General features: G+C 37.9%; 1 protein-coding gene and 1 pseudogene across 2 annotated transcripts; both read right to left on the reverse strand.

The window, feature by feature from the left end:
• Positions 1-4231: 4231 nt before the first annotated feature.
• LOC103220995 (F-box/LRR-repeat protein 12-like) lies at positions 4232-11657 on the reverse strand (annotated as a pseudogene).
• Positions 11658-23533: 11876 nt separating this feature from the next.
• On the reverse strand, positions 23534-44039 carry C1D (C1D nuclear receptor corepressor). 2 transcript variants are annotated; one of them, XM_007970413.3, is made up of 6 exons: positions 43959-44017; positions 33836-33912; positions 28189-28335; positions 27354-27420; positions 27000-27055; positions 23534-24388 (listed from the first exon to the last, which is right to left on the reverse strand). In XM_007970413.3, the coding sequence occupies exons 3-6, from the start codon at positions 28324-28326 to the stop codon at positions 24224-24226; spliced, it is 426 nt and encodes a 141-aa protein (XP_007968604.3). In that variant the 5' UTR covers positions 28327-28335; positions 33836-33912; positions 43959-44017; the 3' UTR covers positions 23534-24223. The 2 variants fall into 2 exon arrangements, with proteins under 2 accessions (XP_007968604.3, XP_007968605.3); XM_007970414.3 differs by lacking the exon at positions 33836-33912 and having other exon boundaries at positions 43959-44039.
• Between the last annotated feature and the right edge of the window lie 28050 nt (positions 44040-72089).

Genomic DNA, 72089 nt, shown 5'->3' on the forward strand with positions numbered 1-72089 from the left:
ATTCTCTTCTTTTCTAATATATTAGGCCATAAATCCCCTTCTTAGGATTACTTTAGTTGCATGCTATCATTTTTGATATGTCACAGTTTCACTGAGTTCAAAATATTTTATATTGTTCACTGTGATTTCTTCTTTGTCTCATGGATTCTTCAGAACTATAATCCTTAATTTCCAAATACATGGGGGATTTTGTAGTAATGCTTCTCTAATTAATTATCTAGGTACCTTTCAAGTTTGTATTATGATCAGAGGATGTATTCTGTTTAATTTCAAATATTTGAAATTTGCTTTAAGACCCATATTCAATTTTTTAAAAAATTTTCCATGTGTGTTTGAAAAGAATTCTACAGGTGTTCACTGCAGTATTCTATATGACATGTAAGTCAAGTTTACTAATAGTGTTATTCAAAATTTCCATACCTTGACAATTGTTTTTCTGCTTGTTCTGTCAATTACTGAGAGATCTCCAACCATTTGTTATTCTATTACTTTTAGTTTCTCTCAATTTTTACTATATATATTTTGAGACTAGGTTATTACATGCAAAATTAAGATTACTTCCTAGTGCATCAAACACTATCATCTTTTACTTTCAACTTTTCTGTATCCTTGTTTTCGATATTGCTATGGCTTGAATATGGTTTGTCCTCAACAAAACTCATGTTGAAATTTGAACTCAAATGTGGCAGTGTTGGTAGGTGGGGCCTACTGGGAGGTATTAAGTTACAGGGGTAGATTCCTCATGAATAGATTAATGTCCTCCAACGGTGGTGAGTTCTTACCGTCTCAGTAATGAATAAGTTCCTGAGAGAGCAGGTTGCTAGGGTCTGCCTTCCTCGGTTTCTCTCTCTCTTGCTTTTCTTGCTTTCCCTCTCACTGTGTGATCTCTTTGCATGTGCCTGCTTCCTTTCCGCTTTCTGCCATGACTTGAAGCAGCCTGAGCCACTCAGCAGATGCAGCTGCTCAATCTTGAACCTTCCAACCATCAGAATCATGAGCCAAACAAACCTCTTTTCTTTATAAATTGCCCAGCTACAAGTATTCTGTTATACAACACTAAATGGATTAAGACAGATGTGTTTCTTGAAAATACCATCTATTTGGGTTTAAATTATTACACAATTGACAATTTTAGTTCATTTATATTTGATGTGATGACTGATTCTTTTAGATTTAATGTAATGACTGATTATTTTAAATTTTAAGTCTGGAATCTTACTCAACAATTTTCGCTCAACCTACCTGTTCCATGGTTCTTTTTCTCTTCTTTTCCACTTTCCAAATTCAATTGAAAAATTCTATTATTCTAGCTTTTCTTCTATTCATTTAGAAGTTTTGTGTCCTTCTAGTTGTGTCTTTTTTTTTTTTTTTTTTTTTTTGAGACGGAGTCTCGCTCTGTCGCCCAGGCTGGAGTGCAGTGGCGCGATCTTGGCTCACTGCAAGCTCCGCCTCCCGGGTTGACGCCATTCTCCTGCCTCAGCCTCCCGAGTAGCTGGGACTACAGGCGCCCGCCACTGCGCCTGGCTAATTTTTCGTATTTTTTTAGTAGAGACGGGGTTTCACCGTGTTAGCCAGATGGTCTCGATCTCCTGACCTTGTGATCCGCCCGTCTCGGCCTCCCAAAGTGCTGGGATTACAGGCGTGAGCCACCACGCCCGGCCTCTAGTTGTGTCTTTTGATAGCAATATGCATCCTTTGGCTTAACAAAATTTAATACTAATTTCTGCTTTTACCCTGATAGATAAGACTTTAGAATACTTTAACTCCATATATCTGCCCTTAAAAATGTACATGGCTTTTTAATATATTTTATACATTTTTATTTGTTTATTAAAGCCCCACAAGATATTATTATTACTATTGTATTCAATTAATATTTATTTAAATTGGCCGGGCGCGGTGGCTCAAGCCTGTAATCCCAGCACTTTGGGAGGCCGAGACGGGCGGATCACGAGGTCAGGAGATCGAGACCATCCTGGCTAACATGGTGAAACCCCGTCTCTACTAAAAATACAAAAAAATAAGCCGGGCGAGGTGGCGGGCGCCTATAGTCCCAGCTGCTCGGGAGGCTGAGGCAGGAGAATTGCGCGAACCCGGGAGGCGGAGCTTGCAGTGAGCAGAGAGCGGGCCACTGCACTCCAGCCTGGGTGACAGAGCGAGACTCCGTCTCAAAAAAAAAAAAAAAAATATATTTATTTAAATTTACCTATATGTTTTCCTTTTTTTTCTTTTGATCTTCATTCCTCTCTTTATCTCCAAACCTTCATCTGGGTATTCTTTATTTTTAATTTACATGGGTACATAATAGGTATATATGTTTATGGGGTATGTGAGATATTTTGATACAGACGTACAATGTGTAATAATCACATTATGATAAATGAGGTATTCATCACTTCAAGCATGTATCATTTCTTTGTGTTACAAACATTCCAATTATACTCTTTTAGTTATTTTTAAATGTACAATAAATTATCGTTGACTGCAGTCACTCTGTTGTGGTAACAAATGCTAGATCGTATTCATTCTATCTAACTATATTTTTATACCCATTATCCCCCCTACACTTCTTCCCACCCCCTACACTTCTCCCAGCCTCTGCTAACAATCATTCCACTCTCTATCTCCATGAATTCAATTGTTTTAATTTTTAGCTCCCACCAATGAGTGAGAACATGCAAAGTTTGTCCTTCTGTGCCGGGCTTATTTCACTTAATCTCCTCCAGTTCCATCCACGTTGTTACAAACGACAGGGTCTCATTCTTTTTTATGGCTGAACAGTACTCCACTGTGTACAAGTATTGCATTTTCTTTATGCATTCATCTGTTGATAGACACTTAGGTTGCTTCCAAATCTTGGCTATTGTGAACAGTGCTGCAACATGGGAGTGTAGATATCTCTTTGACATACTGATTTCCTTTCTTTTGGGTATATGCCTAACATTGGGAGTGCTGGATCATATGGTAGTTCTATTTTTAGTTTTTTGAGGAACCTCCATACTGTTCTCCATAGTGGCTGTACCAATTTACATTCCCACCAACAGTGTACAAGGGTTCCCTTTTCTCTACATCCTCAGCAGTATTTGTTATTCCGTCTTTTCGTTAAAAACCATATTAACAGGGGTGAGATATCTCTTTGTAGTTTTGATTTGCATTTCTCTGATGATCAGTGCTGTTGAGCACCTTTTCACATGCCTGTTTGCCATTTGTATGTCTGCTTTTGAGAAATATCTATTCAGATCTTTTGCCAATTTTTAAATCAGGTTATCGGATTTTTTCTTATTGGGTTGAGCTCCTTATGTATTCTGGTTATTCATCCCTTGTCAGATGGATGCTTTGCAAATATTTTCTCCCATTCTGTTAGTTGTCTCTTTGCTTTGTTGATTGTTTCCTTTGCTGTGTGGAAGCTTTTTAACTTGATGTGATCCCACTTATCCATTTCTTCTCTGGTTGCCTGTGCTTGTGGAAATATTTGCCCAGACCAGTGTCCTGGAGAATTTTCTCCATGTTTTCTTTTAGTAGTTTCATGATTTTAGGTCTTAGATTTAAGTCTTTAATACATTTTTATTTGATTTTTATATATGGTGAGAGAGAGTGGTCTGATTTCATTCTTCTGCATATGGATATACAGTTTTCCCAGCACCATTTATCGAAGACACTGTCCTTTCTCCAATACATGTTCTTGGCACCTTTGTTGAAAATGAGTTCACTGTAGATGTATGGATTTATTTCCGGGATCTCTATTCTGTTCCATTGGTGTATGAGTCTGGTTTTTTAATGATCTTTTTCCTTAATAGCAAAATAATATATGTCTTGAAAAACATGGAAAATGCAGGATAGAAAATACAATTGAGAAGCTTTATGAGCATTTTGATCATCAAACTGCAAGTCACAGTTGCCCTGTCTCTTGCAGATGACCCTCATCCATCGCCCTGTTCCTGAGGACAACCCTGAAGATGAGTCTTCATTGAGCGCCTTCTGGAGGTTGGGAGCTTTTAGAGCAAGGCTTTGCAATGTAGCAGGAGGTAGCTGTGGTCTTACTTGTTTCCACTTGTAGGAATTAGGCTTCCAAGAGGCTAACTCATGACCAATGCCACACAGCTGGTAAACAATGATTCCAATGGTCTGGGGGTCCCTAGGCCTCCTTCTGTCTACTTGGGGCTTTCAGTTCCCTCAAGCCTGATTATCTGCCCTCTTCAAAGTGCTGCTCAGAGGGTCTGGGGCTCAACAATAAAAGGTGGGATGGGTCCCAGGGATAGATGAGGTGGTCACACCCACCAGTCCATGGACTCTTTGGGACAAGCCCTGACGATGACCCTACAGTGAAGCAGACCCTTACCCAGGGTCCTCTTGGCCTCCTGACTCTCCCATCCCAGCCACTGCAGCTCAAGGACTCTGAACTTGGACACGGTGAGGCAGGAGGAGAGAATTTCCGTGGAGAAGGGCATTTCCAGGGTGATGAGGAGACCCTGCCGGCACAGACTCTCCAAGAGCTGACATTCCCTACAGGACAGCCAGGCCAGGGGCAGAGAGGCCCCTTAAGATCAGCCTGATCTTGCGCATGTCTCAGGGGTAGCAGCTGATGGCCAGCAGGGTGCTGTCGTAGAGAGGGTACAGCCCAGCACCTCAAGCCCCTGCAGGTAGCTGAGTGCCTGCGGGCTGGCGTCCAGCCACTGCTCCCTTACGCGGTAGGTGCAGCCCCATCAGAGAGCGCAGGGCCTGGAAGCCTGACAGGCTCTGCTGGTGCTCGTCGCTGAAGGCAGGGACGCAGTTCAGCATGATGCATTCAAGCAGGGGCAGCACGGTGGGATTCGGCTGCCTGAGGAGCTAGATCATGGAGATCTCGCAGCTGTGCAACTCCAGGGTTCTCAGGGCGCTGGGCAGGCTGGTGATGGGCACTGTGCTCAGGTCGGCTGCGTGCAGGAAGAGGAGCTTCAGGTTGGGGCACTTCTGGCCCAGAGCTCTCATCAGGAGAGGAGACAACTAGGGGGCCTGGAGCCAGAGAACAGGTAGCCGCCCATCTGCAGGGAATGGAGCCAGGATGCCATGTACCTGCCAAGCAGGTGCCACATGACTTTAAATTGCACCGTGTAGAGCCTAAGGTCGACGTGTCGCCACAGCCACCGTCGTCCACCAGCCTCTTCCAGCGGTGACAGACCCTGAGGAAAGGGATCTGTGGTGAGAACGACCCAGGCCCCCGGCGGGACCCGCATCTCCAGGTACCAGGTGCGCCCTCCGCCCGGCCTTCTCCGCCCCCACCCCGCCCCGTCCCCCGAAGGCGGGGACGGGGCTGCACCTGGAGACGCGGATCTGGTCCCAGACCGGGAGGTGAGAAAAGATCTCTGGAGCTGTGTCTGTGTTGATGCCACTACTGTGCCCTTTGGGTTACACTAGATCAGTATAATATGAAGTCAGATAATGTGATTCCTCCAGTGTTGTTCTTTTTCTCAGGATAGCTTTGGCTATTCTGGGTCTTTTGTGGTTTCATATACATTTTAGGATTTTTTTTTTTTTTTCTATTTCTGTGAAGAATGTCATCGGTATTTTGATAGGGACCACATTGAATCTGTAGATTACTTTGTAGCTTGGACATTTTTTAAATACTGCTTCTTCCAATCCATGAACATGGAATACACTTCCTTTTTTTGTGTCCTCTTCAAGGACCTCTTCAGGTCCTCTTCAACCCTGTCCTCATCAGGGTTTCATAGGTTTCATTGTAGACATCTTTTACTTCTTTGGTTAAGTTTATTCCTAGTTATTTCATTTTTATTTGTAGCTATTGTAAATGGGATTACTTTCTTGATTTTGTTTTCAGACTGTTTGTTGTCAGCATATAGAAATGCTACTGGTTTTTTGTACGTTGATTTTTGTATCCTGCAACTTTACTGAATTTATTTATTAGTTCTAATAGTTTTGGGATGTATTTTTTTAGTTTTTTCAAATATAAGATCATATCGTCTGCCAACAGGAATAATTTCACTTCTTCCTTTCAAGATTGGATTCCCTTTATTTTTTTCTCTTGTCTGATTGCTCTAGCTAGGACTTCCAGTACTATGTTGAATAACAGTGGTGAAAATGGGCATCCTTGTCTTGTTCCAGATCTTAGAGGAAAGGCTTTCGGTTTTTGCTGTGCAATATAGCCATTTGGGTGTTCTTTACACAGAAGGAAAATCTTCTATCTAGAATAATTTTCCTTCTTTCTAAAGAATAACCTTTAGAATTTTCATTTGTGTGAGTCTGCTAATGACAAATTTTCTAAAGTTAGTGCTTGCTTGAAAGATCTTTACTCTCGTTAAAGGAAAATATTTTCACTAGGCTTAGAATTTAAGGTTGGCAATTTTCTTTTTTAGCACTTCAAAATATGATCCCATTGTCTTCTGGTTTCCACCATTCCTGTCAATTGTGAATTAAATTGTTGCTTCTTCAAAGGCAATCTTTTTTTTAACCTGGCATTTTATTTTTAAACTTTGGTTTTTGGTAATATTGTCATGATATACCTAAATGATTTTATTTATATTTATCTTATTTTGGATTTATAGGGCTTCTTGTGGCTTGATGAATTTCGTTAGTTATGGGAAATTCTTATCTCTAATTTATTCAGATTTTGCTTCCACCCCATCCCCTTTCTCCTCTTTTTATGTAATTATAACTACTTATAAGGTAGAGCTTTTCACTTCATCCTCATGGTTTTCACCCCATTCTCATTTTCCATCCTTTTTGTACCTCCGTATTTCCTTCTGGATATTTTCTTTAACCCATCAGCCTGTTCCTAATTCCCTCATCAGTTGTGTCAATGTGCTCTTAAACCCGACTGCTGAGATTTTCCTATTTCTGTCATTAAATTTTCTCTACCAGATTTTCTGTTTGATTTTTTATTTGTAGTTTCCACATCTGAAGAAATTCTCAATCTCATTCTTTGCCATCTTCACCAAAGTACATTTATTTAAAATTCTATATCTGATCATGTCAACGTCTGGAGCCTTTGTGAATCTATTTCCATTGTGCTATCTTTATCAGCTTTCACTTATGCCTCCTATCTAGATTTTTTTTTTTTTTAGTATGCCCTGAATATTGTATTTACAAAATTCCTTGTAGAAGTAACTTAAGGCCTTAAATGATGATACTATGTTTCTCTAGGAGAGATTTAATTTTCCTTAGCTGGTGCCTGGGGATCACCTGCAAGGATCAACTTCTCATTTGCCTTTCCATGCTTCTAAAGTGCAACCCTTTGCGGTTCCAACTCAAACTGGGGAAAAGAACTACTAGAACTCTTTCTCAACTTCGGTGGGCCCTGGACACCAATCCCTGTTGCTTTAGCTTCAAAGGGCATCAAAATCATTACACACTGCCTCTAATCTCAGCCCTCTGGAGTCCAAGGCAGGCAGATCATTTGAGGTCAGGAGTTCGAGACCAGCCTGGCCAACATAGCAAAACCGCATCTCTACTAAAAATAGAAAACTTAGCCAGGCATGGTGGTGCACACCTGTAATCCCATAATCCCAGCTACTAGGGAGGCTGAGACAAGAGAATCTCCTGAACTCTGGAGGCACAGAGGTTGCAGTGAACCGAGATCACGCCACTGCACTCCAGCCTGGGCAACAGAGTGACTCTGTCCGCCCCCAAAAAAACCATTACACACCCACTTGACCTCTCAGACTCTATTACCAGGAAAAGAAGAAAAGAAGCCCCAGCTACAGTATCATCTCTCCGAGCCTTGCCCCATCTCTAGATCCTGGCCTTGGGATCGTCACTATCTTGTTAGCTCTCTGGGATCTTTAAGCAGAAAGATGTGCTTCATTTGTTGGCTTGTTTTCAAGTTGTACTCAGCAGAAGGGTCAATCAGAGTTACTTTCTCTACCATTACTGAAGGCAGAATGCACTTAAATATAATTATCTTCTTTATTTTTAATTTTAAATAAGAGGAGCTAGGAAAACAAAAAGCTTCCTAATTCTTCCTATTCCCAAATGGTTCCTCAATTTGTAATTACTTAATCTAGAGGAACTAAATACTCATTTGACCAAATTAATTTCTTTTAGAATGCATTAATTCAAACAAGTGGTCATATCAGAATATTAATGTGACTTTCACTTCAATCAAAACTGTGCTTCATAGCCACAAAGTTTATCATCGCTGATATAATCATAAGAACACTAGATATACACCCCATAAGAAAAATTTAACTTTGAGTTGTTCATTGAGATTATGATTTTTTTTTTTTTTTTTTTGAGATGGAGTCTGGCTCTGTCGCCCAGGCTGGACTGCAGTGGCCGGATCTCAGCTCACTGCAAGCTCCGCCTCCCGGGTTTACACCATTCTCCTCCCTCAGCCTCCCGAGTAGCTGGAACTACAGGCGCCTGCCACCTTACCCTGCTAGTTTTTTGTATTTTTTAGTAGAGACAGGGTTTCACTATGTTAGCCAGGATGGTCTCGATCTCCTGACCTTGTGATCCACCCGTCTCGGCCTCCCAAAGTGCTGGGATTTGAGATTATGATTTTAATAAAACAGATTGAAGATATTTCAAAGCTTGTGTAACTATTTTAAACTTTTCAAAATCATTACATAAGTATAGTAGCTTAAGCACTATCTAATTCAAAATTGCCATTCCTGTCCAATAATGAGTTTTTCCAATTTTACTCTACTCAAATTTTAACCATTTAAGAAAAGCTGATTTAAACAAAAAACATGTTTTATGATCAGAAAATTTTGATCTTTAGAACCTCTTCAAGTTAGCATTTGAGACTAAGAAATTGCTTTTTAATCTTTCAAATTCATTCACCATTTAGCAAACATTTGTTGAGCACCAACTATAGGTCAAACATACAAGTATATTACAAAGTTCCTTTTAAAAATATATCAGACTCTTGCTCATTTACTTTGCTGATTTATGTGCCATGTTAAACATTACTATCTGTAATACAATCAGTGAAAAGAATATTCCCCAGTTCTCTGTGTAATGTGTCTTTTTAAGACAGCCTTGAAATTTAATCCAATGTCTGCATTACCTTCCTCATAAAAGGGGACAAATGCAATTGATAGTAAATGACATCAACATTCTTTTCTACTCACCCAGCAAAAATTATGACCTGTGGTTGGAATATTTCTAAAGCAAGTCTATAGCTAATTAGAACTTGTCTCTACAGCAGGGTTCATTTGAGAAGTGGATAAGGATTGTAGGAGTAACAGATTAGGTATCTGGCTTGCCAGAGTCACAGATGCCTTCTTAAGTGAGGAAATGAAAGTTGAATGAATGTTAGGAAAGTTTTAAGGTCCCAGCTAGCTAAGGCCAACTCAAGTCCAGAATCCATTTCTATAGCTAAGGCCAACTCAAGTCCAGAATCCATTTCTATAGCTAAGGCCAGCTCAAGTCCAGAATCCATTTCTATAGCAAAGGCCAGCTCAAGTCCAGAATCCATTTCTATCTCCCAGGTCAATCTTTTTTGTAGCACACAATGAAATGGAGCATGTTGATTCTATAACTGACAGCTTCTGAATGTGTTTTCACTGGTATGTATACACAAATAATTTTGTTGAATGTTTTGAGGTCTGGGGGTTCTTTTCTTTTTATCGTTTCAGACAGAATAGAGAAAACACCAATTTCTGAAGACCTATAATCATCAAGTAGGCTCATGTGCAAGTTGGGAAGACTATTTTTATAATTTTGTGTCTATAAGAAATTCAGCAGTATCTGAGATGGTTCAGATGAACCTTATGTTCATTTTTATGTTTCTTTAATAGCATAATAAATAGGCTGGGAGGAAAGAGGGAAGCATCCCTTCCTTCACAGTGGTGCAGCAAAGTTAGGATTGTCCCAGAGAAGACCATGGCTAGCTGACAAGATTTTCAGCACTTCTTTCCTACTGTATTTTTTGTTTGTCTTCAAATTACAGGTCCCCTTTTGGAAAAGTAAGATAACACAAATAAGGACAAAGTAATGGATGTTAAAAAATGTTTCTGTTGTGTAAGCCTTTTGCCAAGTTGTCCTCTACTGCAGTCTCTAGATCAGCGGTTCTCAACCTCAGAAGCACAATAACATATGCTGAGGAGCTTTAAGGAATGCTGGTGCCTGGGCCATCCCCAGGAAGCCTGATTTCTTGGTCTGGAGTAGAGCCTGGTCATGGGGATTTTTTTTTTTTTAAGCTCCCGCAGTGATGTGGAGCTGGAGCTGACAGCCACTGCTCTCTGCATTGCTCTAGTCAAGAGGGACAATTTCTATTAGTAGCAAAAACAGGGAACCTGTTCTTTATAGCGTGGGCTTCTTTCTCTAAATGAATTACAGAAGGGCTGATACTCTCTCATATAAGATAAAGTCCTTTTCTTTTGTTAGAAATTTTTCACCACCTGACTCCTTCAAAGATTGGTCCATGGTCTCAAACCACCTAGCAAAACCTTAGCTGTCCACGCAGAATTGGTAAGACTCTAGGGTCAGGTTTCAGTCAAAGAACCTTACAAATGCAAGATCTGAGAACTCTAACTTCCCCCAAACGACCCTTTCATCTATTAACTCAGAAATCTTATTCAGGACAAAACAAAATAGAGAACAAACTAGAAGAGAAACTTTCATTCAATTTGCCCAGTTTTGATGTAAAATGTCACCTTAATTTTACTACCACCAACCTAACATTTTAAATACCATTTTCTTCTGAAAACACGACTTCTTTTCATTTGAGTTTGTATAGGCAATGGAGGAAAATTAGCATGGTTATATCCACTTTATAGATGGAGAAATGCACATCTAGTTTCTGTGATCTATTCAAAGTCACCAGTCACCGACAGAATGAAGAAGTCAAAGCTATGTTCCTTCTGATGTTCTACAATTCATACTAAAGAATATTCTACCAAGATATTTACCTGAAGATGTATTTTAGGAATCATGATTTAAGGCTAGATCACAAAATTCAGTGAAATTTAAAAGAGCCATAAAAAGAATAAATCTGGAACAAAATAAATCCTGCAATTTGATGGATAGGCCTCTATGGTCTGTAAAGACACATACAAATTATATGTGGTTTTACCCTTTAGTTTTACCATCACTGACTTTCAAAATGAATTTTGTCTCATTATATTTATAATTTCTCTTAACAGATAGCTAAGAGACATAATGTGACAAAATGATAAGTATGGGGGGAATTACAAGTGATTATTACTGAAGAAGGGCATAGAAATTTATTTTCTAGAAAATTTCCAAGAGGATTTACAGACTTCTGTCCCCAAATACTCTGAACTAGTAGAGACAGCAAATTAGACTCTTTCAGCATAGTGACTCTACATAGTTTCTGGAGAAGAAACTACATACGCTTCACACAATCTATCTTGCATTAAGACAATAAAAATGTTCCTCCTCCTAGCCCTCCCTCAAAAAAAAAAATATCCAAACAGAAGGAATGGTGAGAATAATTATTTATCTCTCCTCATTCCTGGTTTTAGTAGATATTGATGGACTACATTAGTTTCTTCTCCAGAAACTATGTAGTCCAAGCCCAGGAAGATGTTCAACTATAGTTTCCGATTGCGGGTCCAGGTCTCAGTACCGATAAATACTGCTGAAGTGTCTTGAGTACTATTAAAGGAAAGTGAACATCGAGGCTCTGGTGGCCATATACCTTGTTGCAGGGCATTGGGGGAGGACTTACCTCTTTTCCCAAACTTTATTTCCATTAAGAGTCAAATAACGTAAAGCCCACTGATCCATATCATACATACATCAAAAAGCAATGATAATGTTGCCAACAAGAAATAAATCAAGAAGCGTTCAGGCTCCAAGTAACCCAGAAGGCCCCAAGCTCAACAGGGGAAGAAACACAAACTCCGCTCTTCCATAACCCTCTGAGAATAAGCCCCAGAATGATGATACCTTGGCTGCGTTCAAAACTCAGCTCTCTGGACAAAAGCAACTTTTCCATTCTGCCCTTATTTTTTGTAACTCATTCAGAGGTTTAAAGTTAGGCTAAATATATTTTTTTTCAAGAATTAAAAGATTCTTTTAAAGTAAGTAAATAAACCTGAAAAATACTTGGGAGAAATAGGAAGCTCTATTTTCAACTAAACAGATTTCAAATTTCTGTACTGAAATCAAACTAAAAAGTTTTTTACCTCATTGCTGCTTCATGACTATTTCCCCTTTGTAGTTTGAGAGATTTATTATATGTATTGAGATATATACGGTACTCACTTCGGAACTAAGCCATTGTACATTTGTAGAAATGGTATGAACTCTTCAGAGGCTCACATTACTTAAAATCTGCTTGCTAAGTGATTTTTTAAAAGAAAAATGAAAAATTCTTGTCTATGAACAGGGTCTCTCCAAACTCTGATTTTTCTCTAAGAATGCTCTTTAAAACAGGCTATCAAAGGAAGAGATTCTTTTCCATTGTCCCTTGTCATTAAAAATCTCTCTTCACAAGTTCTCACTAACTAGTTTTACTTAGTATCTGACTTGGATTTTTTTTTTTCCACCATTATAAATACCATTATTGCACAGAAATCTTGGAAGATATTTTTGTGACCAAAAAAAACTGAAAAAGGAGAAATTTACAGTGTGGCTTTGGTAATAATAAAGCATAAATTTAACTTTTCACACTTAGGGTAACATATTAATATTTAGTCATGAGATCTGCTGGGGTCTCATCTGCTGTAGATAGCTGTCAAGTTTTAATCACTGTATCGTTTTCTTTCCACCATCCATAAATACAAAGAATAGCTTTCACTTCATTTTTGTGCACACAAAAGCAGGATAGAAAATCTTCCATGTTCTTTTGCTGCCATCCAGTGGTTCTGATTGATAAATGCAATGACGATAAATCTAACATGAGACGGAAAAATATGTGAGTGTGAAAGAGACACACATACACCTTCAAGAAAGCCTAAAGCATGAAAATCCAAATTGTTAAAAGTGATACGTTTTCAATGGGATTGTTACATTATAAAATGTTCCTCTGTGTTGCATGAAGATTGAGGGAAAACCTCCCCTAGATTGTAAGTTCAAGCAAGAGTGGGGACACTGAACTTCGCTCTCCCATTGTCACAGACTAGCTGGGCATCAGCACTTAGTAGGCACTCAAGAAACACTTGCTTACCACAGCTTTTCTCTTAACTGATTCATTAAAATGCTAATTATAATCACGAGCGGGGGAAGCACAACGCAAAGTTTTTTGCAGTTGAGTGTAATTTAGCCAATTGTCTCCTGGTGTGGGGGTTTCTTACTTTCTCTACAGAGCAGTTTTACACAGCAGCGAGCAGGAATTGGAGGGGGAGAGAGTGTTTGTAAGTTTAAGGAAAGAATTATTTTTAAGAAATATAACCAGGTGTATCAACACTATGTTTCTTGAATAGTTTTAAGATGGTCTAAGCTGGAGAACAAACTGCCAAACATTATCAAAAATGGTTATTCAGGGCCAGGCAGGGTGGCTTATGCCTGTAACCCAAGGACTTTGGAAGGCAGAGGTGGATAGATTACTTGGGGCCAGGAGTTCAAGGCCAGCCTGGCCAACATGGTGAAACCCAATCTCTACTAAAAACACAAGACTTAGCCTGCCATGGTGGTGCGTGCCTGTAATCCCAGCTACTCATGAGACTGAAGCACGAGAATCGCTGGAGCCCAGGAGGCGGAGGTTGCGGTAAGCAGAGATCACGCCACTGCACTCCAACCTGGGCGACAGAGTGAGACTCTGTCTCAAAATTTACAAAAAAACTCACAAAAAAAAGCTAGTCAGAATTTTTCTATTGCTGACACTAGCAATAGAGCACACCATCAAAAATGTGATGTGGCTCCAAATTATATAGTCGGTAGTATGCAAGTGTAACACTCACACCACCCTAACCCAAACTGAAACCAGCGAGACAAGTGTTTGAAAATTCAGTGCAAGTTTGGCCAATCAGCAAATAGAATTCATGACTGACCTAGGTCCTCTCCTCCGGTAAAACCTCCTCCATGTAGCTCCTCGGCCAGTATTTAGGCGTAAAGGGAAGACAACAGTGGTTAAGGCGCAGCCTCCAGAATGGCCCCACATCCTAGCCTCACTAACTGCATAATCTTGGACAAGGTCTAGCCTGAGTCTTGATAACTTTACCTGTAAACAGAAAATAATACCCACCTCAACTGGCTTCTTGTGTAGATCACAAATGAGGAACACAGTGCCTGGCAAAGACTCAGTGTTAGCTGCCATAAATGCATATATACCACATGCACACATACATGGCATTAACGGACACACACATAGAACAGATACTATTCAGAGCAGAGGGAATGATTGGAGAATCTTTCTACTCCGTTGTAAATCATTTATTAAATTTAATAACCTATACTTTAGTTACAGAGACTAGTACAAAAAAATAAACATTGTGCCTGGGTTCCAGATGCGAAAATGACAATCCAGCGGGAATTTTAAGATCTCACTTATTCCACTTTATTCACTTTATCATAATAAAAGGCAAAAATTTTAAAACAATTGAGAAGGGCATCAAAAACAAGACCTCAGTAAATTCAATTATACTTCCCAACTCACATGTTAACAAGCATTTCTTATTTATCTCTGACAAAAATACCTATCCGTGGAAGAGGATTCTTACTCTTTGCCTTTTAGGAAGTTGAATATATTGAAAATGTCTTCCAATGAGTCAGGGAGTTCAAGGAATTTCAAGATGCATTTTAAGTTAAAGTCCAAGTCTTATTCCAAATGAAATGTTCTATTTCCCAGCATCTCAGGAGCCAGACCCTAGTCCTTTCCAATTTTTCTACATCTCATTTGATTATTTACGTCATATTTTTTAATCTCTACAAAAATGTATGGCAGAACCCATAAACAAAAGCTTGAAAAGCAAATTACACCACCACTGAATGCTGGTGAGGAGGGGGTGCAATGGCAACTCGCATTCACTGCTGCTGGGAATGCAAAATGGTATAGCCACTTTGAAGGGCAGTTTGGCAGTTACAAAACTGAATATACTCTTAACATAGAATCTAGCAGTTACACTCCTTAGTATTTGCCCAAATGAACTGAAAACTTATGTCCACACAAAAACCTACACATGATGTTTACAGCAGCTTTATTCGTATTTGCCAAAACTTAGAAGGAACCAAGGTGCTTTCAGTAAGTGAAGGATAAATAAACGGGTGGTATACCTGGACAATGGAATACTTCTTAGTGCTAAAAAGAAATGAGCTATCAAGTCATGAAAAGACATGAAGGAAACTGAAATGCAATTATTAACTGAAAAAGTTACATACTGTATGATTCCATATGACATTCTAGAAAAGGAAAAATTATGAAGACAGTAAAAAGGTCAGTGGTTGGCAGAGGTGGGAGTGGGAAGAGGGATGAATAGGTGGAGCTCAGTGAAACTACTATGTGATACTACAACGGTGGGTACATGTCATTATTTATTTGTCCAAACTGTGGAACATACAACACTGAGAGTGAACCCCAATGTAAATGATAAACTTTGGGTGATTATGACATGTCAATGTAGGTTCATCAGTTGTAATAAATGTGCCATTATGGTATGTGATGTTGTTACCGGAGAAGATTGTGGCTGTATGGGGACTGGGGTCTAGAGGAACTTTCTGTGAATCTAAAATTGCCCTAAAAATAAAGTTTACTAATTAATTTTTTAAATTATATACAAAAGGGAAGAGGAATACAGGCAAAAACAAAAAATCCCACACAATTATAGAATGGTTTCTGTAAATGTCAAGGCAGTATGTAGCAATGAAGCTTAGCAAACCAAACTTTAAGATATGTATTAAGCTGTACACAGTACCAACCACAAAAGAATTAACACATACATTACCACTATTTCCAAAAGATGCTTTTAACATCTTTTTTCAATGTTACATATTTTAGGCTGGGTGCAGTGGCTCACGCCTGTAATCCCAGCACTTTGGGAGGCCAAGGCAGGCGGATCACCTGAGGTCAGGAGTTCGAGACCAGCCTGACCAACATGGTGAAACCTTGTCTCTACTGAAAATACAAAACTTAGCCGTGCACAGTGGTGGGCGCCTGTAATCCCAGCTACTCAGGAGGCTGAGGCAGGAGAATCGCTTAAACCGGGAGGTAGAGGTTGCAGTGAGCTGAGATCACACCACTGCATTCTAGCCTGGGAAACAGAGTGAGACTCCATCTCAAAAATAAAAAAAAAGTATATATTTTAATTCTGTTAAGTTACTGTAAATGCCTAGCTGAAAGAATAAAATTTAATTACAGGCATTTTTAATGTTACATATTTAGGCAACATCACATAGCTGGGAAACCTCAAATAACAACTTTTGCTAAAATAATTTTTTTTTTTTTGAGATGGAATCTCCCTCTGTCGCCCAGGCTGGAGTGCAGTGGTAGGATCTCGGCTCACTGCAACCTCTGCCTCCCAGGTTCACACCATTCTCCTGCCTCAGCCTCCCGAGTACCTGGGACTACAGGTGCCTGCCACATAGCCTGGCTAATTTTTTGTATTTTTAGTAGAGACGGGGTTTTACCATGTTAGCCAGGATGGTCTCGATCGCCTGACCTCGTGATCCGCCCTCCTCGGCCTCCCAAAGTGCTGGGGTTACAGGCGTGAGCCACTGTGCCCAGCCTTGCTAAAATAAAATTTTAAGTGGTATCAATAACTAAGAAAGTATTAGGTTAGCCTTTATTAGTGTTGTCTACAAATTTTAAAAGGTGATAGATAAAATCTAGCAATTCCGTTTATATAAACCCAAATTTCAATTGTTCTTAGGACAAACTCTAAAATGATGTTACATTTTGCCACATCTCTGATGAGGTATAATATTTAGTAATATTCAATTTCCATTATAATCCAGTTAGGTTCCAGTGAGACAACAGATTATAAACACATTTCCTACAAACTAACCTCCCCTGATGAAAATTAGGTACAATAAAAATCCCTTTCAATTTAGCATTATTAAGACATTCAAGCAAAGATCACACTATCACTTACATATGATAACCCTACGGTTGCCGTGTCTAAACTTACCTTGATAAGATTTAGAAGTTTCAAAATACCACGGAAGGCAGATTTGAAAGAGACCTACTTCCAACTAAGAGTTCTTACTCTCTAACTATATCTGGAATGCCACTTGTCTAAAAGTAAACTGAGCCTAAATTTAGGAAACATATTAAATGCCTACAGACTATATATATATATGATAATGAAATATTTGCTACCACATTTAAGTATTCTTATATTATTTCCCCATCACTGAAATGTTGTATTGCTTAAAATTTCAGTAACTAAATAACTCTTATTCACAGGAGTACCTCATTGTCATGCTGCTTCTTTGAATGAATTTTGTTGCTGGTCAGTACAACTTTTTTTCTCTTTCGTTTTACCAAAGAAATTATGTTTATGACAAAAACAAAAACATCCACCATGAGAATCTGATGGGGGAAAAAAATAGAAACAGAAAAAAATAGAAACAAAACGACCTACTTCACTCCTGCTGGTGTGAGGGACTCTCACTTGTAAACCTTTCCTGTCTTTAGTTCTGGTGATAACCTTCCTAACACTCACCTACATTTGCTGTATCACTAGGATATCATCTACTAGCTCCCCAGTCTGAAAACTCAGGATTTAATTTATACTACTTTCTCCCAACTCCTTCCGATTTTTGATAGAAGAATTAAAAAGAATAAATCACCATTACCTTTGAAACTTAAATAAACGTAAAACCGTATTCATCCACCGGTTTTGTACAGCATCTGTGTTTCTCACCACATAAGGATGCCCCTCTAATCTATTCCCTATTTCTAACTCACTTCTGCCTATTCTACCTTTACTTCTATACTGGCAAGGTCAATTTCATTTACTTTCTTGTTTTATCTATCATTTGATTCTAAAGGCTGAAAACCAATAAAGCAACATTTACAATATAAAAAAAAAAACCTTAAACTGGGCCCAAACTGTTAAGAGTATGAACCCACTTTGACCCTAAATCATTAAGGGTAAGAGCCCACTTCTGAGTTCTCGCTGTCTTTTTTTTTTTTTTTTTTTTTAATAGAGATGGAGTCTCCCTATGTTGCCCAGGCTGGTCTCAAACTCCTAAACTCAAGCAATCCTCCCGCCTTGGCCACCCACAGTGCTGGGATTACAGACATGAGCCACCGCGCCCAGCCTCTGAGTTCTGTAATACCTAACTTGCTTTTTTTTTTTTTTTTTTTTTAAGAAGGAGTTTTGCTCTTGTTGTCCAGGCTGGAGTGCAATGGCGCAATCTCAGCTCACCGCAACCTCTGCCTCCTGGGTTCAAGCGATTCTCCTGCCTCAGCCTCCCGAGTAGCTGGGATTATGGGCATGCGCCACCACACCAGGCTACTAATTTTGTCTAATACCTAACTTTAAAGAAAGAAAACTGAGACAGGCGCCGTGGCTCACGCCTCTAATCCCAGCACTTTGGGAAGCCGAGGTGGGTGGATCACTTGAGGTCAGGAGTTTGAGACAAGCCTGGCCAACATGGTGAAACCCCATCTCTACTAAAAATACAAAAATTATAGCTGGACGCGGTGACATGCCTGTAATCCCAGCTACTCAGGAGGCTGAGGCAGGAGAATCGCTTGAACCCGGAAGGCGGAGGTTGCAGCGAGCTGAGATCCCACCACTGCACTCCAGTTTGGGTGACAGAGTGAGACTCCGTCTCAAAAACCAAAAAAATAAAAAAGAAAACTGAATACCACACTATACAGTTAGGAATTTATATACACATACACATTTTTAAAGAAATCTCTTATCTGGATGAATCCAATACGAGATTTTTTAAGTAGTGTGTGCTCATCCAAGAGGACAAATTATACACAACTTCTGGCAGATTTTTTTCAGGATTTTCATTATTTGAACCTGACTGTTGCATTACATTAGGGAAAGATCACATGGCAGATGATGATAATAGGCTTGGTGAAAATCTCCTCTCCATGGAAACCTGACAGGATTTTCTTTTAAGTACATTTCTTCAAGCACGATAAAGATTAAGAGACGGCATACTCAACACTCAATCGTAACTGACAATATCTGTCAGAAAGGTCTGAACATTTTGGCTTCAGAAAGAGTATAACAGACCCATGACATTTCAAGGTGTAAGTTCTAAGATCTTTGCCCAAATGCAAAAGTATTCTTCAATAACTTTACCCAGGTTCCTGGTTTTCTTCAGAATTACACTTTCATCTTGTGCCAAAGATTTTTACACGTATTTTCACACCCAAGTTATTAATCTTCTCAATAGTGTCAACTCATCTAATGGCCATTGTGTGTTTCCTAGGGCTGCCATAACAAAGTATCAGTAAGTGGGTGGCTTACACAACAGAAATGTGCTGTCTGGCAGTTCTGAAGGCTAGCAGTCCAAAGTCACAGGATCAGCAAAGTTGGTTCCGTCTCAGGGTTATGAGAATCTGCTCCAGGCCTCTCACCTAGCTTCTGGTAATTGCTGGCAATCTCTGGTGTTCCTTGGCTTACAGAAGCATAATCCCAACCTCTGCCTTAACCTTCACAGGGAGTTCTCCCTGTGTGCATGTTATTTGTGTCCTAATTTCCCAGTTTTATAAAGGCATATTGGATTAAGATCCACCCTAATGACCTCATCTTTACTAATAACATCTACTATGGCCCTATTTCTAAATAAGGATACATTACGAGGTATTGAGGCTTAGGACTTCCATGTATGAATTTTAGGGGAACACAATTCAAGCCATAGAAGCCATTTATCACATGATAAAAAGTTTGACAACTCCCAACCACTTCAGCCATGTTTGGATAACTGCTGAAATCTCCTATACCTAAAACAGAACGTGGTACACAGGAGGAGTTCAATAAATATTTGTTGAATGAATGAGTGAATAAGTGAATCAGGGAAAAAACAACTGTGGATGCTAAGAGGTTAGCCAAGCTAAATCATTAGCTGCCTAATGCCTTCCTGCATGGAATTTGGCAGGAATTAAGATTGTGTCTTGGCAAAATTACAAAATAACTGTATACTCCATGGACCTCTAAAAGTCACTCACAAATAGTAAAAATCACAAGTGTTAAAAGTCACAAATGTCAAAACCCACAAAATCCAGCAACTTTTAAATAATTATCTCTTAAGGGAAAAACAATAAAGTATCAAAACTAGGGAATGCAAATTATTTCTGTTTAAATAAGTCAAGGATTGAATTATTAGTGAAATTAAAGGCCACCAAATGAAAAAAATACCAGACACACATTAGAACATGGTCTATAGGCAATCCACTGCTCTAACACTAAATCAGAGGTGATTCCTTGTTATAATTTTGCTATTTTAATAACTAAAGTTTTTTGAATAAGGTCCAAGACAAATTGTACTCTATAGCAAATTGGGTATAACAAGCTTCTATTCTTTCTACAGTAACATTTTTCAACATAGCATCTCAATAGATAATACCTACATAACAAGAAATTGAAGGCATTCTTTCCTATTCCTCCTAATAATCTCATTCAAATCATATCACTATGAATTGCCTGGGTACTTGGCTTTAAAATATTGTATTACAATAAACTTGAAATTCAAGCTCTGGATAGGTCTACATTCATTTCAGCAGAAACATCTTGAAATGCTGAATTATCATCTTCAATTTTCTTGTCATTTATTGCAGCTGCCAAACTGAAATGGTACACCCTAAAGGCAACACTAAACTGAAAAGCAAATAATAAAAAAGAGTCTCTTAAATGTTTCATTTATAAAAGCTTATTTTTCCCACCATCAAATTTTGTATACTGTCTGAAATGTATCACTTTACAAAATTGACATCTTGCATGCAGTTATTCTGCTATGATAAATTTGCTAAACTTCAAGGCTTATTGTGGGGAGGGGGAGTAAAAACTAGCATCTCGTTTCAACCTTTTAAGAACAGATTACTAACACAGAGCTGGTTGCTTTAGGTTTCTAGCTGGGCAGGGAGTAGGGAGATATGAAGTTAAAAATTAAACCTCAATTGCCAATAGCTATCACTATAGCTCTCTTTTCTGAACACTTTACTAATCTTTCTGGTTGTGTTAAAAATTACGCCATAATCTCAGACTTCTTGAGGGAATAATAAAAAGTTATGCCATAAATAAGCACTTTAAAAAGGCACATCAAGTCAGAGGGTGGCTATTCCAAAGAGCAGTCTATGGCTGTACCCCCACTTTGATAGGAAAATCAACCTGTAAACCAAAAAACATTCAAACCATTTTCTTGAAATCCCGCTAACAGGTAATATAATAGCAAATTATTCAAATGAAACGTATCTACAGAATTCCATCATAAAATTCTGTATACTTTCCGCCAACATAATTGTTAATGACAACCATAAAATGCTAACATATAAAATAAACAAAATATGGCTTGTATTTCCAAAACTGGAGAGTTTTAGATCAGAATATAGGGAAAGATAAATGTTTATATTTGTAAATTATATTCACATCACATTGATATAAAATAGGTTGCTACCAAGATCATTCAGGAAAAGAGTCACTGAATTTATCTGAGCAGGTTTTCTAACTATGCTATGAAGGGAGAAAATGAGATGTCAGTGCTTTTTCTTCCCTTTATATACCAAATTTAACTATTACATGAGGCTCAGAGTCACTGTTCACATCTTTCTCAGTTAATGTCACTTTGCAAAGCCAGAATTTCTGGTTATTGAATAAAATTATAATTTTACTGTATGATAAACTGAGTGATTCCTAAATTCCTATCTTTTTCTCCAGTGACCTACTTAAGAAAAAAGTATTTACATTCAATACACTGTCCATTTTTGAAGTCTTTCCTACACTTCTGGTCAATTTTAAATACCTTATTTAGAAATAATGCCACTCCATTTCTAATCACTAAGTAGAAGGATTCTTTAATCTACAGGGCGTCTTAAAAACTAATCAACCTGACATAACCTCCTAATTCCAGGAATGTAACATAATTCAAGCTTCAATTTTTCACTTAACATACTCTGTTTTACTAAAAGGATTTCCCACCTTACAACTATGAACAAGAAAAAAATTGTACTTAAAATAATCTTAAAATGCAAGATCTCATTATTTAGTACAAGATTAATAGACTATAATTCTAATCTTAAAAATATCTATAGATGCCACTTCTCCAACTTGTTAATTCCCAAAGAGATTAATAAAAGATGTAATTAACACCTAAACTTAGAGCAGACTATCATGTGGAACAAACTGTTAACAATAACTGCACCATAGTCAAATAGATCAACCACACACATCATCCTTTATGGTTCTGAATAAGGTTAATGAGCACAATTTGTCATAAAATTTTCCATAACTCTGAAAAACTGAATTGAATAAAAAGACTATTTTTTTCTTAACACCTTATAAAAACAGGATAAAGCTTGTAGTTATCGTCTTTGGAACCTTGTACCTAGCACTGTATCCGGCAATATAAATGTCATTAAGTAGCACTGTATCTGGCGATATAAATGTCATTAAGTATACTTGTCAAAAGAATGAACAAACAAGCAAATAAGCAACCCAATGCACTACAGCCATTCAGCTCCTTATTATGTACTAAGTATTTAAAATTATACATAATAAAATGGAATATACTCAAACTTTCATTTCTACTAATAATGAAAGAATTGCTCACTTAAGAATACACAATTTAATAGAATGTAGAGTTGGACTTTCATAAACCAATAACTCAGCTAAAACCAGTAACAATTTTCTGCAATTGTATAACATTTTTCATTTAAGCTGTTTTTCTTTTACAAAATTAGAAAATATACAGAAATCCAAATACATTTCTTTGCAATAACACAAAGACATGTACACTACACTTGATCTTAACAGTAACACATTTCTCATGTAGAAGTTATTTTTTAAAATAGCTAGAAATTTGGAGACAAAGGCAAAAAAAGGAGTAAAATAACTATAAATGTTCATTAATGTTCTTCCACTTCAAAAACTGACATCAGAGCTAGAAAAGACTTTCTGCGTCTATCAGTGACTTCCTCTTCATGTGTCATAGAAAGAGTTCAACATGCTTTACAAAATCCATTACATTTTAAGACCATTTCCAATATCTGCTATCATAAATCAAGGAATCCATTTATTCAAAGTTACTTATGGAGAATTAATCACACAGAAAATTTTAACAACTCCTTTTTCAAAAATTAAAGTACTTTACTATACTTGGCATTCCTACACATAATGATATGGATTCAAACACTGAAAGCATTAAGGGCATGTAATTAAAATTCATGCACTTAGACATTTAAAAAAAGCTTTACTATGTAGTACTCTCTGTAACTAATACTCCAGAAAAATAAACCACAATATAAACACGATGTAATCTCCTTTGGACTTCTCGTCTGCTTAAGTGGCATTATGTAACACAAGACGTTGTTCCAAAACACTTGTATGTACTTGATACAGCCTCAAAAACATGAAATAAAAAAATCTGAAAAAAATGACATGAAAAAGAACTGTGGACACCATGCATCAGGAACAAAAACTCATGAATTTCTCTATTTGTGGTGACTTCTAAAACCTATCTTCCTAATTTGGAAGGCAAATTTACTCAAAAGATAAAAATACACAGGTCAGTTATACAACATTTTCAGCCTTTATTGAGAGTATGGTCATCATGCCAAAATTCATCCCTCAACATACAACCTTATTTCCCATCTAAAGTTAATGAGAATGTATTTTATTTTAAATGGGACATAGAGGCAACATGCCAAGAATTAAAGTACAACCATAAAGTTTTAGTTTCACACTTTGAATATCAACAAAGCAGTAATTCCTAAAATCATGAAAACATGATAAAATAACTACAGAAAAAAATGAACATTTAAGTCATTTCACGTTTTCTTAATGTCATATAGTGAAAACAGATGTACCTATAATTTCGGCCTACAGATAGCATACATCATAAGGTCATTATTCATTTAAAATAGTACAAATGTTTACAAAGAACATTTCACTTAAATTTCACAGCTGCTTATAAAATGGTACTTGCAAGATTGACCTATATAAAGAAATAAGAGTCTCATCAAAAGAGATGGTAAATTATAAATATATAATATATCACAATGTTAAAATCCTCAGTGCAAATCAATAAAGATAACAATCTTTGGAAAGGCAAGTATTTAGCTTTACATATTTACTGTAAATTTACATATTAATTCAATAAGAAATACATTTAAACCTTGTCCTGCCACAGAATTATTTTGTGGAGGGGAAAAAAAAAAGATGTACTTTTTGAATATGTGTACATCAAAACCAAAAAGTTAACTTTTATTTTTTCCTTTATTGGCAACTTTTGATGTATTTCTTGGTTTTGGTTCCCAGAGGGCATTTTTTACAAATCTTGAAGCTGCACCTCTGTCCAGCTTGCCAGCCTTTTTCTTGTCTGTTATTTCCTTGACTCTGTTCATATATACTCTGATTCTTTCCTTAAAGATAAAAAAGAAAGGCAATAGATTTACTAAGCTATTCGCCACCACTAGATTTTATTATGCTGTACACTTCGGTTAAATTCAACATATATGTATTTATTGCCTATTACAGTGCATGGTGCTAGGAAATGCAAATGAATAGGATAAATATGCTCCCTGCTTGCCTGGAGTTCACAGTTGGAGGATGGGGAAAGACAGATGTTAAAAAGTCATTTCAGAAGTTTTCTGTTTCCAAAGAGGAAGAATCACACTAAGACATTACTCCACAAATAAACATTGAATTGAAAGCTTCTAGGTGGTTATACATTTTTTAAAATCACCATTAACACAACTCTATATATTAACTGTTTTGAATCTAAAGTAAAAAACCGGAGCTTTCATATACTTGCAAAATACAAACTAAATTATCCTGAAATTTTTCTAAACAGGAAATACATGAGGTAGTACTTAACTATCTTTTCATGCTACCATCTAGTGTAACAATTAGGAAGAATGAAAATACAAATTATTCAATTTTATAATTTTGATGGTAAATACACGAAATTTTCTACTAAAATACACAGTTCTAATCAGACTTTACAAGATGAGAAACATAATCTGTTGCTGTTCCACTGAATCTTCGGAGACCATTAATCAGCATAAATGGCTCTTATTCTTCAAATGGAGAAATAAAATTGAGGAGAGCCATAAAATAGCAAAGTAAAAAACTGATCACTGCTTAAAAACAAGCATCATTAAAATAATCAACAGTTACATAAACATATACAGAAAAATGCAGAATCTTATAATGTTTTCATTGTGAAAGACTGGCAACTCTGCTCCACACTCTCTAGTGACACCACATTTCTGTCTGAATAAAGGCACGGTGCTTACAATGGTAGATACTAGCTGCAGCACACACACATCAACCCTGCCTTGGGGTCTTTGCCCTGCTTATTCCTCTGCCTAGAAGGATATTTGCTCAATTACCCACACAGTCACTCCCTCTCTTCCTTCTACTCTACTCAAATGTTAACCTTGTCATTGAGGCCTTTAAAACTGCAGTCCTATTAAAGCACTCCAGTCCCCCTTACCCTACTCTTTTTCTTTGTTCCCATAACTTTCCAACATACTACATATTCATATATATTTCTTATTTGTTTATTATGTTTATTGTTTTTCTCCATTAGATACAGTCTGGTGTCTGCCACAAGGGCAGGGATCAGCATTATTCACAGAGGAATCATCTCACTTGGAAATAATGCCTACCTCCCAGTAAGCCCTCAAATATTTGTTGAATGAGTAAACTGACTTTTCCCATTTGTGATATATACGGCAAATAAGTTTCCTATCACACACTAAGTCTGTGATCAATTAGTATCATCTACAAAAGGTCAGAAAAGGGGAACAGGTTTATGCATGCTTTTTATTCACCAACCCTTATCTAGAATATTAACGTACTACTTTGTAAAGTAGATTCTGAGGTAGAAAGAAAACAAATGACCTTGTCCTTTCACAAAGACAGTATCAAGTACTCCAAATAACTTCATATTAATGGGAAAAAAGAGAAACTGCATGTAAAGTCCATATTATGAAGTTGAAAACAGATGATACAAGCCATTATTTTCAGATCTGTATATCATATTGCTTTACACTTTTGCTTTAAATATTTTTTCACAATTGTTTTATTTAAAAATAAATTTATTTCCCCCCTGTAAAAACTTTAAAAGAAGGAAATGTCTTAGACTACATGTTGAAAAACTGAACACAACAGATCTGGCTTACTCATTTTTAAAAAATAAATGACCAAGTGCTTTACTAAGTTGTAAATAACATACATATCAATTACCCTAAGACTTGAGAACAAGAATACAATGTCAAGTGTATTTCATATCTATATCTGCCTTATATTTTATAAACACAAAGAATCAATTTATTAATATTCTTATTCATAAAACCAAGTCAAGAAGGTAACCGTAAGTTTGATTTCTAATTTTTCTCTTCAAATTGAATGATTTGATTTAATTTTTGAAGTCAGCAAAAACTCCAAGATACCAGACCTTATATACTGTACTTATACATCTAAATGGAATACAAAGACAAACCTAGAAGATTTATTACAGGTTGTAAATATGTCTAATGCAGAATTACTGGACAGTACACATACAGCTGGTGCCAAAAAAGCTTTTAGCTTTGTTGCTGAACTGGATTCTTTACTGCTGAGAAAATGAATTAATGGAGGAATTGAAAAGGTGGGGGGAGAAACTTTCCCGTCTTTGCTAGTAAATCAACTAGAATATACTTTTAAGAACTGTATAGAAGTTTTTTTCTTTTTTAAAAAGTAGTTCTAGAGATAAACAGGATTTCAAGAATTTATACGAAAAATAATATGTAAGTTATAAATAATTACTAGAATCATAACATTTTCCCATTCTGAGATTTATATATATGGAATACCAATTATCTGAAAAAGGTAAGAGAAAAAAAAACTCAAAAGATAGTAAGGTCTGGCTCACTTTCATAATTTCAACTCGAATTCTGTTCTCCCTAATTTGTGTGACAAAGGTAGTGTGACAAACTTCAGAAATACAACAGCAAACACATAAAATAAAAAGAAATAAAATCTTACCAATTCCTGTTTTACTGGATGTTCCTTAGGATTAACTCCTTGAGTTGCCAAATAAACTAAAATAGAAAAATTTCATGGAATAAAATGGTGAATGTATTAATTTAAAACATTCCAATTAAAGAAACTAGTTGTTCACAAAAAAGGAGTCCTACAAACAATTAAACTTTAAATTATTCAATCTCCATGTAATACTAAATCCATGTGTGGCTCACTGGCATCCAGATTTAAAAATAAATATCTATTAAAATTGTTATGAAGTATAATTGTATGTAAATTGTTAGCATTTTAAAAATAAATCATCTTTCACACAATAAGTAATTTGCTTTCTAATGAATTCCAAAGTAACACACATACCCCAAAACATTGAATTTAATGTGTATGCAGAAACCAAATCCACTTTTGCTTGTTCAAGTGGGTCCAACTATTAAAAAAGAAAAAGAGAGAAAGGGAAAGAGAGAGTGAGACAGAAAAAAAATACACAAACTTGGAACACCATCTGATAACATTTTAAACTTTTACCAAGTACAACGTATCAAAGAATTTTTTTCACTTCATATAATCCAATAACCAAATGATCTGAAAATAATTTGTAAAAAGAAGTTTTCTTAATGAGTGACTTTTGTCCACAAATTTTCACCTTAGGGTATCATCTTTAGTTAGACAAGGAAAGTATACAACCCAAGAAAAATTCTTTTGAATTATTTTAATTTCGAGAGTTACGATCTGGGTTTTGTATGTCAAAAGTAATTTATCAATATAAACATTGTACATGATGCATTTATGTATAAGAAGCAGGCTAAGATGCTTAGGCAATACCAAAGACAGAAGAAACATAATGAGATTTGTTTTAGACTGTCAAAGTCAATTTACTGTTTTTGTCCTATAGGGTTTCCAGAAACCCTGATCACATCATTGTAATACTTAAAAGGTCAAAGATAGAGTCTGTCAAAAAGAATACTGTGAGTGCTCCTTTTTTTTCCAAAACCAAGTTAAAAACACAGTTAGGAGGTTATTTCCTAAGGCTGGAGTTGTGTTTTGTTTCCCCCCTAAAAATACCCAAACACTAATAAAATTGAAATAAAGGGGAAAAGGGGCATAGGTCATTAATCTGTTTCTTCTTCCACATGTTTCATAAAATAACACTCTGTTTTATGAAATTCATTTTTAGGAAATTACATTTTTAAAATACCTTCTGCAACAACTCATTTCTAGAAACAGACATCATGGTCTTCAGCATCTCATCCACAGCACCAATGGAATTCTCAAACGCTGACAAATACTCATGAATTTCTACTGGATAGTCTTCATTAATTTCTTCACCTGCCATTATGGCGGACTAGAAAAAATTAAATTCTTTGAATTCGTATTAGAGACAGAGCTTGTTCTTTAGTTTACAAAAAAAAAAAAATCAATAGGTCATATCGTGTATTTCAAAGACACCAAGAGTTAAAACCTGAAGATAAACAAATCTTTTTAGAATTTAATTCTAGATTAAATACATTCCAATTTGTCCCCTTCTTAAGTTTCCTGGGGGGCTATGGAAGAAGAACCAACCGAAGCCCACTAATGCTATGCACACCAAACTCTCAACATTTTTGTTTTGTTTTGTTTTGAGATGGGGTCTCTCTCTGTCGCCCAGGATAATGCAATCACCACTCACTGCAACTTCCGCCTGCTGGGCCCAAGGGATCCCCCTACCTCAGCCTCCCAGGTTGCTGGACTACAGGCCCATTGCCACCATGCCCAGCTAATTTTTTTGTATTTTTAAAGAACTTTTAAAGAACTAAAGACATGATTACCAAACATGAGATAGCAATAATCAAAATCCTACATTTTAAAAACTGTTGAATTAGCAAAGCAATTAAAGTTTGATAAATAGATCTCCTAATGATTGCTGAAGAAATGGTAAGCAAAGCACTTTTTTAAGAAAAATATGTATTTCAGTCCTTCTAAATATAGGTGTCGATCTGAGAGCATGTTATATTAAACAAAAAAAGTAAAAATATTAGGTCTAAAATATGTATCACAGAAATCATTTTTCAAGCCTATATATATTTATATTTATATTCCTTAAGCTTCTTTAAAATATTAATAAGAAATCCAAAGAGTCCATAAATCATATAAAGCCCATAAGCAGAAAAGAGGAAACTTGGGGCAAATAAACAATATGGTTTTCATTTGTGCTAGTGCATACTCTGACAGCCCATACTTTAAAAAATTCACCTATATCAATGTATTATTAAAGTATCTAAGTCCAAATTTTAGAAGCAATTCTAAGCCATAGGTAATATCTTTAGAATAAAAAAAAATCGTATTAACAGAAATACCTCTTTATCACATAGGTAAGGAGAACAGCATGAATGTGTATGACAGCAAATAGCATAGCAGAATGGAAGTAAAGAGACTCGGGCTTTCAGTCTTGATCACCGACTTTGTCACCCGAGATAAATCATTGAATCTCTCTCGGCCTCAAATTCCTCATCCATAAAATAAGGCAGTTGGTCTAATGATTTGTAAAGTCCCTTACAGTTCTAAATGTTACGATTACTTTTAAGTTTGAAAAGTACTATTTGAATATTTAGTGACAACATATCAACATTTCTTCTGAATGAGTATATTCCACTAAGACATCTGGTTTCATTAAAAAAATAAAGTGAAGTCTATCTATTACTACTTGAGTTGTGAAGTTACTATCCAACTATTGTGCAACCAGCAATTAAACAAGGCAATGAGAAAACTACACAGAAAAGAACTGATTTCCAATTTCAAAAGGTTAACTGAAAATATGCATTTGCCTCTCATCCCTCCCCAAATCCCTACAATATGACAGAAGAAATATAAAAACATGAAAATAAAAATGCTGGAAACCAAGCACAGATCTACCAGCAGACTTTAACAGTAGAAACTGTGTAAGCTAAAGAGTTTACTGGGCTGGACATGGTGGCTCACGCTGTAATCCCAGCACTTTGGGAGGCTGAGGCGGGCAGATCACCTGAGGTCAGGAGTTCGAGACCAGCCTGGCCAACATGGTGAAATCCCATCTCTACTAAAAATACAAAAATTAGCCAGGCATGGTGGCGCATGCCTGTACCCCCAGGTACTTGGGAGTTTGAGGCAGGAGAATTGCTTGAACCTGGGAGGCGGAGGTTGCAGTGAGCCAAGACTGTGCCACTACACTCCAGCCTGGGCAACAGAGTTACACTGTCTCTCAAACAAAAAAAAAAGAGCAAATGAGAGCAGACTGGAAACAGGAAACAACAAAGCCAAGAAACCTTACAAACAAAAGAGAATGAGAATTTAGAAATATCCCCAAGAACAGAGCCATTAAGGGCTGAAAATAGCTAACCTAATCTCCAGATCTGTGAAAGGACAGCTCCAGCATTTATTGCCTAGATAAAGGTGTAAGTATAGGGATATACTGTAAAGAAGACTTGGTATTTCCTCACTTTATGTAGAATTTTGAACCAATAAATTTGAAAATGTAAATGAAAAGAATGACGTTCTTGGGAAGATATCAATTACCAAAACTAAAAAGAAGTACATAAAAACCATACAGATCATTAACCACAGAAAAAGAATTACACAGTAGTCAAAGACCTACCCTCCAAAGAGGCTCTAGTCCTAGAAGATTTTATAGGTAATTTCTTTCAAACCTTCAAGAAACAGTTAACTCCTACGGTATTTAGCTGTTTAAGAATATAGAGAAAGATGGAAAACTTTTTTCTTAACATACACAAAAATAAACTCCAAATGAATTAAAAATGTAAATGTATAAACATATTAGATTATATCAAGTATTTATATCTAAAAGAAACCCAAATGCTATAAAAGGAAATGGCTGACAAACTTAACTACATAAAAACTTTTTTGAAAAGTCGTACATGGTAAAAGGATACCATAAGCAAAGTTAAAAGGCAAGAGACAGCTAAGAGAAAGTATCTGACAAAATATCACAAAGAATTAGACTAAATAAACAGTTCCTAGAAAGCAATAAAACAAATTAAAATAATGAAGATATCATCACCTATCAGATTGGCAATAATTTTAAAGATTAAGAATGTTCAGTGTTAGAAAGGTTATACACTGAAAGTGGAATATAAATTGGTACAGGTTTTTAAAATGCACATACCCTTTGACTCAGGAAATCCTTTTAAGAATCTAGCCTATAAAAATCCTTGCACACATGCATATAAATTAAAATGTCCTCCTTAAGCTTGTCTCTGAACTTCCTCCAGTTTGTCTTGTATCAAATTGTCCCTTTGCTGGACTATTACCCGTAAGTTTAAATGTTTTATTTCTCCATCTAAGAAAGAAACCAAAAAAAAAAAAAAAAAAGATCTTGACTTCGAGGTGCTTATACTAAGTCTCTAATTCCTCTCCTTCCATCCTTTCTCAAACCTCTTACAAACATACGACCTTACTTTTCTCTCAAAATTATACTTAGCAAGGTCACCCACACTGCCACATGGTTAAATTCAATGGTCAATTCTCAGTTCTCCTTGAATGACACTGTTGACTCCCTTCTCTTGGTTTTCTTGGTTTCCTTTCTATCTCACTGGCTCCTTTCTTGGTCTCTTAGATGCAGCCTTCTCACATTCTCAGCCCCTTAACCAAGCTTGAAGTGCCCAGAGGCTGTTCCTGACTTTCTTCTCTAATTCACTCCTAGGTGAGCTGAGGGTTTTAAATTGCTTTAGTAAACTGAAGACTCCAACATTTGTTTCTCCAACCCTGACCTCTCCATTGAAATTCATATTTACATTTCCAGCTGCAGAGATACTCAGCTGGAAATGTAAATATGAAATTCATACAGAGATACTGAGTATCTCTGGTAGGATGTCTAATAAATTCTCGAATGGAACCTGCCCAAAGCCAGATTCCTAACCTTGCCTACTGCAGTTTTCATCATTTCATTTCATGGCAACTCCAACTTTCCAATTGTTCAGTCCCAAAATTTCAGAGTGATCCTTGACTACTCTCTCTCACTTCACCTTTAATACACACCCAGAATCTAACCATGTCCTACCACCTCTACTGCTACTATCCTGGTCCAAACCACCATCAAACCATGCCTGAATGCCCTCCTAAATAGCTTTCTTGCTTCTGGCAAAAGTCTATTATCAAGAATATAGAGAGATCATTCAAAATGTAAATCAGACTATGCCATGCTTCTGCTCAGAAACTTCCAAAGGTTTGTCACCTCATTCGAAATAAGACAAAAATCCTTACAGTGGGCCTGGCAAGGTGGCTCATGCCTGTAAACCCAGCACTTTGGGAGGCCAAGGCAGGAGGATAGCTTAAGCCCAGGAGTTCGAGACCAACCTGGGCAACACAGCGAGACCCCAACTCTATTTTTTAAATCAAAAAAAATAAATAAATAAATATTTATCTTTTAAAAATCCTTACAGTGGGTTCAAAAAGCTCAACACAATTTGCCCTGACTCCCCATCACCTTCTGTGACTTCATCTCCCACTCTCCCTTGCTTATTTCACTCCAGCCACAATAGCCTCATTGTTCTTCCCCCATGACAACAGGCACATGCCTACCTCCCTTTGGACTTCTCTCCTTCCTAGAATACTCTATTCCTCTCTTCCTCCCTTACCAACACCTTCAGAGCTTATTATGTTACCTTCACCAGATCTCCACTCAGATGTTATCTATTGGTATCTCTCTCCTAACCACCCCATTTTAAAATGCACACCACTCCCCCTCACTCCCTATCTCCTTCCCCACCTTACATTCCTCTATATCAACCAACATGTATTTATTTGTTGCCAGTCTACCTCCAAAAGGCAACTACATGAGAGCAGGAATTTTTGTGATTTGTTCACAAGCACTGCCTGACAGTCAATGAACATTTGTTGAAATAAACTATAACAAAATATTGGAAATAATCTAGATATTCATCGACAGGGAAACAGTTAAATGAATTACAGCATATTCATCCTTGAGAATATTACATGTCTTCTAAAAATAAAGAAGTAAATCTATATATAGTGATACACAATAAGAAGGAAAAAGAGAACAGAGAACATTGTATATAACACATAATGTGCCTAATATATGCCATTTGGCTTTAAAAAAAAAAAGCTATATACATACATGTAGAAAAAAGTCTGGAAGGAGCATACAAAAAACAGACATTTTCTCTGAAAAGAGACAAGGATTAGGGAATAGGTTCAAAGCAGACTTATTTTTTTAACTCTTCATTCTTCATTGTTTATATTTTATTTCAAAAAGCACATATTAAATTTTTAATAAAAAACATTTAAATAAAGGCACAATAAAGTATTTTGGCTTTTAACAAATACTGTATGTATTTTTTAAAAACACAAAAGGTCTTTATTTAAATGTGAATTTTTTCATCAAATTTTCCTATTAGAAAACATTTACTTTCTTCAGAAGAACATAGTAGAGATTTTTCCTGCAATTATCCCCTGACCCTAAGCCCCAATAAACAAGCAGTTATTTGTTGTTAGAAAAGGCAAGGGGGACTAAAAAATAAAGGCTCTTCTATTATGAGAAATTCCTCCTAATTCAAGCGATTTCTACTAACATTTTATATAGGCAGTTGCTGAATATTTATTCCTTCCAAAGAAAAAGCGCAGAAATTTCCCTCCGTCCCCTTAGCTACTCTGACCCCAGGATCAAGCAATGACTCTATGGTATCAGCAGCAAACACCTGAATAGCACTGATTATGTGCCAGGCACTATTCTAAGCATTCCACATGCACTTGTTCATCCAAACCTCACAGATGAAGAAACTGAGCCACAATGAAGTTAAAGAACATGCCTAAGGTTGTACATGTTAAAATTTCCAAAGAAGAAAATAACTCACCCAGCTCTGCTCCTCACCCTCCTCCCGGGTTCTATAGGTACTCCTCGCCCTTCCACACACTCCTTCTAAAACACTGGCTGCAGAGGTAGAGACAGACGGAGAGGGCGTGAGAAAACTTGCTTCTCTTCACCACTCAGTAGGGTGTGGCTGAGACTAAGGACCTGGGTTGGGGGGATGCTGCCCAGTAACCCTAACAGATGTTACTGCCACTCAGTCCCTCCTCTCACTGGTTATACAGAAGCCAAAGTACCAATAGCAGAAAAGAAGAGTGCATAGCATCACATACAGAACTGAAGTCATCAGCTACCTCTTTTCTTCAATTCTCCACTTCAGGGTGGCCAATCCAGGCAGACACCTGGGAGGCACCCCAAATCCAATCAGTCCTGGCAATATGGCTTCCTTAATCTCCTCACACCACAAGCTTTCCTCCATTCTCACTGGCTAGATTATTTCAACACCCTTTGAGTAGTGTCCCTATTATCAATTTTTCTCCACTCCCAGTTTTAGAATATTACAAAATATGCTTTAAACAGTCTGGTCACGGTACTCCTCTGTTTAAAATTCTGCAACAGTTCCCTACACATGGAAGATAGTTCCAAACCTCTCAGCATAGATGCAAGGCCCATTATGATGTGGCCCTTGCTTGTCTGCCTAACCTCATCTTTCATGGCTCCCCTCTTTGAATCCTAGAGCTGTGGCCATGATGGCAGTTTTCCAAATGTGCCATGCTCTCTCACTCTCAACTTTCACCTGTGTGACGCTCTAAGCCTGAAACGCCCTTCCAACTCCACTTTGTTCAAATCCTGCTTATCTTTGGAGGTAAAAAATAGGTTTCAGTTTGGCCAATGAAGACTTCTCTGCATGCTCTCCTTCTATGCTCTCTGTCTGGACAAATATAACAACTAAAAGCTGTCATGTCACCTAAAACACTATCTCTTAATGTATTTTTATTTACTTGACTTCCCTTTTGACTACAAGTTCCTTGAGGGGCTGTGTCATGTTCATGTTGTATCCCCAATGGCCGACACACAAGGTGACTGTATCTCTTAATTTGCCCAAGACAGTTCCACCTTATGCCTGTTGTTTCAGCTTGCCACCAACTCAGCTCCTTTCTTTCTTGTCCCAGTTTGCCATCAACTTGTCCCAGCTTGCCATCAACTCAGCTCCTTTCTTTCTTGTCCCAGTTTGAACAAAAAATTATATAGTTACCCTAAACAACGTAGGTTCTCTGACCCTTATTACCACTTCCCACCCCATTTAGCTGGAGAACAGGAGCATCAGAGGAGTTACCCTTTGCACCAGTCAGGTTTCAACTAGAGAAGCTGAACCAGTAGGAGATACGTATTAACAGAGTTATGGCAAGAAACTGGTTTACATACGGCAAGCTATCAAGGAAGGAACTCATGCTGGACCTCTTGGCTACTAGCTGAAACTGCTGTCTACAAGTGGAATTTCTTCTTTTGGGTCAGGGAAACCTCGGCTCTGCTTCTAAAGCCTTTCAACTCATTGAATCAGGCCCACCCAGATTATTTAGAATAATCTCCCTTACTTAACAGATTATGGATTTTAATCATAGCTTCAAAATACTTTCACAGCAACACCTACATTCATGTTTGACTGAGTATCTGCGGGCTACAGCCAAACCAACTTGAAACATTAAAAAGACAATCACAGCCAGGTACCATGGCTCACACCTGTAATTCCAACACTTTGGGAGACTGACAGGAGGATCACTTGAGCCCAGGAGTTCAAGACCAACCTGGGAAACACAGACAGATCCATCTCTAAAACAGAAAATATTTTTAATTAGCTGGGCATGATGGCATGCACCTGTAGTCCTAGCTACTCAGGAGGCTGAGGTGAGAGAATCACTTGAGTCCAGGAGTTTGAGGCTGCAGTAAGCTATAATTACACTACTGCACTCCAGCCTGGGCAACGGAGCAATGCCTGCAGCCCTTTAAAAAAAAAAAAAAAAAAAAAAAAGACTATTACACTAAGATGTATTCCTGGCATCACAAATATTATTGCTCTGACAATACTTTTCCACAACAAGCTTGTTATTTTGATTATCAGGTTCCCAAGTAACAGAACTAGACTTCAAATTCTAGCTAACAAATGTAGAAGAAATGACAACTTAAAAAAGAATCACGACTTTGCAACCCCTAATGAAATTATAAGTTTAGGCAATGACCACCAATAGATCACTAAAAGTAGGTGAAACACACATATTATGAACCTCCTGATGCGAGCCTATATAACATACACAGCACCATCTGCAAAGCATTCCCAACTCCCAAAAAAGCTGAATCTGAACAATTAAGCCTACAGAGCTAACTTCCATTTTACAGGAAATATAAAGGATAGAGGAACAAATTAACACCACAAGAAAGCAAACAAATATGGAGTGAGAAATACAGTACTCTACAGGACAACTGATCAGGTTTCTATAACAAGTCAATGGCATGAAGCAAAAAAAAATGGGGGAAGAAAGAGGAAGAAGAGATTGAAGAGATTTAAGAGACATAACAACCAAATGAAATACATAGACCTTGTTTGGATCTTGATTCAAATAAACCAAGCGTAAAAAGATAGTTCTGTGAGAAAGAAATCTGAACATGGACCAAGTATTAGATGACACCAACAAATTATTGATAATTCTGTCATCTATGATAATAGCAATACAGTTATATAAGAAAATTTCCCCGTCTTTTGAGGATGCACACTGAAGTATAGAGGGGTAAAATTACGTAACATTTTGAATTTGCTTTAAAAAAAAAAAAAAAAAAAAAGTGGCCTCCACGAATTATTACAACTTTGAGAGAAAAGATAAGAACCTTATGTACATTATTTCTATAGTGAAATTAGATGGCTAACTCACAAACTAGCTTTTAGAATACAACTTAGTTCATATATAGGGGAATAACTAAAGAGAAGGTGTCATCTAGAATATTTAAGCAGCTCCATTATATCTCATTTCAATTCCAGATATAACTGGGGTGAGGAAGAGGAAGGTTACTGGGTGCTCACTACATCTGTGATAGTTGCTGAACATATATCACTTCCAACAAAAGGCTTACATTCTAAAGTGTCTATTTATTTCAAGAGTATCACAAATTCCTTATTTTTTTTTTTTTTTTTTTGAGGTAGAGTCTTGCTCTCTTGCCCAGGCAGTGGCTCAATCTCAGTTCACTGCGACCTCTGCCTCCCAAGTTCAAGCAATTCTCCTGCCTCAGTCTCCCGAGTAGCTGGGATTACAGGTGCACACCACCATGCCCAGCCAATTTTTGTACTTTTTTAGGAGAGACAGGGTTTCACCATGTTGGCCAGGCTGTCTCGAAATCCTGACCTTGTGATCCGCCCACCTCAGCCTCCCAAACTGCTGCAATTACAGGTGTGAGACACTGATCCCAGCAAATTCCCTTCTTTAAAAAAAAAAAAAATCCTAATTTCTTGTATTTTTACCTGGCCCTTAAAAATGTAGGCAAAATAAACAAATAAATAAACACCCAAGAGTAATGCCAAATAAAAAACTAAAAAAAGACATATGCAACACAAAGATTTTTTTAAGCCTCTATGAATCAATTTAACAACAAAAAAAAGTACACGCAATCGAAAAGAAAAATGGGCAAAGAAAATCAACAGTTCACAAATAATCCAGATGACCAATAAGCATAAAGAAAGCTACTCAACCTTACTGATAATTAAGGAAACATAAATTGCTAGAATATGATGCCATTTTAAAAATTAAAGAGATTAATAGTACTAAAATGGACAAAGGTGAGCTGAGAACAGCCTCCCATTCACTATTAGTCAGGGTATAAATTAGTTTAGCATTTTTGTGGGGCAATCTGCACCATGCTTCAAAATCACCTATGTACACCTCCTTTGACCTAGCAATTTTACTTCTCAAAGTATATTTTAACGCAAGATAATGTTTAAGGACTTCCACTGCAATGATCTTTAAAACAGTAAACTTTAAAACAGAACAACCCACACATCCATTATTAGAACCTGGTTAAATAAATTATGGTATGCCCACCTATTAAAATACTCTGCAGTAGTGAGGTACAGCTTAGAAAGATTCCTAAGATATATTAAATGACCAAAAGTTGAAGAACAGCATGTATAATACATCCTATTTATTTATTTATTTGAGATGAAGTTTTGTTTCTGTTGCCCAGGCTGGAGTTCAGTGGTGCGATCTCAACTCACTGCAACCTCCCCTACTGGGTGCAAGTGATTCTCCTGCCGCAGCCTCCCAGGTAGATGGGATTTCAGGCATCCACCACCATGCCTGGCTACTTTTTTTTTTTTTTTTTTTTTTGTATTTTTAGTAGAGATGAGGTTTCACCACGTTGGCCAGGCTGGTCTCAAACTCCTGACCTCAGGTGATCTGCCCGCCTCAGCCTCCCACAGTGCTGGGATTAGAGGTGTGAGCCACCATACCCAGGCCATCCTATTTATTTTGAAGAAAATAAGATATATGAGTATGGAGGCATATTTGTATGGTATATGCATATAAGTTTTCTTAAAGGATCCAAAAGAAGCTGTTAACTATGGTCACTTCTGGGAAACAAAACGCAAGAAAGTGAGGAAGTACATTTTGTTACACTCTCTGAATTACAATTTTTAAAGAATAAAATATGTAACATAATACTTAAGCTTATAAAAACTTCAATCATCTCAAATTTTGAAATTTACTTTATTCTCAAACATACCAGGTAAAAATGTCATTTCCCCCTACTTAGCAGCAACAATTAAACCTACATTCTTTACCACTATTACATTCAAAGAACCATATAAATGTTTTTTCTACCCCTAAATTGTCTAGCCACCAAGTGGCTATTTTCCTCTATTCTCATGGTACAAAAGCCTCCTCTGGCCTGCTTGCTACATGGCTAAACATCCCAGTCAACTGGTTTAAAGATGCTTTTGCAAGTTCTCATCTTCTCTTCCTGCTCCCTAGCCAAACGTTCTAGCTCCAGGCCTACTGATCATTCATTCCTAACGAAATTCACAAAAGACATAAATTAATGCTATCCAACCTCAACAGGTCCTCTGTCAGTTGCCTGACAGTTCCTTTATTTATCCCTGATACCTCCTCAGCACTTACTGCACAATGTCATGTAAATGACTAATATTTACTGAGCATTTACCACATGCCAGTCACTAAGGACTCTCTTATTCAATAGATATTTAATTAAGCCTCTATGATAGGCAGCCCTGATGCTTGGAAGATAATAGTAAGCAAAAACTTGCCTGCTCTGTACTTACTGTTTAGTGTGGATGATAGACACTAATCAAAGAATCACGGAAATATAAAATTACAACAGTAATATGAAGAAATAAATTGTGCTATGAGATAGTGGACATGACTTAATCTGAGGGAAGACAATGCTTCCTCAAGAAAGCACTCGATGACAGAGACGAGTTAAGCAGACAAAAACTGTAGTGCGGGCGAGGAGAGTTCTCACAACTCTACGACTGGGCACTAAAATTAGCTTCACTTTACAGATGGCACAACAGAAACAGGTCACAGGACTGGTAAGTGGTAAAGCTCGGCAGAATGGAACTCAAATCGAATGGAGGAGGAGCATCCCTCACACATCCCATCAGTGGATTTGTGTAGGATGCTCTCTGGACAAAATCTTTTATACAATGTAAAAGGTTTGTTCCTCCCTGAAAGTCTATTCCCATAACCCTTCCAGCCTTAACTCCCATCTTTACCCTATTCCCCAACGTCACACTCAACTTCTGTTCCTGTCACCAATCTGCGTGACCAGAATCTCCAATTTCTTTAGCAATGTTCAGTAGGCCTGGAGCAATGTTACACTCAACTTCTGTTCCTGTCACTACTCCACATGACTAGAATCTCCAACTTCCTTACCAATGTTCAGTAGGCCTGGAGCTACTGAACATGGGGCATTAGCAAATGGCCACAGAGGAAAGAGGACTGGCAAAAGCATCTTTAAAACAGCTAACTAGGAGATGTGACCATGAAGGAAGGGAACTGAGGTGCTATCATAGCCCTTTCCCTCTACTTGGAATACCCATGTTCATCCGTTTTGCATTGCTATGCAGGAATACCTGAGGCTGGGTAATTTAATAAAGAAAAGAGGTTAGATTTGGCTCCCAGTTCTGCAGGCTACACAACAAGCACGGTGCCAGCATCTGCTTTTGGTGAGATAAAGGGGGAGCAGACATGTGACATGGCGGGAGAAGCGGCAAGAGAGAGAAGAGGAGCTTCCATGCTCTTTTAAACAACCAGCGCTAGGAGTGAACTAACAGAGTGAGAACTCAACTCATTACCTCAAGGACAAAACCAAGACATTCAGTCTGCCTCCATGACCCAAATATCTCCCACCGGGCCTACCTCCAACACTGGAAGCCACATTTCAACAAGAGATCTGGAGGAGACACACACCCAAATCATATCAACCTCCTCTTCATAACTGTCTCCGTTTTCTTGGCCTATCAATCCTTTAAAACCCACATCAAATGCTCCCTCCTCTATAAAGGTGTCCATACCTCCCAAACAAAGGTAGTCTCTTCTTCCTCTTTGCTCCCAAGTTTCTCTGAATATAACTGTAATACAGTTATCACACTGCTGTGCAACTATATGCTTGACTTAACGTAATCACATATCTATCAATAACACTCCTCAAGTTCTTGATAAATCCAAAGGTGTCAATCCTCACTTCACCCGATCCATCAGCTGCACCTGACAAAATTGAACATATTACTCTACTCTAAATTCCACAACACCAGACTCAAAATTGTCCTTGTCCCTCACTGGCTGCTCAGGCTGTCTCATTTGGTGGTTATTCCTCATTTTCCTAACTTGTTAATGTTAAAATGCCTAAGGACTCAGGCCTTGTGCCCCTTCTCTTTTCTGCCTACATTTACTCTTTTAACGACTGTCTCCGGTCTCACAACTTTAAATACCATCTGTTCACTGACAACTCCCAAATGTCTGTTTCCAGCAATGACCACTCTGAAGTCCAGAATGAACATACTTAACTGCCTACTCAACATCTCCGCTTAGATGACTAACAGACATCACAAACTTATCACCTCCTTAACTGAACTCCGAATCTTCCCACAAACCTACCCCTCCCACAGTTTTCTACTTCTCAGTTAATGGCAATTTCATTCTTCTAGTTGCTCAAGCCCCAAACTTTGACAATAACCTTATTCTTACAATTCACTTTCAATCTGTAAGCAATTCTGTTGGCTTTTCCTAGAAAATACAAACTGCTTCTCCATCTTCACTTCTTTCCAATTAAGATGTTATCATCTCATCTGAACTACAACACCTCCAAGATTAGTCTCCTGGTTTTCACCTACCCCACCCCACAACAAACTATTCTTAACACAGAAGCCAGAGAAGATTCTATTAAAACCTAAGTCAGGGCAGGCGCAGTGGCTGACGCCTGTAATCCCAGCACTTTGGGAGGCCAAGACAGGCAGATCACTTGAGGTCAGGTGTTCAAGACCAGCCTGGCCAACAGGGTGAAACCCCATCTCCACTAAAAATACAAAAAAATTAGCCGGGCGTGGTGACACGTGCCTATAATCCCAGCTACTTAGGAGGCTGAGGCAGGAGAATCGTTGGAACCCAGGAGGCGGAGGTTGCAGTGAGCTGAGATTGCACCACTGCACTCCAGCCCGGGCAACAGAGCCAGACTCTGAAAGAAAAGAGGTGGGTGGGGTGAGGTGAGGTGAGGTGAGGTGAGGTGAGGTGAGGTGGGGTGGGGCGGGGTGGGGCGGGGAGGGGCGGGGCAGGGCAGGGCAGGGCAGGAAAGAAAACAAAAGAAAACAAAAGAACAGACAATAAAGTAAAGTAAAACAAAATAAAACATAAAGTAAAATAAAATAAACCTAAGTCAGATCATGTCACTCCTCTGCTCTTACCTTTCCATTGGTTATTTACTCACTGGGCTATTCCTCAAGGTAAGATTCATGTCGAGGTACATTTTGAACTCCACATCACTAACATAATGTCTTGTCATGTATTAGGTATTTAGTAACTATTTGTTAACTAACTAAAACCAACCAAAGTACCCTAAGACCTAATTTTGGAAACTCTTAATATCAGATTACAGTTTGAGCTTACAGATACTAGAAAGTCACCACATGGATCCAAACAAACATATGATCATGTACGTTCTGGGGCTCTTCCCATCTCTACACCAAATAATTATACAGTTATGAACTAAGCTCAAGAATAAATCCAACATGATTGTGTTTTGGAACTTGAGAGCCACTTGCTGTTGCTGCACCAGAATTCTATCACTCGTAATGAATTACTGGAATGGCTTTTTTGCACTGCATTATCTCAGGAGAAAATAACAATGAAATGTACACACAAGTTTTCAATAAATATTGCTGTCTTGGGCAAACAGTGACTCCATGTTAGTATTGTCTGTGACTCTCCTTCAGTCTCACAGTACAATTCCTGAGTACATACAGACTTCTTCCTTTTCTAAAAAAGATATTAACATCTAAAAATAAATGTATCCAGAAGTCTAATACAGGAGTATATGAATTATGAGGATATTGCTCAAGATTGAGATGAATAACTACATTAAATTTACTTCTATTCAATGTTTAATTCAAAGCATTTCCAAAATTACAGCGATCAAGCAGCAAAATTACCTTCCAAAACATATGGAAGTGGCTTATTACAATCACCTCATTTCTAAAATAACAGTATATGGTGTTGCTGCATAGATTAAATAAATAATATAGATTAAAGCCATCAGAACAGGGCCTGGCTCAGCACTCAATACATTAGATAGTATTTTACTAAAAGTGAAAGTTATCAAATACTCTAATCCATTGTGGACTATGTAGAGCTATGCTTAAAGGGTCAACTGTTTGGAAACAGTAGCTGAGATAATACATATGAAGAGCCATTTGAAAAGGTAAAAGCAGTTAAGAAAAAAATTGCATTACTTCTGAACTGTGATACATACAACACAGCTAACTGAAGGCAGCTGCAGTATCTTTTGACTGAGAATTTTGTTTTATTTTGAAAAACCATTATTCACACTTATTATCTTTCAACAAAACAATGAGTTCTATCATTTCCACTAAACACAAACATTTCTCTGTACTTCGATAGGGCTAATCTGTTATTTTTGAATCAAAAATACAGGGTTAAATAACTAAAAGTATAATTGGATTGTTTGTAACACAAAGGGTAAGTGCCTGAAAGGATGGACACCCCATTTTCCATGTGATTATTACACATTGCATGCCTGTATCAAAACATCTCATGTACCCCATAAATATATACACCTACTATGTAACCACAAAAATTTTAAATTTAATTTTTTTAAAAATCACGGTTAGGTCTTGGTTCTGTCTACCATCAGACAGTCCCAGTGGGTTAATAAGTGGATAGCAGACATCTCATTGCGACAAATACGTCTGTATCAAGCCAAAACTGAATTGTATTCAGCAAACATGAAGACATTAAAGCTATTTTCAAATAAGTTTTAGTTACACTGAACTTTCCCGGGTCATTAAGAAAAACTGCTCTCTTGGATTACCCACCACAGATTTCAGCTAAAGGTCGAAATTAGCCCACTATCTCAGACGGGCTAATACTGCAGCGGCAGGCAGTCTGTGAATGTGAATGATAAACGGAGCTAACACAGTAAAGTTACTCCCCTAGACGTCCCACTTTAGCCTCCCTCCCTAAGCAAGATTTGAAGACAGCTGAAAATTGTGAAGTCATGTTTTTTTTGTTATTGTTGTTTTTAATTTCTTCGTCTTCCAAGATTTGAGAAGGGGGTGGTTAACAAACGAAGAAAAAGAGAAAGACCGGAGCAAGAGAGAGAAGTGAGGGGCCGGGGTAAGCCAAAGCCTGCAAGCAGCCCCAAAACAAGCGGAAGTGGGGGACCCGCAGCAATGCTGCCCCAACGAAGAGCTGTGAGAGACTGCATTCCTGGAAGGCTATGCAGCCAAACTCCAATTCTCTCAGTCTGCGCAGAGGATTACAGGCGAATCCCAGGAGAGGAAAAGCGGAGTTAAACAGGAGCAGAAATCCCAGGAGAGGAAAAGCGGAGTTAAACAGGAGCAGGAGAAAAACTGAAAGTACAACTTTGAAAAATACCTCAGGGCCTTCGACTACAGTCTCCCGGAAAGCGGTCGGGCAAGGATGACGACAATGACGCGCCGGCTGTGCCCGCGCCGAGGGGCGCTTTCCGATGATCTCACGCTGCTCGCCACGCCCCCGCTCCTTCACTCTTCTCTAAAGGCAAATCTCAAAATGAGTAGCTCAGAGCCATGTTGTGGGAGAGGATTGCGGCGGCACTCTGGGAACCTTTGTCTACATTTGTACCCGGCCAACACTCAGCCCAAATACAGGTTGAGTGTATTTAACCAGGAAAGAAATCTTAGTTACTGAAACTTTGGGTTTTTACTTTCCCGGGAGCTTTTCCAGGGCCCTCACTGTTACTACGCTTTTATTGTCTGCCTCAAGATTTTTAGAGCAGCTTCCCAGATTATCCGTGGGGAAGAATGGGTTGTTTTTCCAATCTGTCAGTAAAAGATACTTCTATAAAATACAGTAAAAATGAATTAGTAGAAAAATGGGGAAAATATGTGCAAAATACAAGCCCAAATTTTTTATTATTAGTTTCAATAAATGTAAAATTGCATTTCAATGTATGCAATCAGAAGAAACATAATAGAAAATAAAGGCATTAACAGAAACTGTACATATTGTTCATTGAAAGTTTAGTATAAGCAATTGAGCATTGTCTTAACATTTGTAACTTGTCATTCCACGGTCGTAATTTGATAAAAATTTATGCCCGAAAGAGTTGTCCATATATTAAATGCATGTAAAAGCATTTTGAACACCATGTATGTAATATTTAAAGTTTTGGGGGAGGTCACAAGATGGCCGAATAGGAACAGCTCCTATCTGCAGCTCCCAATGTGAGTGAGGCAGAAGACAGGTGATTTCTGCATTTCCAACTGAGGTACCAGGTTCATCTCACTGGGGCTTCTCAGACAGTGGGTGCAGCCCACAGAGCAGGGCGGGGCATGACCTCACCTGGGAAGCACAAGGGGTCAGGGAATTCCCTTTCCTGGCAAAGGGAAGCCGTGATAGACCGTACCTGGAAAATTGGTACACTCCCACCCTAATACTGCATTTTTCCAATGGTCTTAGCAAACAGCACACCAGGAGATTATATCCCGTGCCGGGATGGGAGGGTCCCACACCCACAGAGCCTTGCTCACTGCTAGCACAGCAGTCTGAGATCAAACTGCAAGGCAGCAGCGAGGCTCAGGGAGGGACATCTGCCATTACTGTGACTTGAGTAGGTAAACAAAGTGGCTGGGAAGCTGGAACTGGGTGGAGCCCACCACAGCTCAAGGAGGCCTGCCTGCCTCTGTAGACTCCACCTCTGGGGGTGGGACATAACTGAAAAAAAGGCAGCAGAAACTTCTGCAGACTTAAACGTCCCTATCTGACAGCTTTGAAGAGAGTACTGCTTCTCCCAGCACGGAGTTTGAGATCTGAGAATGGACAGACTGCCTCCTCAAGTGGGTCCCTGACCCCTGAGTAGCCTAACTGGAGACACCTCCCTGTAGGGGCCAACTGACAACTCATACAGTTGGGTGCCCCTCTGAGATGAAGCTTCCAGGGGAAGGATCAGGCAGCAACATTTGCTGTTCTGCAGTATTTGCTGTTCTGCAGCCTCCGCTGGTGATTCCCAGGCAAACAGGGTCTGGAGTGGACCTCCAGCAAACTCCAGCAGACCTGCAGCTGAGGGTCCTGACTGTTAGAAGGAAAACTAACAAACAAAAAGGACATCCACACCAAAACCCCATCTGTATGTCACAAAGACCAAAGGTAGATAAAACCACAAAGATGGGGAGAAATCAGAGGAGAAAAGCTGAAAATTCTAAAAATCAGAGTGCCTCTTCTCCTCCAAAGGAACACAGCTCCTCGCCAGCAATGGAACAAAGCTGGATGGCGAATGACTTTGAAAAGTTGAGAGAAGAAGGCTTCAGATGACCAGTAGTAACAAACTTCCCCGAGCTAAAGGAGGATGTTCAAACCCAATCAGTAGTAACAAACTTCTCCGAGCTAAAGGAGGATGTTCAAACCCATTGCAAAGAGCTAAAAACCTTGAAGAAAGATTAGACGAATGACTAACTAGAAAAAACAGTGTAGAGAAGTCCTTAAATGACCTGATGGAGCTGAAAACCATGGCACAAGAACTACGTGACACATGCACAAGCCTCAGTAGCCGATTTGATCAAGTGGAAGAAACAGTATCAGTGATTGAAGATCAAATGAATGAAATGAAATGAGAAGTTTAGAGAAAAAAGAATAAAAAGAAATGAACAAAGCCTCCAAGAAATATGGGACTATGTGAAATGACCAAATCTACATCTGATTTGTGTACCTGAAAGTGACGGGGAGAATGGAACCAAGTTGGAAAACACTCTTCAGGACATTATTCAGGAGAACTTCCCCAACCTAGCAAAGCTGGCCAGCATGCAAATTCAGGAAATACAGAGAACACCACAAAGATACTCCTCAAGAAGAGCAACTCCAAGACACATCACTATCAGATTCACCGAAGTTGAAATGAAGGAAAAAATGTTAAGGGTGGCCAGAGAGAAAGGTTGGGTTACCCACAAAGGGAAGCCCATCAGACTAATAGCAGATCTCTCGGCAGAAACTCTACAAACCAGAAGAGAGTGGGGGCCAATATTCAACATTCTTAAAGAAAAGAATTTTCAACCCAGAATATCATATCCAGCCAAACTAAGCTTCATAAAGGAAGGAGAAATAAAATCCTTTACAGACAAACAAATGCTGAGAGATTTTGTCACCGCCAGGCCTGCCTTACAAGAGCTCCTGAAGGAAGCACTAAACACAGAAAAGAACAACTGGAACCAGCCACTGCAAAAACATGCCAAATTGTAAAGACCATCAATGCTAGGAAGAAACTGCATCAACTAACAAGCAGAATAACCAGCTAACATCATAATGACAAGATTAAGTTCACACATAACAATATTAGCCTTAAATGTAAATGGGCTAAATGCTCCAATTAAAAGACACATACTGGCAGTTTGGATAAAGAGTCAGGACCCATCAGGTGCGGTATTCAGGACACCCATCTCATGTGCAGAGACACACACAGGCTCAAAATAAAGGGATGGAGGAAGATCTACCAAGCAAATGGAAAACAAAAAAAAGCAGGGGTTGCAATCCTAATCTCTGATAAAACAGACTTTAAACCAACAAAGATCAAAAGAGACAAAGAAGGCCACTACATAATGGTAAATAGATCAGTTCAAAGAGAAGAGCTAACTATCCTAAATATATAGGCACCCAATACAGGAGCACCCAGATTCATAAAGCAAGTCCTTAGAGACCTATAAAGAGACTTAGACTCCCACACAATAATACTGGGAAACTTTAACACCCCACTGTCAATATTAGGCAGGTCAATGAGACAGAAAGTTAACAAGGATATCCAGGAATTGAACTCAGCTCTGCACCAAGGCAGACCTAATAGACATTTACAGAACTCTCCACCCCAAATCAACAGAATATACATTCTTCTCAGCACCACATCACACTTTTTCCAAAACAGACCACATAGTTGGAAGTAAAGCACTCCTCAGCAAATGTAAAAGAACAGAAATTATAACAAACTGTCTCTCAGACCACAGTGCAATCAAACTAGAACTCAGGATTAAGAAACCCACTCAAAACCACACAACTACATGGAAACTGAACAACCTGCTCCTGGATGACTACTGGGTACATAACAAAATGAAGGCAGAAATAAAGATGTTCTTTGAAACCAATGAGAACAAAGACATAACATATCAGAATCTCTGGGACACATTTCAAGCAGTGTGTAGAGGGAAATTTACAGCACTAAATGCCCACAAGAGAAAGCAGAAATGATCCAAAATTGACCCCCTAACTTCACGCTTAAAAGAACTAGAGAAGCAAGAGCAGACAAATTCAAAAGCTAGCAGAAGGTAAGAAATACCTAAGATCAGAGCAGAAATGAAGGAGATAGAGACACAAAAAACCCTTCAAAAAATCAGTGAATCCAGGAGCTGGGTTTTTGAAAAGATCAACACAACTGATAGACCGCTATCAAGACTTAGAAATAAAAACACAGAGAACAATCAAATAGACGCAATAAAAGATGATAAAGGGGATATCACCACCGATCCCACAGAAATACAAACTACCATCAGAGAATACTATAAACACCTCTATGCAAATAAACTACAAAGTCTAGAAGAAATGAATAAATTCCTGGACACATACACCCTCTCAAGACTAAACCAGGAAGAAGTTGAATCCCTGAATAGACCAATAACATGTTCTGAAGTTGAGGCAATAATTAATAGCCTACCAACCAAAAAAAATCCAGGACCAGACGGTTAACAGTCGGATTCTACCAGAGGTACAAAGAGGAGCTGGTACCATTCCTTCTGAAACTATTCCCATCAATAGAAAAAGAGGGAATCCTCCCTAATTCATTTTATGAGGCCAATATCATTCTGACACCAAAGCCTGGCAGAGACACAGCAAAAAAAAAAAGAGGGAATTTTAGACCAATATCCCCGATGAACAATTGATGTTAAAATCCTCAATAAAATACTGGCAAACCAAATCCAGCAGCACATCAAAAAGCTTATCCACCACGATCAAGTTGGCTTGATCCCTGGAATGCAAAGCTGGTTCAACATACACAAATCAATAAACGTAATTCATCATATAAACAGAACCAAAGACAAAAACCACATGATTATCTCAATAGATGCAGAAAAGGCCTTGGCAAAATTAAACAGCCCTTCATGCTAAAAACTCTCAATAAACTAGGTATTGATGGGATGTATCTCAAAATAATAAGAGCTGTTTATGACAAACCCTCAGCCAATATCATACTGAATGGGCAAAAACTGGAAGCATTCCCTTTGAAAACTGGCACAAGACAGGGATGCCCTTTCTCACCACTCCTATTCAACATAGTGTTGGAAGTTCTGGCCAGGGCAATCAGGCAAGAGAAAGAAATAAAGGGTATTCAATTAGGAAAAGAGGAAGTCAAATTGTCCCTGTTTGCAGATGACATGATTGTATACTTAGAAAACCCCATCATCTCAGCCCAAAATCTCCTTAAGCTGATAAGCAACTTAAGCAAAGTCTCCAGACACAAAATCAATGTGCAAAAATCACAAGCATTCCTACACACAAATAGCAGACAAACAGACAGCCAAATCATGACTGAACTCCCATTCACAATTGCTTCAAAGAGAATAAAATACTTAGGAATCCAACTAACAAGGAATGCGAAGGACCGCTTCAAGAAGAACTACAAACCACTGCTCGATGAAATAAAAGAGGACACCAAAAAAAGGAAGAACATTCCATGCTCATGGATAGGAAGAATCAATATTGTGAAAATGGCCATACTGCCCAAGGTAATTTATGGATTCAATGCCATCCCCATCAAGCTACCAATGACTTTCTTCACAGAATTGGAAAAAACTACTTTAAAGTTCATATGGAACCAAAAAAGAGCCTGCATTGCCAAGACAATCCTAAGCCAAAAGAACAAAGCTGGAGGCATCACACTACCTGACTTCAAACTATACTACAAGGCTACAGTAACCAAAATAGCACGGTACTGGTACCAAAACAGAGATATGGACCAATGGAACAGAATAGAGCCCCCGGAAATAATACCACACATCTACAACCATCTGATCTTTGACAAACCTAACAAAAACAAGAAATGGGGAAAGGATTCCCTATTTAATAAATGGTGCTGGGAAAACTGGCTAGCCATATGTGTAAAGCTGAAACTGAATCCCTTCCTTACATCTTATACAAAAATTAATTCAAGATGGATTACAGACTTAAATATTAGACCTAAAACCATAAAAACCCTGGAAGAAAACCTAGGCAATACCATTCAGGCCATAGGCATGGGCAAGGACATCATGACTAAAACACCAAAAGCAATGGCAACAAAAGTCAAAATTGACAAATGGGATCTAATTAAACTAAAGAGCTTCTGAACAGCAAAAGAAATTACCATCAGAGTGAACAGGCAACCTACAGAATGGGAGAAAATTTTTACAATCTACCCATCTGGCAAAGGGCTAATATCCAGAATCTACAAATAACTTAAACAAATTTACAAGAAAAAATCAACCTCATCAAAAAGTGGGCAAAGGATATGAACAGACACCTCTCAAACGAAGACATTTATATAGCCAACAGACACATGAAAAAATGCTCATCATCACTAGCCATCAAAGAAATGCAAATCAAAACCACAATGAGATACCATCTCACACCAGTTACAATGGTGATTGTTAAAAAGTCAGGAAACAACATGTGGGAGAGGATGTGGAGAAATAGGAACGCTTTTACACTGTTGGTGGGACTGTAAACTAGTTCAACCATTGTGGAAGACACTGTGGTGATTCCTCAAGGATCTAGAACTAGAAATACCATTTGACCCAGTCATTCCATTACTGGGTATATACCCAAAGGATTATAAATCATGCTGCTATAAAGACACATGCACTTGTATGTTTATTGCAGCACTATTCACAATAGCAAAGACTTGGAACCAACCCAAATGTCCATCAATGATAGACTGGATTAAGAAAATGTGGCACATATACACCATGGAATACTATGCAGCCATAAAAAGTGATGAGTTCATGTCCTTTGTAGGGACATGGACGAAGCTGGAAACCATCATTCTGAGCAAACTGTCACAAGGACAGAAAACCAAACACTGCATGTTCTCACTCATAGGTGGGAATTGAACAATGAGAACACTTATACAAAAGGCGGGGAACATCACACACTGGGGCCTGTTGTGGGGTGGCGGGAGTGGGGAGGGATAGCATTAGGAGATATACCTAATGTAAACGAGGAGTTAATGGGTGCAGCACACCAACATGACACATGTATACATATGTAACAAACCTGCACATTGTGCACATGTACCCTAGAACTTAAAGCATAATAATAAAAAATAAAATAAAAAATGAAAGAAAGAAGGAAAGAAGAAAGAAAGAAAGAAAGAGAGAGAAGAAAGAGAGAGAGAAAAAAAAGAAAGAAAGAAAAAGAAAGAAAGAAGAAAAGAAGAAAAAAATGGTCATATCTGTAGATCTTCTGATTGGACTTAGAGAAATATATTGGACTTAAAAACAAAAATTAAAAATATGCCCAAGATTTAAACTCAAAGTTATCAATTGTGGTTTTATTGATTAGGAATAAAAATAGAGTTAAATGCAGTTTAATGATATATAGAGTGGATGCCTTAATAAGCTGTGGTTTCATTGATGAGAATCTATGCAGCCATTCATAATTATTAAAAGAAAATAGAACAGCATAAAAGAAAAATCCTATAGTATATTGTTAAAGAAAAGCAAGTTATAAAATACAATGATTTCATTTTGTTTTTTTAAGTATAAATATATCAATGTAAAAAGGTATTTATATTTAATCCTTATCAATATGGTAAATTCCTGGTACTCTAATGAATGACAAAACTGTAATTATATCATGTGTTCACAGAAAATAAGGATTTGCTGGAAAATAATAAAATGTACTACACTTGGAAAAAAAAAAAAAGAAAGGCAAAGAGCTTTAAATTGCTAATTTACTGGGAAAAATAATTAAGTTTTCACATTCATACCACCATAAAAGAGAAAATATACTTCATGATTTTGTTGAATAATACCTTTCATTTGTATGGTAACTAAACTATTTATTGTATATTAAAATCAAGACTGTTATTTGGGCTATTTACTTTTCAATTCTTAAAATCAGATAATAAAATGAAATATAAACTTCACAATAAAATTTCTAAAAGGCAAAAAAAATAGAGTTTTTAAGTAGCAAATAAGCTCGTTCCTGATGATTGTATAGTTGGATTAAAGACAGCACTTCTTGCAGAGCTTACAGAGGATAGCATATATTTTAAATGTCTCCTCCGTTTTAACACTGTGGTGGGCACCAGTCTCCCATCACTACATTGATAGAAATGAAAGGGAACATTTTTTCTTTTTTTTTTTTTTTTTTTGAGACGGAGTCTCGCTCTGTCACCCAGGCTGGGGTGCAGTGGCCAGATCTCAGCTCACTGCAAGCTCCGCCTCCCGGGTTTACGCCATTCTCCTGCCTCAGCCTCCCGAGTAGCTGGGACTACAGGCGCCCACCACCTCGCCCGGCTAGTTTTTTGTGTTTTTTAGTAGAGATGGGGTTTCACCGTGTTAGCCAGGATGGTCTCGATCTCCTGACCTCGTGATCCGCCCGTCTCGGCCTCCCAAAGTGCTGGGATTACAGGCTTGAGCCACCGCACCCGGCCGAAAGGGAACATTTTAAAGCTGTTTTTTAGCAAGCCAAGGATGTTCATTTTTAACTACAATAAAATAAATCATGTCATATTTTCAGAATTCATATTTAGTCCTTCATCAGTTGCCATTTCCAACAATTTATCCTTTAAAGTTGTCATTACGTTTAAATTGTATTTTGATAAAATAAATCAATTCCAGATTTTAGACATTGTTAGGATCATGATTACTAAACTAAGCTGAAAATATCATGACTAGCACACAGTTCATATGACATGGGACTCACCGTATGAGTTCAGCAACATCCAAATTAATTTATGTCGTATTCAAGATAACCGGTTCACTGATCACCATCATTTCAGCAATGTACAATTGCTATACAATTCTCTAAGTGATTCTTCTCAATTTCTGCACTCATCTTATGAAGAGGTAATAACAAATAACTCATGGACACACTTATCCATAGACCATATTTTGAGCAGTGCTGTCCTAAAGAGTTAGGTACAAACTTCACCACAAAGACTAAAGACCTGGGAAGACTTAAATATCACTCAAAATAACTCAGAATCTGACGGCTTATCCTGATAATGAGGCTTTAATGCAAATTGTCACACCTTGTGTCATTTGAGTCCTTCAGGAAGAAAACAGTGAAATGGTGTTAGGAGTACAAGAGGTTAGGGGCAGGGGGCACGTCTCTGAAAAATCAAATGTTACTTCTCTGATCCTCAGTTTCCTCTTCTGGAAAATAAAAACAATAATGGTATCTATTTCTTAGGTACTATGAGGACCAAATGAGACAATGTGTTTCCATGTTAATCCTAGTGCAAGGCACAAAGTAAACGCTTAATAAACATTAATAAACATTATGAGTAACAGTAGTAGTGGTACTGTGTTATCACTATAACGGAGAATATTAGAAACTTCTGATGTTGAATTTCGGAAGTTTGTTAAACCTTAGTGTTCAAATTATGAGCAACAAAATTGGCTTCCAAACAATATCAGAGTAAAATATTAGAATTCTTTCTATTTTCTGAGTGATAGCATAAGAAAATCACCATCTTATAGATGTCATAACAATAATTAGGTGAGACTCATCAATAGATTCTGAAATTATTGTGTGAAAGTTTGATGGGGAACAGGATATTTATACCACCTTAAATCATCATATATTATTTTTGAATTAACTTTATAGTAGATAAATCTGCTAGACCTAGAACCAAGTTAACATAGACATAGAACCAAGTTCTAACACAGACATAGAACCAATGAGACATAGAACCAAGTTCTATGTTAACATCACTCATAATGGGGCAAACTGATGTCATGTGCCTCCTTTTGTGATATGCCAGGAAAGCCTGCAACATTGCTTCCAAACAGTTTCCAAACAGCTACTACCTGAATCTGATCCTCAGGAAATACCAAACACACTCAAATTAAGGAATGATATTTTGTTGTTGTTGTTGTTTTTGCAGATGAATCTCACTCTGTCACCCAGGCTGGAGAGCAGCAGCGTGATCATAGATCATTACAGCTTACAACTCCTTGACTAAAGCGCTCCTCCATTTTCAGCCTCCTGAGGAGCTGGGACCACAGGGGTGTGCCACCATGCCCAGCTTTTTAAAAATTTTTTTGTTTTTGTTTTTGATTTTTAGAGAGCTGGAGTCTCACTATGTTGCCCAGGCTAGTCTTGAACTCCTGGTACTATGAGTGATCCTCCTGCCTCAGCCTCTCAAAGTGCTGGAATTGCAGGTGTATGCCATCATGGCCAGCTGAATATTCTTTAAACAACAACAACAACAAAAAAAAAAACTGGAATGTATCTCAGAATGTTAATGTCATGAAAGAAAAAAAAAAGGGCTAGAGAACTAGATTTAAAAAGTAAGAGACATGACAGCTAAAGACAATGTGTGGTCCTGGATTGGATCCCAAATCAATAAAAAGAAACTTAATAAATCATATTATTGGAGCAATTGGAGAAAATTGTAGATAGATTGCATATTGAATAATAGTTTCAAATCAGTATTTTCTGAATTTTATCACTGTACTGTGGTATGTTAGAGAATAGTCTTGCTCCTAGGAGATGCAAACTGAAGTATTTAGATTGGTGATAGAGAGGTATTGTCTGCAATTTACTCCCAAATGGTTCAGGAAAATGTTTAATAGTAATATTAATAATAGTAATAATATGTGGAGAGAGAGATCAAATGTGGCAAAATGTTTGGTTCATAATTGGCAAATCTAGGTCAAGAGTATGTCAGAGTTCATTATATTAGGTTGCCATTAAAATGGCCAAAATCTCAATTACTTTTGTGCCAACCTATTATTCTTGCAACTTGTCTATAAATTTGAAATACAAAATTAAAAAATAAAAAGCATGAGGAGTCAGGAGATGAGAGGCAGAGCGAGCCTCTGCTGACAGGCAGTTGTTTAGCTTTATGGATAGTTTGCATACAAGACTTCTTCTGGTCTTGGTTTTTTGACCTTGAGGACCTGGGGTGAAAAAAAGTGCCACAGGTTACAGCCTGTGCATTCAAAATATTACTTTGCAGAATATTTTCCATGGTCACTCTCCATAATCCTCCCCAATTTTAAAAAAGAAAAGCACAGGCCATACTAATGTTAAGAATTCCAATATCAAGCTTTGTTTCTATATAACATGAATTCAAAGATAACTCTGAAATGGTCCACATGACCGTGTTGGAAGCATGTACTCGTTAACTAATTTCATTTATTAATTGTTGAGCCAAAGCCAAATGTAGCTGAATCACTCTCCCCCACCCTTCTCTGGTTGAGCATTAAGAGTAAATAGGCAAGTGAAAGCTGGTTTAACACTCAACCTCACCCCACCCCATTCCATCTTCTATCCTTGCAGGAGAGCAGGCTTTTCTCACACAGGCAGGAGCTGAGGGATGGAAATCCCTGTATGAAGCCTTAGCCCCACTGAGTGTTATGACCTGCTTATTCAGAAGACAATTGGAAATCCACTCTATCTGACTTGACTTTTCCTCTAAGAATTAGCAAAGTTCCAGAGAACAACAGTTTAGTAGCAAATAAGTTCAACGGAAGTGATTAAAGTTCCATGACATCCTTAGGAAGACAACCCAATAATGAGAATTGTCTATCTTGAAACCAAGAATGAGAGGAGCAATTGATGCTGTTCCCTCTCTTCTGTTTGTCTAAATAATCTCAATAAAGAGAATGAATGAGTGATATGGTTTGGCTGTGTCCCCACCCAGATCTCATCTTGAATTGTAGCTCCCACAATTCCTACATGTTATGGAAGGTAATTGAATCATGGGGTGGGTCTTTCCCATGCTGTTCTCATGATAGTGAATAAGTCCCATGAGATCTGATGGTTTTATAAGGATGAGTTTCCCTGCACAAGCTCTCTCTTTGTCAACTGCCATCCATGTAAGACATGCCTTTTGCCTTCTGCCATGATTGTGGGGCCTCCGCAGCCACGTGGAACTTTGAGTCGATGAAACCTCTTTTTCTTTATAAATCACCCACTCTCAGGTATGTCTTTATCAGCAACATGAAAACAGGCTAATACAATGAGCTTCTTCCTCTTTTTCCTACTTTTTGTTTGTTTGTTTGTTAGTCTGGGTGTTCATGACTATTTGATTCATTTGAAACATTCTGGTGAAGTAGGAAAATTTAAGATAGGTTGTCAGCTCAAAAATTATTCTAAAAACTGCAAAGTTCTATTTGTTCACTCATCTTCACCTCTCTGTGCTTTATTTTCCCAAATGGTTTACATCAAAAAGTGGACTAAAGACAAGGTTTCAAAACCTTGCTAGAATTCGCCATTTCAAAAGATAATTGTGAAGAGGCAATGCTTATTTAAGAAATTGGTTTGTCATACTCCTTTAAAAACCCCTTGAAACCTTGCCACATAATAACATCCTTAAAAAAATCAATGTTTATATGCATAATGAAAATAAATATATTTATTTATTACTCCAAGTAAACTCTTCCTGTAAACTGCATGCAGCTGTGTGCTGTAATTCCAAAACTGCCTCCTACCATTCCCACATCAAGAATAACCTGAAGGCCTGGCATGGTGCCTCACACTTGTAATTCCAGCACTTTGGGAGGCCAAGGCAGGCAGATCACCTGAGCTCAGGACATTAAGATCAGCCTGGGCAACATGGCAGAACTCCATCTCTACAAAAACTACAAAAATTAGCAGGGCAGGGTGGCACACACCTGCAGTCCCAGCTACTTGGGCGGGGCATGGGGAGGTGCCTGAAGCAGAAGGATCGCTTGAGCTTGGGATGTCAAAGCTGCAATGAACCATGTTCATGCTACTGCACTCCAAGCCCTGGGCGACAAAGTGAGACCCTGTCTCAAAAAACAAAAACAAACAAACAAGCATAAAACACTCGAGTTTTCTGGACTGTCTTTTAAGGGTATTCAAGGAAAGAGCCTTCATCCGGTTGATCCAGGGTCCAGAGATTGGATCTTACCAAAAGTGTGGGTGTGTGTGATTCAATGAAGTACACTGAATCTATATCAATCTATAAAATCATTGATTCCTGACCTACTAATTATAAGGAAAAGTGAGACTTTTGTTTCTTGTTAGTGAGGAGAGCACCTGGTGGCCATCAATCCGAACGTTATCTGAGGAATTTAGAAGTAATTAGACTTCCCCATTATCTAAAGCAGGCATCTGGTTCCAGGCTTCTTTCTCAGAAATTTATAACTAACTAGAATTTCTGTACATCTCCAGAATGCATGCATATAGAAACTCATTGTGCAACCCTTGCTGACATTAAGGCACCAAAATATCTGCAAATGTAATCATTTATCATGACTTACATGGCTAACATGGTCCCAATTACCCTTATGCTCCCACTTTAAGGTCCATAGGTACCCCTAAGGAAAAATCCACCATGGCGCTCTCAGTCCTCTCTTGCTGAGACAGGCTACTCCACCCTTCTGCAGCATTCTTTTTATTTAATAAAACTCCTTTTCAAACCTATACTGTTGTCGATAAATCCTTTATACCAACCTGTGAGTCAACCACTTTCTGATGCCAGGCCTCTGACACCTCGCCTAGCAATTGGGAGAATTGTTAGAGGAAAAAAGAAAAGGAATGTAGGAGTATACCAAAAAGTATAAAAAGGTAAGGTGTTTTAACACTCTCAGTTGATTCTTAGCTACTGCATGTTGCTAAAGATCATTTGGACAATAACTCTTACTTTCAAACTATTCAACCTGGAAATGTTCCGGAAGTCCTCGGCATGTATGAATTTAATTTTCAAATGCTTGAATCTTGTAAATTATTATTATTATTATTATTACTTAGCAGAGTCTTGCTCTGTCACCCATGCTGGAGTGCAATGGCACAATCTCGGCTCCTGCAACCCCTGTCTCCTGGGTTCAAGCGATTCTCCTGCCTCAGCCTCCCGAGGAGTTGGGATTACAGGCATGTGCCACCATACCCAGCTAATTCTTGTATTTTTAGTAGAGATAGGGTTTCACCATGTTGGCCAGGCTGGTCTCAAACTGTTGACCTCAAGTGATTCACCCACCTTGGCCTCCCAGGGTGCTGTGAGTACAGGTATGAGCCAAATATGTACTATTTCTAAAATATGAATGGAAAACTATTTTTCAGAGCTACTTAGAAACCTAGATTGCCAACTGGCATCTCCTTTTTATCAGGTTTCTGTTCTTCTCTATGCATCTCATATGTTGTAGCTCTAGAAAAATATACATATTGTTGTGTGTGTGTGTGTGTGAACAATGACCCCAGAAAGAAATCTAGCTGCTGGTGCAAGTAATAAAAGTGAAGAGATCAAATGGAAAATGTAATTAAAGGATAAATCTTAGTAAGAAAACACGATCTGTAGATAAATCAGAAGATGTAATGCAGAATTCCATATTAGCTAAATGTAAGACATAAATGAGTTCACATATACAGAAGAATTATCTACTGATGATTCTAGCTAGTGCCAAAATTGTTTATCACATGAATAATTTAACAAAAAGGTTAGTACAATTCTAAATTGCTGTTGAATCCTTTCTAAAACGTCATGTGTTTCCTATGCAAATTTTCACATCACATATTAACCTTTTTTTTTAAACTGCCGTCAGTGTAGGAGTTATAAAACAATTAAAAGGCTGAAGTCAGGGTGGAGGGATTATATTTCTCAGTAACGTTTTTCCTAAATTTTTTGCCAGTAATTAGGTGATATATTTCACAAACTTAAGGATTTGAAAATGTTTTCATATGATTTCTTACAAGGCCAGGCTCTACTGAATTTTCAGTATTGTAGGTAAACTAGGCCACTGTTATGAAAAAGCTAAATAGTTTAAACAAACAGCTCATTGACTGATGAACTTTCAGCCCTCTCTGTGACCATGTCTTTTACCGTATGATTTTGTCGTTCCTTCCATCAGCGGGAAGAGTATATTTTCCCACCCCTTGATTCCAAGTTTGATCATTTCACTTGTTTTGGCCAGTGGGGTAATAGTGGATGTGATACAAGAAGTGGCTTAAAAATGTGGGCTTGCCGTGTTGTGCTTCTGCCACCCCGGTAAGAAGGATAAGCCCAGCTAGCCCAATGCCCCAGGAGGAGGATGAGGGACCCACGGAACAAACCTGAGTTGTCCAGCCAAGATGAGCCTCAACTCACAGCTGACTCATGGCCCATTCCCTAGGTACATGAGTGAACCCAGCCAAGATCAGCAGGTAGTACAACTTAGCTGAACCCTTCAGGCTCCTGAGAAATAAACATATATTGCTTTATTCACCTGCTCAGGCTGCCATAACAGAATACCACAGGCTGCGTGGTTTAAACGACAGAAATTTGTTTTCTCACAGTTCTCTAGGATAGAAGTTCAAGATCTAGTTTCCATCATGTTGGTTTCTGGTGAGGACTCTCTTCCTGGCTTGCAGATGGCCACCTTCTCACCATGTCCTTTTCACATGGCCTCTCCTCTGCACATGCACAGAGGAAGTGAGATCTCGGTGCTTCTCTTCCTCTTCTCATAAGGACACCAGTCCTGCTGGATAAGGGCCCCAGCTTTATATCCCATATAACCTCAATTACTTCCTAAAGGCCCTGTCTCCAAATGCAGTCACATTGAGGGTTAGGGTCTCAACATAGGAATTTTGGGGGCACTCAATTCAATCCATAACAATTGTACACCACACAACAATTTGGTGGTACTAACTGCCGCATTCAGTAAAAATATATAATGGAGAAGTGAGTTTGGCTTCTTGGAAAATGTTAATTCTCTAAGACATAATGAGAATATTTTATCAAAGTAAAAAATTTAGATTTGCCTTACTTCCAATATATAAGCTACATATCCACTGGAGCACATTTCAGAACAGTCTAAAAGTGACATTGTTGAAGTACAAGGAATTATTTCTATAGGATAAGTTTGTTCTCCTTTTTTGAGTGTATGTAAGTCCTACTGTGGAATTTATCTTTAAATAATATTATAGATCCTGAAAAAAATGAATTTTTTAAATTCTGAAAATGACTGCATTTAGAAGACACAAACATTTGTAAAGAAAAAATATCCTACTCAAATTACTCAAGGAACAATATAATATTAATCTTGGTCCAAAAGAACATAAGAATATAACCTTATTAAAATGTCAAAAGAGCCTTCTGTTTATTAGTGGAAAAATCCTATCAGTACTTACAATCTTTAAGGACATGCTGTTTTTAGTGAAGTCAAGAGCAAGTCTTTCTTTCACTTTTTAATGTGTTAAAAGTCACAGGCTTTTTATAAATTTAACTGTCAACCTTGCTAGCAGTCATTTGTGGCTCATTTCTGTTAGATTCAATTTATCTTTTAATTAGGAAACCAGAGCCATTTCTGAATACTCCTGAAATTAATGAAAGACTCTTTTTTTTCTATAATGCTGCATACCTGTTTGAAGGTATACATTTGTGCAACAAGAGAGTAAAGAACATCTGATAATGCAGGACTATCAGGGTATTCATCTGAGGCTTCTATCATGCATCAAAACTATTTTGCTTTATTAAATTATTTTGTATATCTCAAAGACTGCATATTACAGAGTTCCACTGACTATGCACAAATCAAACTCACTTATTCTTTTCATCCATAGATCCTCATAACATGTTGTTTTACATATTTTAAGAAAGCCCTTCTAACAATTTTTGTCGTTGTCCGAGACAAGTCAGTATGATGGAAATCAATTAAAGTTTTTTTACAAATGGGAAGCAAAATTTCACAGTAGCTTATATAAGAAATGATTTGATTTGTATTCCAATTTGAAAATTGAAATTTAAAATATGACTAAAAATGTATCATTATTTAACAAACTTCTGGTTATCACTGCAACTCACTAATTATTAAAATAAATAAAGACTGAATCAAATGTTGATTGGGATTTTTGTTACATAAAATGTTTATGAAAAAATTGTTAGGTGCTAAATGCAATGCCATATCCTGGATTTGATCCTGGAAGAGAAAAAGGACATTCATGGAGAAAAATCAGTGAAATCTGAATAAAATTGGGAGTGTAGTTAATAGTAATATACCAATGTCAGTTTCTTAGTTTTGACAAATGTATCATGGTAATTTAAGATGTTAACATTAGAGAAAACTAGATAAGGGATAGGCAGGAACTATGTATTATCTTTGCACTATAAATCTAAAATTATTTTAAAATAAAATTTACTATAAAATTATTAGATGACCTGATGTGATATTCTTCATTCAGTTTAGCAGCACAGCCATAAAGAGATTCATCTGTGCAGAAATATGTGAAGGCTGTACCAGTTTTCCCAAGAGCCTCTCTTAATCCCTTGAAACACAAATCTTCCTTTCTTGAAGCACATAATCCTTGTCATAATCCTTGTAGATTTTCTCTTCTTTAACAGTAACTGCTCTTGAGTCCGCCATAGCCTCATTGTCTATGACTTTCCATGTTATACATCACTTTGCTCAATTAAATGAAGTCTAACATCCTTTGCAATATTTGTGATTGCACTTTGTAGTCAATATATGCTCCCCACCCCTTCTCATAGCACTTGAAAGGAAAATGCCTGTTGAAAGATGATAGACTCTAGAGTGAAGAGGGGAGAGAAGTTGGAGGGGAGACAAATTTTCTAAGTAGTCTTTTTTTTTTTTTTTTTTTTTTTTTACAAAATGGCCTACATAACCTTATAACTAGAGGAATGCAGGTAATATTTGGAAGGCAAGGAACTTTATGTTTCTACTTTTCCTGTAATGTAAATATATGAAGAATTGAAGAAATAAAGCACCTAATGAGAATTGGCAGCCAATTAAAAAAGAAAAAAGACTCAAGAAAGATGCAAACAAGAGGCACAAACTATGTACAGAGATTTTCTTCCTTCCGTGGAGCACCGTGTCATAAGAAAGACTCCCAGAAACAGATGACAAAAATATCCAACTTCCAATCTTCCCATAGTTATGGTTCCATAGAAGGTAGGGATGTACATAAACCCACACTCAGGCGTAAGGGAAGTTCAATACAGGCCCATACCCAGTTATAATGTGATCATCCTGATACCATTACGTTTGTTTTTTCAGGCTATCACAAAAGGGAAGAACACAGAATCCCAGGCTAAAATGCTGGGATTGCAGGCATGAGCCATTATGCTTGGCCCTGGCAATCTTTAAGTGGAGACATTTGCAGTAATTTGTACCATGTACTCTGCTGTGGTACAGTGTATGCTGTGATCTTTATTAATTGGAAAATAAGTAACTATTCATGAAGAGGACCCCATCCTTTGGTAGATCTTCTGTAAAGCTCCTATCCCTAGAGTAAAATAGTTGCATCTGTATACAAGAGATAATGGGTTTGAAAATCTAAATTAACAAAATCGGCTTAATCTCATTGATAACATAGTTAATTCTCTGCACTCAGAAACAAAGTATTTCATGTAAAGGAAAAGTAGAGTGTTCTATGGTTTTGTTTGCTTATTTTGCTTTGTTTTATAGGGTTGGTAGTGGAAACTTATTTTTATTAGCAACCATTATTGATGAGTGTTTCTTGAATTCCAAATGAGGGAGAAACCTCTGTTTTTATGTCTTATGTCAATAGCATATTTTATTCCCTTCATATCAGGTAATAAATGATAACTCACTACCTAATTAGTGTTATGTTCACTTCATTCCCCAAGTACCTATTAGCCCTAGGGGCAAAAATCTTGAAAGGATCAAGTCACACTGACTCTCTCCCATAGTGGTCAACATACAACTGCCCTCAGGGACCCTCCCCAGGTTGATTTCTCTCTTACTCACTTTTCACTCTCACTTTTATCAGTGTCCTTGGCCACAGCTGCAGTCATCTAATAGCAATTCAAAGGAGGTGGCATAAAAATATAATGTTCAGATAAATATAGCAGGGAATCCAATCTTTGAGTCCAGATCTGGCACTTCTTTTGTAAGCTACTCAACTAGATTTTGAAGTTCTTAAGGACAGTGACCTCTTTTCTGCCTCGTTCGTGTCTTTTTCTGTGTCTGGTATGTTTCTATAATTCTATATAGTTTTGACTGGTTAGTTGATTGATCAGATTTATTTTTTTGGCTATTAAACCAAAAAGGTCTCTAAAATGTATATAAACTAGTTAGTATAAAGAATTCTGACATCATTTTCTGAGCATGAACAAAAATATAGTAGAAATTTTATTATAACACAATTGTTGGCCAGAAGAAACACATCTGTATTTTGAAGGAAAAAGAATATGTTCTGTTCGGCCAGACGTGGTAGATCACGCCTGTAATTCCAGCACTTTGGGAGGCCAAAGCGGGCAGATCACGAGGTCAGGATATCGAGACCATCCTGTCTAACACGGTGAAACCCTGTCTCTACTGAAAAATATATATATACAAAAAATTAGTTGGGCATGGTGGCAGGTGCCTGTAGTCCCAGCTATTCGGGAGGCTGAGGCAGGAGAATGGTATGAACCCAGGAGGCAGAGCTTGCAGTGAGCCCAGATCGAACCACTGCACTCCAGACTCTCTCCAGGTGACAGAGAGAGACTCCCTCTCAAAAAAAAAAAAAAAAAAAAAAGAATATGTCCTGTTCAATGAGTACAATTAAATGTAATGTGTAGAGAAACTCAGAAAAAAATATATAATTATCTAAGGTAATTACATTACATTTGAGTGATGTTTTTAAATTCTATTTCTCAAATATTCTATAAAAAGTTATATTAAATGTAAGAAATACAGAGGAAGAAGCATGGCAGACACAATTTCATAGATTAAAAAATGTTTCTGCTCCTTCATTAGAAAATTTTAGAATGAATAAATATTTCATTTAAAAATAGGTACACAGAGTCTGGGTGTGGTGGCTCACGCCTGTAATCCCAACACTTTGGGAGGCCGAGGCGAGTGGATTGCCTGAGATCAGGAGATCACAACCAGCCTGGCCAACATAGTGAAACCCCATTGCCATTAAAAATGCAATAATTAGCTGGGTGTGGTGGTGTGCACCTGTAATCCCAGCTACTCGGGAGGTTGAGGCAGGAGAATCACTTGAGGTGGAAGTTGCAGTGAGCCAAGATTGCGCCACTGCACTCCAGCCTGGGCAACAGAGTGAGACTCTGTCTCAAAAAAAAAAAAAAAAAAAAAGGTACACAAAAAAAGCTAGCCTTGAGAAACTTTCCATTGTGAAAGAGGAAGTAAAATTACATTGATTTTTAAAATTGTCATCAGTTTACTGGTAAAGCTATGGCTACTATGGCTTTGGAGGTCTTAAAATAGACTTTGCAAAAGCAACTACAGTCACCACAGTGTTTCAGATAAAGGATCCTTTCTAAATGGGTGGTATTTACTTTATGTCCTTAAATGTAAGCCAATCCCTTGGCCTAGATCAAAATAACATAGCAGGCAGGAAAAACAGGAGAGAATTCCAAAGACTTGTGGCTTAAAAGACAGTGGAACTTGTTGAAATCACCACATGTGTAAGTCCAAACCCCATATCCTTACATTAATTTGTAAACAACTCCTAGAATCGTGTCCCCACAAAAGACGTTGAAGTCCTAACATCCAGTATTTGTGTATGTGACCTTATTTGGAAATAGGGTCTTCACAGAGGTAATCAAGTCAAATGAGGTCATTACAGCAGACTCTAACCCAATATGACTGGTATTCTTATTAAAAGAGCAAATTTGGACACACAGACAGACATGAACATGGGGAAAATGCCATTGAACATGAAGGCAGAGATTGGGGTGATGATTCTACAAGTGAAAGAACACCAAAGATTGCCAGCAAACCACAGGCTATGAGAAAGGCATGAACAGACTCTCTCACAGCCCTCAGAAAGAACCAACCCTGCTGGCACCTTCATATTAGATTTTGGGCCTTCAGAACTGTGAGACCACACATTTCTGTTGCTTAAGCCAGGGGTCCCCAACTCCTGAAACTGGTCCATGGCCTGTTAGGAACCAAGCTGCACAGCTTCTTCTGTGTTTACAGCCGCTCCTCGTCACTTTCATCACCACCTGAACTCCACCTCCTGTCAGATCAACAGCACATTAGATTCTTATAAGAGCGTGGACCCTGTTGTGAACTGTGCATGCAAGGGATCTAGGTTGTGTGCTCCTTATGGGAATCTAATGCCTGCTGATCTGTCAAGGTCTCCCATCACCCCCAGGCGGGACCATCTAGTTACAGGAAAACAAGCTCAGGGCTCTCACTGATTCTACATTATGGTGAGTTGTGGAATTATCTCATTATATATTACAATGTAATAATGATAGAAATAAAGTACACAATAAATGTAATGCACTTGAACCATCCCAAAACCATCCCCCACCAACCCAGTCCATGGAAAAATTGTCTTCCATGTAACCTGTCCCTGGTGCCAAAAAGGTTGGGGACTGCTGTGATAGACTACACAGGTGACTGAAAGAGGAATTTAGGCTAAAAACCAGTACGGTGTGTATACACACAAAACGTATTGAAAGCTGAGAATATGTCATGAGGAACCAAGGAGGAAAGTGCTTTAGGTCATCAGATTTTTTAAAAATAGTTTTTTTCAAGATCAATTTACATACAGTAAAATGCATACATTTCAACTGTGCAATTCAATGAGTTTTGACAAACATGTAGACCATCCCAATCAAGCTATAAAACATTTCCCAGAAAGTTCACTGATGCCCTTTCCGGCTAATCCCCTCTACGGCTATGGCTGCCAACCACTACTCTTCTATTACTGTAGGTTGATACTGCCAGTTCTAGAACTTCACGTAAATAGATTTACACAATATGCACTATTTTGTCTCTCTTCTTTCACACAGAATGATGGGTTTTTGTTTGTTTGTTTTCTTTCTTTTCCAAAACTATTTCTTAGTGTGAACAGCATGATTTTTTTTAGTGAATAAATGAGTCAAAAAGATATGAACATTCAGATACAAGTCTTTGTGTGAACATATATTTTCCTTTCTCTTTGGTAAATACCTGACAGTAGAATAGCTGGGCCATATGGTAAGTGTATGTTTATTTCTATAAGAAACTGTCAAACTGTTTTCTAAAGTGGCCATACCATTTTATACGACTACTTTTCCTACATTGGCCTTTTACAGGTCAAAGAGTAATTAAACATTTCAGGCTTTGTGGGCCACGTATGGTGTCAGTTACATATCCTTCTTTATTTTACAACCCTTTAAAACTATAAAAATAATTCTTAACTCAAGTGCCATACAAAAGCAGGCCATGGTTAGACTTGGTTCCAGTGAAAATTATGTATCAAGTCGGGGTTCAACCAGAAAAACAGGACCACCAGAAGATATATATAGAATTAGGGATTTGTTACAAGAGTTTGGCATTATATAATTGTTGGAAGCTGGTTAAAAGTTTTGCTATTTTGTAAGGTTGTTTTCTCTATATCTTGTCCTGGGGTTTGAAATTCACAGGGCAGGCCATCAGGAGGGAAGATGGATGTACAGTGGGGGAGGTTAGGAATAGACTGGACTTTACACACCAGTTGAAGACCATGAGGAGAGACTGACACCTTCGTCAGTTCTTGTTGCCACTGACCTTGGTAGTGTGGGTATCTGACAGAAATCAGAACCTTCAACCGCACCCTCACCAATACTTGCCATGGTCAGGTTTAGATTTTAGCCATTGTACTGAGTGTATACTGATATCTCATTTTGGCTTTAATTTGCATTTCCATGATGACTAATGATGCTGAGAATATTTTCATGTGTTATTGGCTGTTTATAGGTCATCGGATTTTAAGGGTACTTTTCTTTCTTTTCTTTTTCTTTCTTTCTTTCTTTTTTTTTTTTTTATAAAGCAATATGAGGTCAAGAGTAGCTCTACATGGCTGGGTATAGTGGCTCACGCCTGTAATCACAGCGCTTTGGGAGGCTGCGCCTGGCAAATTGCTTGAACTCAGGAGGTCAAGACCAGCTTGGGCTACATAGCAAAACACAGTCTCTACAAAAAAATTAAAAATTAGCCCAGTGTTGTCGGGTACCTGCAGTCCCAGCTACTTGGGAGGCTGAGGCAGAAGGATCACTTGAGCCTGGGAGGTTGAGGCTACAATGAGCGAGATTGAAACACCGCACTGTAGCCTGGGAGACAGAGCAAGACCCTGTCTCAAAAATAAATAAATAAGTAAAAATAGAAGAGCTCTATAGCTTATTTCAAAAAGCTACTTAGTATTTGCAACCTTAGTTAGCTTTGAGATTGCTAGACTGACAGTTAAACACCTGAGCAATGTCATCAGTAGGCCTGGGTCAAACCCTGACCCTGCTGCCTCCTGGCTGTGTGATCTTGGGCCAGTTCCTTAACTTTTCTCAGCTTCAGCTTCCAAATACATAAAACAATACCTACCCCATGGATTGATTATGAAGCATGAATGAGATAAGATCAATTTACTATTTGGGGATTCACATAGTGTGTTCACATAGATATCACAATCCTTTACAGCCTAGTACAGAGTAGATTTTCAATCAATGGTAGCACATTGTTCTGTGTCTGAGATTTAAACTTCCACCATGGGGATTGTGGAGAGACATTTAAGAAGGGAAAGACAGTTGTCTTTCCAAAAATGCTGTAGCTGTGGTAGTACACATTGTTATGCTTTCTTTTATCCCTTTTCTTCCTTCTGGATTCAGTGTCCTTCATGAAGTACATCCTTTAGCAGCTCTTTCAGAGAGGGTTTGTGAATGGCACACTCTCAAAGCCTTTATTTGAAAGTGTCTTCATTACACTCTGTCATACGAGAGTGAGGACATAATAAAGACCCTTTTACATTTTTATTCTATATTATACCGTGATTCCAAGAAGAGACTCAGCTCATTAAAAATGACTGCTTTAGCTTCAGGAAACCACATATGTTTTAGTTAGGTGAAGCAAGTACTTTTAATTGTTGTTGGCACTGTCATTTATACCCTTTTAAGTGGATCTACCATCTCAAAAAATGAATTTGTTCAAATTTGTGTTAAGGAAATTCATCCTTAGTAAGCAAATATTGAATAATGATGGAAAATATGACCTGTATGCTAGAAATATTCCCCAGGTTTCAGGTGTCCACTGCCCATCAGAGGCAGCACTGGGCAAGGTATATTCAGCCTTTGCAGAATAGATGAACTTCTTAGAATACAGCTGACCTGGTTTGTACACCTTATCCATGCAGTGAAACAATGTGGTTAGAAAATAAAACCACCACTGAGAACACACAAATGCAGTGGTTCTCAAACTCGAGCACGCACCAGAACACCCGGAGGGCTTGCTGCAACACAGCTTGCCGCCCTGACACCCCAGAGTTTCTGATTCATCAGGTGTGGGGCAGCTTGCTGAGAATTTTCACTTCTGAAAGGTTCCCAGGTGACAGTGATGCTGCTGGTTCAGGACAACACTTTGAGACCCAAAGATCTATGGTATTTAAATAAACCAGAGCCATCTACGCTGATCATCAGAATTTAACAGACCTAAGTTCTTTTTCGTTTCAGGATGTAGGTAAGTTCTCTCCCTGATATTGATCACTACTAAAAATAATGGAGGAAATGTTTCCAGTAGGAAAAATCATTGCCTATCTGGAAAATTATTTGAAATCAGTTATTAAAGCTTGAAGATCAACTTACTATTTGGGTTTCACATATTATAAACAATCATAATGAAAATGACACATAGAGCTAATGTTGAATAAGCTACTATAAAACATGTCTTTAAAATGAGACTATAGGCCAAGTGCAGTGGTTTATGCCTGTAATCTCAGCACTTTAGGAGGCTGAGGCACGCAAATTGCTTGAACTAAGTTCAAGACTAGCCTGGGCAACACGGTGAAACCTTGCCTCTATCAAAAAAAAAAAAAATTAGCCAGGCATGGTGGCTCATGCCTGTAGTCCTGTAGTCCCAGCTACTACGGAGGCTGAGGTGGGAGGATCACTTGAGCCCAGGAGGTCTAGAAGTTGCAATGAGCTGAGATCTGCCACTGCACTCCAGCCTGGGCAACAGAGCCAGACCCTGTCTCAAAAAAAAAAAAAAAAAAAAGAGAGAGAGAGAGAGAGAGGGAGAGATTATATAAATAAGTCAATCTTACTCATTTATCCTTGTTTGGAATAAATATTCTGGGCTATAGCGGAACCTCAGGCCTGAATAGGTTAAAAATATGAAGTAACACATTTAAACAGAAATTTTTTTATATTCTCATACTCTTTGTCCCTGTCTTTACTTTTCTTATCATGGTGCACCTTTTGTTTTCTGCTCTTTCCCTTTTGGCTCCACTTTACCAAACACTTCCAGTGTTTTTTTCCTTTTCTAGAGTTTGATATGTAGTACTACATACCAAATAAACAAACAAGACAGACTTCTTAAAGAAATCTGTTTCAAACAGCCAGACTTACTGGGTTGAATGAAGTTCTTGTGTCCTGTGCATGGATCTGAGTAACTTTTCCAATCTAATGCTATTAAGATGTCAAGTGGAAATGGCTTCTCCATCCCACCCCATCTTAATGAGATCCTGACCCTCCGTGCTTATCTAATAGTGTGTATCACACAAAGTTAGGTTGTATGTGTTTAGCTTACACATTCATTCAAAGGGGAATAGTGAAGTCATTGGAGCAGGGCTGAGCTATGAAAAGATCAATTCCTTGTGTTTAAAGGAGCACAGAGATTACATTGATTTTCCAGCTCAAACTCTGGCAATTGGATTTTACCACTGTCACAGCAAACTTATGGAAGCTTAATATATGTTTTAGGAGAAGAGTCATTGTAAACACAACACCTTACTTCCTTTACATAGTTGATGTCTATCCCGTGAGTGGATTTATTTTATGAAACTCGCATCAGTATGGTTTGTCAGACCCAAACAAGTAACTTTTACAGAACCGTGTTTGAACCCAGCCATCTCAGTTTGCAGGGACTGGGGGGATGCAGGTTACTCTAATGAATCTAGCACAGGTGGGTGCTAAGGCATCACTTCTGACGGTAATAATCCATTTCTACGGGGCTCTCAGCCCCCACCAAAGGACATGCCATTTGTGTGAAACTCAGAGCCCTTAAATAACAAAGGCAGCTTCTACCCCAGGGTTAGCCAAACTGAGCGCTCAAGGTTCACGAGCGTTCTCTCAGAGCAGGTGACTCCTGTCATCCTGTCGCCTGTTATAAGTATACTGCTGTCTTATCTCCTCACAAAGCTTTTAACCTTATTTTGGTTTCTCTGTGGTGCTCTTCACCAGAATTGATAGGGTTAGAATTTCAGCTGCTTCACTTCTCTCTTGTAAGGTAGGGCTGATAATACAAACCACCCCAGGTGACCGTGTAGAGTAACGAGGTAATGAATGAAAGCACTCAGACCTACTCCCTGTTCATGGCTCCATAACTGTTTTGCAAACGTGAATATCACCCCCCACTTTGATTTTCTACCAATACCGATAAAGAAGAAAAAAGTGAGTTCATTATAACAAGCAACCTCTAACTCATTTCTTAGAGCCCAATATTTTTTGTGTGAGTTGCTGGAAATAGCTGCCCACCCCCAGCCGAAAAAAATGCTTTTCATGGAAGCATTCTATGAGGACACTGCAAGTGAAATTGTCTGTTGAAGGTGCTGGCTTACTACATATGTTAATGAATGTTTTCTATCCTATGAACCTAATCTCAATCAGAGACCTGAGCAGAAGATGCAACTTCAGGCGCAGACCTCTGGGAGCCCTGAGATGGTCCAGATTCTGTTTAAATGGTTTGCCTTAAAGAGTTAGAGGTAAAAATGACACTCTCCCTGATTTCTTTACATAAACAAAAATATAGGACAGTGGGGTAAGAGGTTTTCAAAACATTTTTATTACAAAAAAATTCAAATACACACAAAAGCAAACAACATAGTACAATGGAGGGGGTTGTTTTAAAAAACCTGAAGTTATATTGCAATGCAGGGAGTAGAATGATAAAAAGAAAATATTTAAACACTATGTTTATGCCTTCCATGATGGATAGCTTATTTAAGTAATTATATGTTTCTATTCAAATTGTTATATGACACTCTCTTATCAGCAGTGACTAGCACAAACCACAGTAAGATATACATGTGGCCTAGACTTTATGTATGACTAAGAGCAAAGTTTTATGAAATGATTCTTAGTATTTGCAGTGCTCTCTTGATTTATTCACTGACTTCTTCATTTGTTCAGTATCTATTCGTAAGATTAAATAAAATAGGTGTTATAACATTTGTTTAGAGAACATGAATATAGAAAAGAGAATACACACCCCATTTAGTGTCAATTTTCCATCTATTCTTTCTGAAGATCTAACTAAAATTCTCCAGGGGACATAATTTCTTTTCTGCCATAGAACAAAAGGTAGCCCACAAATCTAATATTCATGTGGACAGTTTATTTCAAAGGAACTTCTAAGCATTTTTATCATCATTTTGTGAATAGGAAAACCTAGAAACATGTAACTTATATTCTATGACCTGTCTCTGGTCAAAATGCATAATCCCAAAGGAAGGGCAGGACTTGTACCCCAGGGCAACACTCTTTCCACTTCATACTCAACACTGGCCTATCCTGGTGGATTTGAATTTTCCACTGCAAGGTAATTACGGCCTTGCACATCCAAGCAGCTCAGAAAAATCCTAAATCTGAAACAATCAAGTGTACTTTTTGCTTAAGCATTAGGCAGACTTCCATTCACCTCTGTACCAAGAGAGAGAGGGGGGAGAGAGAGAGAGAGAGAGAGAAAGAGAGAGAGAGAACATTTGGATATGCCTAGCTTTGGTAATATAAATTAAATTAGAATTATTCTTTATCTACCCATCTAACACTTTTTCCCTTCCTCTTTTTTCTTAAGAAATAAACACAAACTAGCTCATCAAGATAGTAATGACTATTTGGTTTAAAAGAAGCAGCCCATGTTTGATGTTGCTTTGTTTCTAACAGAATTAAAAAAGAAAAACTAAACTCAAACCCTATAATTCAGCCCAACCTGCTGCTATTCTTTGATGAAAGCGTTTTTAAAATAACAGATAGGAAGCTGAGATTTGCACTGAGATAAAGATAGTTAGCATAGATCAAAAGCAATCGTACATAAGTCAGTTAGATTCAGTGATCAGATGTGGTAAGTGGCTGGTCCCATATCTAGCTGCTTTATGTACAACCACATTTACTGAATGCAGGCACTCTAATAGGCTAGACACTCACAGATGGAAATTAATGGAAGGCAATCTATAATGGTTAGGCTGTTTGTTCTAGTATAGATCCAAGACTACATTTCTCCTAATTAGTAATATTACCATAATTTTTTATAACTGTCTATGCTGCCCTGCCCACAATAGTAAACTATCTTTGAAAGTTTTATCTACCATTTCTGAGGGGGTCAGCATTATCTGGTAAGTACTCTATATCCCACATACATAAACTTATAATTTAGACATAGACAATTTCCCAAG

Source organism: Chlorocebus sabaeus, chromosome 14, assembly GCF_047675955.1.
Source record: "Chlorocebus sabaeus isolate Y175 chromosome 14, mChlSab1.0.hap1, whole genome shotgun sequence".
NCBI classification, from domain to species: Eukaryota; Metazoa; Chordata; class Mammalia; order Primates; family Cercopithecidae; genus Chlorocebus; species Chlorocebus sabaeus.

Excerpts from the sequence above, each read along its gene's own strand:
- C1D (XM_007970414.3), bottom strand. The coding sequence starts at position 28,326 with ATGGCAGGTGAAGAAATTAATGAAGACTATCCAGTAGAAATTCATGAG. Across the intron at positions 27,421-28,188 it reads GAAATGAGTTGTTGCAGAAG|TTGGACCCACTTGAACAAGC; the intron begins GTATTTTAAAAA and ends CTTTTTTAATAG. Across the intron at positions 24,389-26,999 it reads ATCCAGTAAAACAGGAATTG|GAAAGAATCAGAGTATATAT; the intron begins GTAAGATTTTAT and ends TTTATCTTTAAG.